The sequence below is a fragment of the Sus scrofa genome, chromosome 17 (genome assembly GCF_000003025.6).
Source record: "Sus scrofa isolate TJ Tabasco breed Duroc chromosome 17, Sscrofa11.1, whole genome shotgun sequence".
NCBI classification, from domain to species: Eukaryota; Metazoa; Chordata; class Mammalia; order Artiodactyla; family Suidae; genus Sus; species Sus scrofa.
Window position 1 is genome coordinate 51507110 of NC_010459.5, and position 70792 is coordinate 51577901.

A 70792-nucleotide genomic window follows, 5' to 3' on the forward strand; every position below is an offset into this window, starting at 1 on the left:
TCTTTTTAGGGCCACACCCACGGCATATGGAATTTCCCAGGCCAGGGGTCAAAGCGAAGCTGTAACCACCGGCCTACACCACAGCCACCGAAATGCCAGATCCCAGCCGCGTCTGCGACCTACACTACAGCTCAAGGCAACACTGGATCCTTTAACCCACTGAGCAAGGCCAGGGATCAAGCCTGCAGCCTCATGGATGCTAGTCAGATTTGTTTCCACTGAGCCATGATGGGAAGTTCCTAGGCACCGTTTTATTTTTTTCTTGTTTTTTTGGCTGTGCCCGAGAAGTGTGGAAATTCCCTGGCTGAGCCACTACAATGACAATGCCAGATCCTTTACCCGCTGCGGCCACAAAGGAACTCCTATGTATAGTTTGGGGAGCTGAATATACTATAGTAAGCAAAATGGACAAAAATCCCTTTCCTTGTGGCATTAATATACCAGTAATTGTATCTGTATTTATCTAATCACTTTGCTGCTGTAAACAATGCTGCCCCGGATATTTGTGTTTACATATCTTTCCCACGTGTCAGTGTGATTCAGGCTGTAACGGAACTTTCTGTGATGGTAGAAATGTGCTTTATCTGCTGTGTCTGTGGCTACCTGGGCTACTGAGCACTAGAAACATGACTAATGAGGCTGAGGAACTGAATTCGTAGTTTTATTTTATTTATTTTTATTATTATTATTATTTTGTCTTTTGGGGGCTGCACCCACAGCATATGGAGATTCCCAGGCTAGTGGTCGAATCAGAGCTTCAGCTGCCGGCCTACACCGCAGCCACAGCAACATGGGACCCAAGCCATGTCTGTGACTTACACCACAGCTCACGGCAACCACGGATCCTTAACCCATGGGTCGAGGCCAGGGATCGAACCCACATCCTCATGGATACTAGTCAGATTCATTTCTACTGTGCCACAAGGGGAAATACCGAAATTTTTAAATTTAAACAGCCACAGTATTGGAAGATGCAGGTCTATGGGATAAAGTCCTAAAAAGAGAAAAAATAAAGGGTATGTGCTTTTGAAACTTAGATAATTATAGGCAAATCATCCCCATGAAAGAGGTTGTATTAGTTATTTGTTGCTCCATAACAAATGACCATACCTAGCAACTTAAGCAACACCCATCGATTATCTTACAGTTTCTGTGGGTGACAAGTGCGGGTGTGACTGGGTCACCTCACACTGGAGCACATCTGCCTGTGACTTTCCTTAGGATCGATATTTAGTTGAATTTTTTTTCTTTTGTTCTTTTTCTTTTTCTTTTTTTTTCTTTCTTTCTTTTTTTTTTTTTTTTTTTTTTTTTGTATTTTTGCCATTTCTAGGGCCGCTCCTGCAGCATATGGAGGTTCCCAGGCTAGGGGTCTAATCGGAGCTATAGCCACTGGCCTACACCAGAGCCACAGCAACTTGGGATCCAAGCCACGTCTGCAACCTACACCACAGCTCACGGCAGTGCCGGATCCCCAACCCACTGAGCAAGGGCAGGGACCGAACCCACAACCTCATGGTTCCTAGTCGGATTCGTTAACCACTGCGCCACGATGGGAACGCCCCCAAATAACTTTTTAAAGCATCTGTCACCAGCCACTTACCTCACCTTACCTAACAGAGATCATGTCTTTCTCCCTCGCACCACATCCCCAGCACCAGAGGGCCTGCCACACAGTAGGGCCCACAGGGACTCTCTGTTGCTTGAATGAGTGAGTCTTCCTTGGCAGTAAAAATCAAGTTAGTGAAGTCTTTGAGCAGGAACCCTTCCTCTACTCCAGGCTCATAACAGAACCCCAAGAGGATCTTAATCTTAGATGATGCAGGCAATCCGAGAGAGGATGCCAAAAACTCAAGAAGAGGAAGAGCTGCTTGGGGGAAATAGTTTCCTCGGGAACATTAAGGGAAAATGGGAGGAGAAAGGTTCATTGATTTGACGCACATGTTAGGTGGATTGTTGTTGAAAAGCAGCAAGTATGAGGGTGGGGAGGGAGGGCTAAGAAAGGGACAGTGGGGACATTTTCACTGAGGATGCCTAGGAAAAACAGGAAAGGCACCTTTGGTTTAGCCTCAGCATCGATGGGGGGCTGTGTGGATTATGTAGGGTAGTGGTTCTGAAAGTGCACACCCCACCCCACCCCTGGTCGGCAGTGGCTGTCTCACCTGGAAAAAAAATGTTAGAAATGCAAATCCTTGGGAATTTGCACCTTAAATTTACTGACCAGCTGAATCAGAAACTCTGGGGGTCGGCCTCAGCAACTTGTGTTTTAAGGGATCAGTGGGTTAAGGATCTGGCATTGTCACTGCTGTGGCTGGGGTTACTGCCGTGGATTGGGTTTGATCCCCGACCTAAGAAATTTGCCACCACGGAGTTCCCGTCGTAGCACAGTGGTTAACGAATCCGACTAGGAACCATGAGGTTGCGGGTTCGGTCCCTGCCCTTGCTCAGTGGGTTAACGATCCGGCGTTGCCGTGAGCTGTGGTGTAGGTTGCAGACGCGGCTCGGATACTGCGTTGCTGTGGCTCTGGCATAGGCCAGTGGCTACAGCTCCGATTAGACCCCTAGCCTGGGAACCTCCATATGCCGCGGGAGCGGCCCAAAGAAATAGCAAAAAGACAAAAAAAAAAAAGAAATTTGCCACCAGTGGGGCCAAAAAAAAAAGAGCCCCCTTCAGGTGACTCTAACACACACTAGAATTTGAGAGTGGAGAATGACTAGCACTCTTTTTTTTTCTTTTTTTAATTTTATTGGAATGTAGTTGATTTACAGTGTGTTCATTTCTGCTGTGCAGCAAGGCGATTCAGTTATATATATATATTTTTTTTCACATTCTTCTCTATTATGGTTTATCACAGAATATTGAATATCCTGTGCTATACAGTAGGACCTTGATGTTACAACTGGCACTCTTTTTATTTTATTTGTTTTATTTTATTTTTGTCTTTTTATGCCTGTACTCACAGCATATGGAGGTTCCCAGGCTAGGGGTCAAAATGGAGCTGCAGTCTCTGGCCTATACCACAGCCATAGACACTCGAGATCCAAGCCACATCTGCGACCTACACCACAGCTCACAGCAATGCTGGATCCTTAACCCACTGAGCGAGGCCAGGGATTGATCCTGCATCCTCATGGATACTAGTCAGGTTCGTTAACCACTTAGCCACGATGGGAACTCCAAACTGGCACTCTTAAATTCACAGGGGCCGAAGCCAGAATGCATGGGTTCAAATTCAAATCTAGAACTCTCCTTTTCCATCTGTGTTAAAGGGTAATTTAATCTCTCTGTGCCTCAAATTGCATAGTTGTAAAATGCAAATAATAGAACCTAAATCAGGAGTTCCCTTGTGGCACAGCAGGTTAAGGATCTGGTGCTGTTACTGCAGCATCTCTAGTTGTTGCTGTGGTGAGAATTCGATCCCTGGCCCAGGAATTTCCTCATGTCCCAAGCACAGTCAAAAAAAAAAAAAAAAAGAAAAAGAAAAAGAAAAACCCTAAGTCATAGCTTGCTGTGAGGATTAATTCATGTAAAGTACTCAGAGTAATAAGAACCAAAAACTTTCACAATTAGTATCATATTATTTCAGTTCTGTCCTCTTATCTCCATGACTAAGTATATGAGCTGTGGAAAGTTCATTTCAAGACCCCAGACTGGGGGAGTTCCCTTCGTGGCCCAGCAGAAACAAATCTGACTAGCATCCATGAGGATCCAAGTTTGATCTCTGGCCTTGCTCAGTGGGTTAAGGATCCAGCATTGCCGTGAACTGTGGTGTAGTTCGCAAATGTGGCTCGGATCCTGTGTTGCTGTGGCTGTGGTATAGGCCAGCAGCTGCAGCTCCGATTTAACCCCTCGCCTAGGAACCTCCATATGCCGTAAGTACGGCCCTAAAAACAAACAAAGAAAGCAAAAAAGAGCCCAAATTGGAGGGGGGTTCCTGCTGTAGTGCAGCGAGTTAATGATCTAACTACTCTCTGTGGCGGCGCCAGTTCTATCCCCAGCCTGGGACAGTGGGTTAAGATCATGTGATGTGTTGCAGCAGTTGTGGCGTAGGTCGAAGCTCTGGCTTGGATTTGATTCCTGGCCTGGGAACTGCCGAATGCCATATAGGTGTGGCTGAAAAAGAAAAAGAAAAAAAAAAAAAAAAAAAAGAGCCCAGACTGGAAGCACTTAGTGAATTTGAAGCCCAGGTCTGGGAGTTCCCTGCCCTCACCACCCCCGACCCCCCACCCCCGGCTCTCAGCACGGGGTTTACCGCAGCTACAAGGCTAACACATAAGCTTATAAATACCCACAACACATCTCTGCCCCGCTAAGGCACCCCCATCCCTGGAAGGGAAACTTTTGCCTGGGAAGAGGTCAGATGCATGAGTGCCTGGCATAGGAAGAAGAAAAAGAAATGGTAAAGTGTAAGCACTGGCCTTCTTGTGCCACTGCCTACACCCAAATTATTCAAAAGGTGCCCACATGGCTAGCTAAAAATAATCCTCCTGCTGCCAGCAGGTTAAGCAAAATCAACCCAGAGGACTGGGAACGGAACAAATAAGGCACAACTTTGCATTCAATCAACCTGACTTAGCAAACATGATTTATTTGTCCTGTGCAGACTCCTTAACTGCGAGGCCTTTGTGGCCTTTCAGGGCAGAGTTTAATTGATCATGGACTTCCCCGGTTAAGAAAACCACACAAACTTGTTAGCAGAACCTGCCTTTTAAAAAGAGATAACTTTTGGAGTTCCCGTCATGGCTCAGTGGTTAATGAATCCAACTAGGAACCATGAAGTTTTAGGTTCAATCCCTGGCCTTGCTCAGTGGGTAAAGGATCCACAATTACCGTGAGCTGTGGTGTAGGTCGCAGATGCAGCTTGGACCCCAAGTTGCTGTGGCTGTGGTGTAGGCCAGAGGTTCCAGCTCTGATTGGACCCCTAGCCTGGGAACCTCCATGTGCCGCAGGTACAGCCCTAGAAAAGACAAAAAAGAGATAACTTTTGTTAAATGGGCTACATATACAAGAGCCAATTTGGTGTAGTGGAACATGGAAAAAGTTGGGATTCAAAACATCTGAATTGTTTTTTTTTTTTTTGTTTTGTATTTTAGGCCTACACCAGTGGCACATGGAGGTTCCCAGGTTAGGGGTTGAATTGGAGCTGCAGCTACCGGCCTATGCTACAGCCACAGCAACTCAAGATCTGAGCCCTATCTGTGACCTACACCACAGCTCACAACAATGCTAGATCTTTAACCCACTGAGCAAGGCTAGGGATCAAACCTGCATCCTCATGAATGGTAGCCAGATTCGTTTCCGCTGAGCCGCAATGGGAACTCCCAGAACACCTGGCTTCTAAGGCCTACCCTTTTCTTTCAAGATTGAGGTTTAGTCTATGGCTTCAAGCCTCCATCTTCCCATGTAATACAGAGCTGGAGCTAAACCCCCTTCCCCAGGAGGCATGTGTCACAATATTAAATAACTTGCTTCTGAGGTAGATAACGATTTTTTTTTTTTTTTTTTTTTTTTTGCATTTTAGCGCCACACCCATAACACGTGGAAGTTCTCAGGCTAGAGGTCAAATCTGAGCTACAGCGCCGGCCTACACCACAGGCACAACGCCCTATCCAAGCGGTGTCTGCAACCCACACCACAGCTCACGGCAACACTGGATCCTTAACCCACTGAGTGAGGCCAGGATCGAATCCGCAGCCTTATGGACACTAGTCTGGTTCATAAGCCACGATGGGAACTTTCCATAGAGATTACTTCTGCTTTCACTAGGAAGTTTCAGTGTGGTGACAGCCTGTCTTCAACACCTCTCTAATCATAGTTAATCTCCCTGTTCAGCTCAACTATATCCAGCATTAATTTATAAGACTATATTGTTTCCGCTGTATTTTCACAGTGCCCTGTAGGAATAAGTGGTATTGATTTTCTCTTTGTAGCTCGGGGAGTGCTATATCCTTTTACAACGTGCTTGCTGAAGTTTAAAGATCAACTCGACGAGAAAGATTAAGTAATAATGCATAAGCAAATTAAAAAAAAATTTTTACGGGAAGTTCCCTTCCTGGCTCAGTGGTTAACGAACCCGACTAGGATCCATGAGGATGCAGATTCAATCCCTGGACTTGGCACTGCCCTGAGCTGTGGCGTAGGTCGCAGACGCGGGATCCAAGCCTCCTCTGTTACCTACACCACAGCTTCGGGAAATGCTGCATCCCCCACCCACTGAGCAAGGCCTGGGATGAAACCCGCATCTTCATGGATACTGGTGGATTCGTTTCCACTGCGCCACAATGGGAACTCCATAAGCAAACATGAAGTATAATAATAACGATTTAAATTCGGTAAACAGTGGCTAAAGCCAAAGCCTCCACACTCTCCCATCTCCTTCCTTCTCTCCCCTCGGAGGAGCCAGGAGGCGCGGCCCACGCCCCGCCCCCAGCCGCAGGCGCGGTCCGTAAGCCCCGCCCCCAGCGCCCCTCGCGTCCCGCCCCCTCGCCCCTCCCCGGCTGGCTGCTAGCCCCGCCCCCGGCTCGCCAGGGTCGCAGTGGTGCTGCACTCCGCGGCGGCAAGATGGCGGCCCAACCGCAGGATCGAGAGGGTGGTGCGCAGCTGGCAGGGCCCGCGGCGGAGGCCGACCCCCTGGGCCGCTTCACGTGTCCCGTGTGCCTAGAGGTGTACGAGAAGCCGGTGCAGGTGCCCTGCGGACACGTGTAAGCGGCGAGTCGGGGTCTGGTTCGGGGGGCGTCTAACTGGGAGGATAATGGCACCGAGGAGCGAGGCCCGCGCAGGGAGCGTCTCGGGGCGGGAGTGAGAGGACCGGCCTAGAGGCGCCTCTCCGCGGGGCCCCCGGGGCTCCTGAAGACCCGTGGCAGTTGGTGGGGTGCTCTTTTCGGCCCGGCTGACTCCCACCCGTTCCGCTCTTCTGTCGAGCGCCTGCCCTGTTCCAGGCGGCCTGCCAGGCCCCTTCCCACGCATGACGGTGGAGTCGAACCCTATCCGGTGTTAACGTCGGGCTGAAAGTCGGCCCTTGGAGAGCCAGTTTCCCTTGAATAGTCTTTACGAGGTTCCTAAAGTATTCTACGTATGGGGTTATCTGTCCAGCTCTGCCAAGAAATTCTAATGGGCGCTGAAGTTGGAGAAGCGTTTAACTAAAAGAACAAAAGGGAAGTCTTGATGTAGATCTGACCTGTCTGCTTAACTGCGAAAGAGGTCAGCAGTTGGCAGATTGAGGTTGTCAGCCTTCCTACTAGTGTCTGAGGTTTGTTTCATTGTATTTGAAGTTAAGCCTCCATATTGCTGGTAGACTGCCTATGACGGCTGAAGGAAATGTGTGTGAAAATGTCCAGTACAGGTTCTAGGGCAGGTGCTTTGACGTTGGCCGGAGTTGAACCTAAGCCTTGCTCCATCAGACTCGCAAACACCCAGGTCGAAAGAATTGTAGAAAATGTGGTCACCTGCGTCTTGCTGCTGAGAGCTGGATTTCCTCTAATGGCCTCCCCCAATGTTCATGGTGGCCATCACCTTGCTGTTGGCCTTAGGGTCCTCCTATCGGTCAGTAGGCACGATAGACACCTACTGGGCCTTATGGACCTTCTTATTTTTGCAGCTGTCCTGCGGGGGCGGGGGAGGGGGAAGAGGATTGGCAGCTCTTTTGCAGGTGAGGACATGAGGCTCACTTAGGGCCGGTTCACCTTGTCTGACACTTCCCAGATGGACTGCAGGTGTCCGTTTGCCCGCCCAGAGAACAGTCGGCACCTGGCAAGGGCTCTTCAGCCACACTGACCAGGCTTTGCCTCTTCAAGCACACCAAGCTCTTTCTAGCTTCAGGCTGTTCCTGCTTGCAGTTCAGTTAGCCTGGAACTCTTCTTGCGCCATCTGCACCCCCCCCCCCCCCCGCCACTACCCCAGATCCTTTCCAGACTTCCAAGTCCCAGTTTGAGTTACCTCTCTTCTCACCATCCCCATTTAAATTATCCCCGCTGCTTCTCTCCTGGGGCTTCCTTCTCCTGCTTTGCACAGAGCAAAACCTAGGGATCATGAAGGCCCTGTCCTTATCTGTTTTGTGTCTCTTTCTGTCCCCTGTGCCCACCATAGTGTCTGAGCAACCATCTTCCAATCTTATATTCCACTGGCTAAAATACTTGTATGCCCACTGTGTGCCAGATTTGGGGGCATAGTAAGAAACAAGGTCATTCTGCCTTCAGAGTTCACAGTCTAGTAAGTTGATGATAAATAAGTACTAACAAATGCTCAAACTTGTCAAAACTCATTGTGCAGTGGGAAGGTATTATAAAGATCAAAGCTGTGTGGGGGAGAGTGATCAGGTAGGGGATGGGTGAATAAGATAGTGGTAGAAGCAAACTTAGAGTTCAAGTGGTGTCTAGATAGCTTTCTCATTGAGCCCTCTTTCCCCTGGATCAGTCCTCCTTATCATATTTACCTAATTTTGGATTAATTCCATGGATTTCATTTACAGTTAACATTTATAAAGAGGCTTGACCCAGGACATTTTACCAACTAAAGAGCAGCAAAATTTGACGTTTCCTTGAGCCGGATGGACCTTTCCTAGGTCAGAGGTCAAGGCGCAATACTGGGATTCAGACGTTGGCTCTTTCTGTCCTCTATCCCCTACTTGTTCCATGTGTTCATCAGTTCAGTGCTGATTGAAGACAGATGGCAGCAGCTCTGTGAGGGCAGCCAAGTCTCCCTGAGCTCCAGCCAAGTGCTTTTTGCTCTGCTTGGTTGATTTTTGCTAACTTTGTGCTTGGAAACAAGCATCATTGCACCTCTGGCTGCTCCGGGCGTTGAATTTTTGTAAAACTTTATTTCAAGCCCTGTGTTTTATTTCCCTCTTCAACTTGATGGAATACAGTTGGAGGGCCGGTGGCTGGGTGCTCAAGAAAAGGGACTTTCTACTATTGCTGTAACAAGAAGGGTGGAGCAGCTATAAGGTTAAACTAGAAAAAAGCCTGTAAATAGGAAGTGGAAACTAAAAGCTGTCCTAGATGCAAGGGCCGTTTAAAAGCAGGCTCGTTCATTGGGCATGACTCAGGCTTATGGTGACCGGTGAACGTTGGTCTCAGCTGTATCTCGGTGTGTGCTTGAGGGAGGTTTTGAGGCTCTTATCTACAAAGCTGAGTTCGGTGTGTTTCCTTTTTCTCTGTGGGACCCTCTGTGCCCTCTTGGGTTACTCTGTTGATCTTCCCTTGAGAAGAGGTACAAGTGATGACCATAAGGCCCCACCTGCCTCTTTAACCTCATTGCTTATACTCTCCCCATCGTTTGCCACATCGTGGCCTCAGAGGCCTGCCTTCCTACCTGTTGGACCCTGCTTTGCCCTTGGTGTCATCTCTGTGTTACTCTTTTTGTCCAGGTCTCCTCATGATTTTAGGTCTCAGCTCAACTGTTACCTCCTTGAAGAAGCTTTCTTGTGATGCATGCCTCCTCCCCCAGTGATCTCTGCCTTGTTTTATTTCCTTCATAAATTTTATCACTGCCTGAAATTAAGACTTGGATTTTCCTCCAGTCTGGAATATAAGCATCATGAGGACGGGAACTTTGCTAGCTCCCCACTGTGCCTTCTCCCAGCCTGGTCTAACATTTTGCCTAGCAGCATTAACATCTAGCTAGATGACAGAAAGGAAGCAAAATTTTAGAAAACAGAAAATTATCAAATGTGCAGATTACCTTTGATTATATGTCCTGAGTTCTGGCAGATTTTGTTTTGCTGCCTCAAACCTATCCGGTCGAGTATGTAGCCAGGGTGTTTTCATGTTTTATTATTCTTTCTGTGCACCTTGTCTCAGCATAACCACCTGCCTAGGCTTCAGGACAGAAAGTTGGTCATCTTTGACTCTACTTCTTTTCCAAAGTCAGCAAATTACCACGTCCTACTGATTCCACCCTGAACTCATCATTGCTTCAGTCAGGCTCTCACAGCCTCTTGCCTTTAGCTGTCTGTTTGGTTTCTACTTCAGGTTTCTTCTCATCTTTCCTCATCTAAAAAAAAAAGTTCAACCAACCACTCTATTGTCCTTGATAACCCTAGAGTTATTTTTCTAAAACTTGAATTTGGTCTTATTGATACCCTGCTTTAAACACCTGGGTCCGTACTGCTCGTGAGGAAAAGTTAAGTATTCATGATGCCCCTGAGAAGTAAAAGTCGAAGGGCCTCGAATCGTGCCCTCTGCTAAACTCTTTCTTTTAAGGCTCTTTCATGGATGCTGCCTCCGAAGTCTTACCAGCCCTGTCCTTCTTGGTTCACAGCTGGTTACTCTTGACATTGTGTTCCCGTAGTGCCTTGCATTCACCTCTCATGATAGCTCCTCCTGTTTGTGGTGCATTCCATATGTCCTAGACACTGTACTAAGGGCCTGCTCCATGTATTCCATCCTGCCAGCAATCCTAGAGGTAGGTCCTGCGATCCTCATTTCACAGAAGAGAAGCTGAAGTTCGGGAAACCCCACCAAGATCCCTCATGGCAGGGGCTAAGGGTTGAAGACTGTGCCATAAAACTTCTTGCCATGTGTCATGGTAGTTTGCATTTATTTCTGTGGTGAGACCTATGTGTTCTTTGCAAGGAACACACATCCCCGTTTTTCTCACCTAGAAGGACTCAGTATTTGAATCGAGAGTAGGGAGCAGGTTGTTTTTAACTCATTATTCATGGATGTCATTTTAAAAGTTTATCCATTTTTGTTGTCTTGTCTCCACAATGCATGACGCAGGTTCTCTGTATGTCTGTTCTAGCTTTTGCTCTGCATGCCTGCAGGAATGTCTGAAGCCGAAGAAGCCTGTCTGTGGGGTGTGTCGCAGCACTCTGGCCCCTGGTGTCCGAGCCGTGGAGCTCGAGCGGCAGATTGAGAGCACAGAGACTTCTTGCCATGGCTGCCGTAAAAATGTATGTGGAAATAAAATGGAAGGGTCAGTGCCTTTCTTTGATGAGATGGGTAAAATGTAGAGCTGTTGCCACGTCGTCTCTGAAGTTAGAGCATGACGAGGTGACTAACAGCACGTGTGCATGCTCGTTATCTGTGGCGGTGGCTGTGCTATTTGATTTTGGTAACCTTTCTGGTTGCTTTTTTTTTTTTTTAAGAATTGATTTAGTATGTGACATAGTTTAGCTTTGAAAGCTATAGAAATCAGTTATCCCAGTTTTTTCCTATAAAAGACCCATTCCCTCAAAGTAGCATATACGGTTTTAATTAGAATATAATGACAGATTGGCCATCATTAAGGCTACAAATAACAAATGCTGGAGAAGGTGTGGAGAAGAGGGTTGGTGGGAAAGTAAGTTGGTGCAGCCACTGTGGAAGACAGTTTGGAGGTTCCTCAGAAAACTAAAAATAGTATTACCGTATAATCCAACAGTCCCACTCCTGGGCATATATCCAGACAAAACTGTAATTCAAAAAGATACATGTACTCCTATGTTCATAGCAGCACTATTCACAATAGCAAGGCAGGGAAACAACCTAAATGTCTATCAACAGATGACTGAATAAAGATAAGGTGTACACACACACATATTCCACCATGAAAAGAATGAAATAATGCCATTTGTAGCAACATAGATACAACTAGAGATTCTCATACTAAGGGAAGTAAGTCAGAAAGATAAAGACAAATACCATATGATATCACTTACATGTGCAATCTAAACTACGGCACAAGTGAACCTATCTCCCTGTCTACAGAACCGGAACAGACTCACAGAGAGAGAACAGACTTGTGGTTACCAGCGGGGAGGGGGAGGGTGGAGGAGGCGTTTCGGGTTAGTAGGTGCAAACCGTAACGTTTAGAAAGGATGAACAACGAGGTCCTGTGTGTGTACAGCACAGGGAACTCTCTCCAGTCTCCTGAGGTAGACCGTGATGGATAAGAATATTAGAAAGGTGTGTGTGTGTGTGCAACTGAGTCACTTTGCTATACAGTAGAAATTGGCACATTGTAAATCAACTATAGTAAAAAAAATTAGGAATTCTCTTGTGGCACAGCAGGTTAGGGATCTGGCGTTGTCACCGCAGCAGCTTGGGTTCAGTCTTTGGCTCAGGAACTTTCACATACCAAAGTGCGGCCAAAAAACAAACAGGAGTTCCCGTCATGGCGCAACGGAAACGAATCTGGCTAGGAACCATGAGATTGCAGGTTTGATCCCTGGCCTTGCTCAGTAGGTTAAGGATCCGGCGTAGCCTTGAGCTATGGTGTAGGTGGCAGAGGCAGCTTGGATCCTGTGTTGCTGTGTCTGTAGTGTAGGCAGGCAGCCACAGCTCCAATTGAACCCCTGGCCTGGGAATCTCCATATGCCATGTCCTGGGTGCAGCCCTAAAAAGACAAAAACAAACAAACAAACAAACAAAAATTTAAAAAAATTTTTTTAATTGAAAAAAAGAATATAGGAGGAATTCCCATCATGGCATAGTGGAAACAAATCCAACTAGTTACCATGAGCTTGCGGGTTTGATCCCTGGCCTTACTCAGTGGGTTAAGGATCTGGCGTTGCTGTGAGCTGTGGTGTAGGCCGGTAGCCCTAGCTCTGATTGGACCTCTAGCCTGGGAACCTCCATTTGCCTTGGGTGTGGCCCTAAAAAGACCTGCCCCCCCCAAAGACTTGTTCAACCTTTAGCCCTTGGCAAGGTGGAATTGTGATACAGAGGTCAATATGAAATCATATGGTTAAGATAGCATTATCTTAAAATTTGAAATGCATTAATGCTCTTTTGTATGACAATATTCGTGTCAGTATTTATTTTAACACACAGGAGAAATACTTTTGTCTTATTTTCTTTTCCTGTTTTGGCCACCCTGTAGCATATGGAGTTCCTGGGCCAGGGATCAAATCCAAGCTGCAGTTGTAACCTAAGCCACAGCTGCAGCAATACTGGATCCTTAACCCACCGTGCCAGGCTGGGGATCAAACCTAGGTCCCAGCGCTCCCAAGATGCTGCCAATCCAGGAACTCCATTGTCTTATTTTCAAAGAGAAATACACAGCATTATTGGTTTTTAAAGTATTATGATTTTATTAATTCCAGAAAACAGAAATATAAACTAATGTAGGCTTGTTCTCCGCTCCAGAGATTACCTCTTTTGAAATGGTTCAATTTAAAAGGCTCAAAAAAAAAAAAAAAGTAGGAGTTCCTGTCATGGCACAGTGTAACGAATCTAACAAGGAACCATGAGGTTGCGGGTTTGGTCCCTGCCCTTGCTCAGTGGGTTGATGGTCTGGCGTTGCCGTGAGCTGTGGTGTAGGTTGCAGACGTGGCTCGGATCCCGTGTTGCTGTGGCTGTGGCGTAGGCCGGTGGCTACAACTCCCGATTCAACCCCTAGCCTGGGAACCTCCATATGTCGCGGGAGCAGCCCCAAGAAATAGCAAAAAGACAAAAAAAATAAAAAATAAAATAAAAGGCTGCAAAATATTTTTCTGCCCTTTGACAAACACAGATCCTGTTACAAAATAGATCCTATTACAAAATATATATTTCTACAACTTCTTTTCACTTTTGAAAAATTTTTTTCACTTAATGACTAATTAGACACCTTGCATGTTGGTTCCATTACTTTAACACACTAGTATGGGTAATCATAGAATGGATACACCTTACCATCGCCTTCCTTTCAGAATGATTTCAGGGTACACAGTGTCTGCAGTTCTGAATAGGGCTATCTCCCATTCCTTTTAATTGGGAGCTCTGTGGCTTGAGGTCAAGTTCTTTAGTTGGAGATAAGACAGAAGCATCGTGATAAGCTGGAGCTCAAATACTGAATCATTTTTTTTCCTTGCAGTTTCTTTTCATTTAAAAACTCAGATATTGCAATAAAATTTCCTTTTACCTTCATCTTTAGTTTTGCATGCATGATGGTTTTTTTTTAAATTCCGTATGTTTTTTATTTTCTTTAAGGATTAGTGATTAGTATTGTATCATACCTCCAGACATTACACCTCCAAAACTGTTTATCTTCCCTTTACCTCCTCTTTCTTCATTCCTTACACTTTTTCTTTCTTTTTAGAACACCTGTGATAAAGCACTCTTCTTTGGGTTTTCTGTTCTCTCTATCTTGCAAAGACTAGATTTAAGAGAAATAGAAATCAGATTCTGTTTTGGGGGTGTTTCAAGATGATCACTATCTGGTGATAGGATGTTATTATTTAACTAGGATTACTGGCTTTTCTCCCTTTTACCTAAAAGGTTACTTTTCTCTGCTGCACTTGTAATAGAACATGGTTCTGCAAGGAGACCAGTTTAAGTGCTAGTGTGGAGAACTTTAACAGAAACTCTGCAACAGTCAGGGTTTCAGCCCTGTCAGCATAAGCAGGAGTCTGGTGAGATTGTTGGCCAGGGGGATAGAGGTCTGGTTTTCATCCTGCCTTTGCTTTGAGACTAAGTTGGACCGGACACAAGATCCTAACTAATTCTGATTCTTCCTGCCTAAGTTTTTCCTATCCAAGATCCGGGCACACGTGGCTACCTGTTCCAAATACCAGAATTACATCATGGAAGGTGTGAAGGCCACCACCAAGGATGCGTCCCTTCAGCCAAGGTAAATGACTGTCCCTCTTTTAGGTGGACATCTTTTTTCATGAGTTTTGGAAAGAGGAGGTATAATTATTATGCTGGTTAAAGCTGATGTAAATTTTTGTGCTGGGTGTGGGTGTGGAGGGCGACTCTGATGCTCACTTCAAATATTAGCTGTGCTGTTATTTTAGAAACAGTTGACCTGATTGGGAAGCGATCATCAGAATCCCTGTCAGAACACATTCAGTGAACGTTGCTCCTTTTTGGAAAATACAGTGGTTGAAATTGTGTGGAAAGTATTCATTGAGAGGTTTCTTCTTTTCTCCTGCCTTTCATGTTCTAGGAATGTCCCAAACCGTTATACTTTTCCTTGTCCTTACTGTCCTGAGAAGAATTTTGATCAAGAAGGGCTTGTGGAACACTGCAAATTAGTCCATAGCACGGACACCAAATCTGTGGTAAGAGTAACTCTTTGAATTTTTTTTGTTTTGTTTTGTGTTTTTGTTGTTTTAAAAAAAAAAAGTCGAACTTAGCAGAAAAAATTACAGCTCTTATGTACCTTTCCCCTCAATTCACACATTCACCTATGTTTGCTTAACCATACTCACAGTATACATATTTTGTGCTAACCATTCAAGAGTAAGTTACAAATGTCATGACTCTTTGCTCCTAAATACTTCAGCATATATCTCCTAAGAAGAAGGACATTTTCTTAGAAAACCACATTTTTTCATGTTTAAGTTTTATACTCAGGAAATGTAACATTGATCCAATCAAATATTTAATCTGGAATTCACGTTTAAATTTTTAACAATTGTAATCCCCTTCATAGCAATCTTCCCCGCCCCCAAATCCTGAATCTATGTGTTATATTTGGTTGTCGTGTCTCTGTAGTCTTTGGTTTTTCTTTGTCCTTGATGACCTTGACAGTTTTAAGGACAGGCCAGTTTTGTAGAATGTCCTTCAACTTGGGTTTGTCTTTCTTTTTCTTTTTTTTCTTGTCCTGTCTTTTTTTCTTTTTTTTTGTTTTGTCTTATTCTAGGCCGCATCCACAGCATGTGGAGGTTCCCAGGCAAGGGTTCTAATCGGAGCTGTAGCCGCCGCCCTACACCAGAGCCACAGCAACGCCAGATCTGAGCTGTGTCTGCGACCTACACCACAGCTCACAGTAATGCCGGATCCTTAACCCACTGAGTGAGGCCAGGGATCAAACCCGCAACCTCATGGTTCCTAGTCAGATTCATTTCCACTGCGCCAGGACGGGAACTCCAGTCCTGTCTTTTTTTTTTAATTTGGGTCTGCACCCACAGCATATGGAGGTTCCTAGGCTAGGGTTGAATCAGAGCTGTAACTGCTGGCCTCCACCACAGCCACAGCCACGTGAGATCCAAGCCTTGTCTGCAACCCACATCACAGCTCACGGCAATGCCGGATCCTTAACCCACTGAACGAGGCCAGGGATCAAACCTGTGTCCCTGTGGGTATTAGATTCATTTCCACTGAGCCACGACAGGAACTTCGACAGACAAGGTCTCAATATAACATTTCCTCTAATTCAGTTTCAGTTTTCCCATTTATCTCTGCTCCTTTTGAACTGTGTACTTAGTTTTATGAGCAGATCTTTAGCTCCACTGCTGTAAAAAGTAGTGCACAGACTCTAGAATTTACGTGAGCTTTTGTTAATAGGATTAGGCCTGGTGGCATGCTTTATATTTCTGTCTTAAGTGTGAAGATACAGCTGATCTACTTGAGAATACTATAAATCTTCTCTTGACTTCATTGGACTCCTTGCCAAGTCCAAATTCTTGGCCAGGGATCGAACCCACCTCCTCATGGATACTAGTTGGATTCGTTACTGCTGCGCCACAAGAGGCACTCCTAACTGGTCCCTTATTGATAAACATCAAGATTAGTTCAAGACAATCAAAAAGTTGATTAAGGACTGGATATGAAATGCTACAATAAAATTACTGTTACCCGATGGGTGGAATAACGGTGTTATATTCGTAAAGGGAAACATATTTTTGGACTGTTCTGAAATAGTTAAGGGTGAATTATCGTGTCTTGTTTTTAAATGCTTCATTTATTGCTGAGGTAAGTATATCAGACTCACATCTTAGTGCTGCGGCTAAGGGACGTTTATCAAACTGTTTTCTACTTTCCTATAGCTCTTAAGGGACGTTTATCAAACTGTTTTCTACTTTCCTATAGCTCTGAAGTTTTTCATAATACATTTTATTTTATTTTATTTTATTTTATTTTGTCTATTTGCCATTTCTTGGGCCGCTCCCGTGGCATATGGAGATTCCCAGGCTAGGGGTCAAATCGGAGCTGTAGCCACTGGCCTACGCGATAGCCACAGCAACTCGGGATCCGAGCCGCGTCTGCAACCTACACCACAGCTCACGGCAACGCCGGATCCCCAACCCACTGAGCAAGGGCAGGGACCAAACCTGCAACCTCATGGTTCCTAGTCGGATTCGTCAACCACTGCGCCACGACGGGAACTCCTTCATAATACATTTTAAAAGGCTGCCCGTAGATTTTAATGTATCTTTGTTTATGTTTGTCTATAAAATAAAGTCTTGGATTTTAATCAGTTAAGCCAACAATTCTCTATTCTCTGCGCGCACCCATTGTGCAAACAGCAGCCTCCTCAGTCGGATATACAGTCTGTTGCTTGTCTGGGTTGCTCTAGGGGACCTTGGAGATAGCTCTTTCCAGTGGACAGTCGTGTCTGGCCTCGTGCTGTCCCCACTCCAGGCTCCAGACGGGTGTATGGGGTACCTTTGGAGAGCCCCAGGGTACAGTGACCAGGGTCCACACTGGCCAAGTCATCATGTCCATCCACACCAAGCTACAGAACAAGGAGCATGTAATTGAGGCCCTACTCAAGGCCAAGTTCAAGTTCCCTGGCTGCCAGAAAATCCACATCTTCAAGGAGTGGAGATTTACTAAGTTTCATGCAGATGAATTTGAAGACATAGTGGCTGAAAAGTGGCTTATCTCGGGAGTTCCCATTGTGGCTTGGCGGTAGCAAACCCATCTAGTATCCATGAGGATTCGGGTTTGATCCCTGGCCGCACTCAGTGGGTTAAGGATCCGGCATTGCCGTGAGCTATGGTGTAGGTTGCGGATGTGGCTTGGATCCCATGTTGCTGTGGATGTGGTGTAGGCCAGCAGTTGTAGCTCCTGTTCAACCCCTAGCCTAGGAATTTCCATATTCCAAGAGTGCAGCCCTAAAAAGCAAAAAAAAAAAAAAAAAAAAAAAGTGGCTTATTCCAGACGGCTCTGCTGTCAGATACATCCCTAATCATGGCCCCTGGACGTATGGTGGGCCCTATAGTCCTGAGATGCTTGGCCCTGTTCCTTCCTCACTCAGGCCCTCTAATACATCCTCCCTCCTGACAGAAATAAGAATGAGGTCTTAGATGTGGATTAATTTGGTCAAAGGTTAAGTACACTCATACTTTTGATAGATATTGCTAACCTACTCTATGGTTTCTGGTTCTGCAACCTAATTGTCTCTCCCTTTTTTCTCCTCCTTTGGCTTCCTGAAATCCCTCTGATTATTCTGTCTCTGGCGAAGCCTGTCTTCTCAGCCTTCAGACCCCCATCCTGCCTTCCCTCCTGAGAGCCCCTCACTGCCGGTGTTTCAGCCCTTCCCTTTGGAAGCCGCCGCCGCCTCCTCAGACTGGTCCTGACGGTGCGCGGCTCCGCGGGCCGGCTGCCTGCCCAGCTCATCCCCTCAAGGAGGCCCCTCCATGTCACATTCGCCTCTTGTCCACCCCCTTTGTCCCATCTGCCTTGTAAATAGTGGGGTTCCATCGCCAAGCCAGACCCTTACGCTGCTTCTCCCCTGACCCCCTCCTCTCTGCCCATCTCTGAATTTTCCCGTGTAGCCAGACTGATTGCCTCTTTGCCATGTACACTCTGTCTTTCCAGATGCCTCCGGCTCTTTAAAGTCCTAGTCAAGCCCTTGTACGAAGGCTTTTCTGCCTAAGCCCTTCATCTGAGCATTTATTTTGTAAAAATAGCACAGAAGACTGTGTTTTACTTCTTGGGACATTGCTCTTCTGTTGTCTCCTTGGTTTTCACGTCATTTTGGGTGCTGGGTTGGAAGGCCATAGTCTAGGCCCTACTGGGCTGACATGTTGTTCTCACCTCGGTAGATCCGAAATGGGTGGTATTGGAGTTCTCTGGTGGCACAGCAGGTTAAGGATCCGGCATTGTCACTGCAGCGGGTTGGGTTGGATCCCTGGCCTAAGAATTGCCACATGCTGTGGGTGCGGCCAAAAAAAAATGGGTGTTATCATGGCTTAAGCCTTCACCCTCCTCAGCCACACCCCATCCTACATGTCACTGGACTCCAGCAGGAGACTGACCATGTCTTCTGGGATGTGAATGTGACCTTGAAGATGTGACCAGGCTCTGGTCAGGACAGCTGTCCTGGGAGAAAGGCGGCCAGATACAGGTCACAGAGGGCTAATGGCAGCTCAGTCATGGAGTACCTAAGACCATGCTTCTTTTTTGAAAGGTTTGTCCAATATGTGCCTCGATGCCGTGGGGAGACCCCAACTACCGGAGCGCCAACTTCATAGAACACATCCAGCGTCGGCACCAGTTTTCCTACGACACTTTCGTGGTAAGTCTGGAGCCTGGGCTCTAATTCCTTCCCCTGGGGGACAGAACAGCTACCTCCCTTCTCTAACCTGGAGAACTATGAGTCCCCTTGGGGAGTTTTGTCACTAACGTGATGGGCTCCCTGAAATGTCAGCTGTGTGGTATTTAAGAAGATGAACTGGCCAGTCATCTAGACTGAGGCAAAGTAAAGCTTGCTTTTATTTTTTATCTTTATGAAAACCTTTATCCACTTTCTTTCAGTGTATGGTTTCTACCTGTTACAGAACCTGGTTTGAGATCCTTAAGTTCAGGTGTCTGTGGCAAGTGATTTTCGTAAGGAATCGCAGGCTGGGTGGTGCATGACTCGGGTTATGCTGCCATCATCTCCAGCTGATAGTCATGGTTGGGAAATGAAGGCACGGTATTGCCAGGCTTCTCCCCGGCCCTAACCTCAGTAAGCTGGAAATGCAGAATTCCATAGGAAGCATCACCTCTCCCCCTTTTTTTCCGCATCTGTATGGAAGTTCTCAGGCCAGGGATTGAATCCAAGCTGCAACTGCGACCAGTTCCACAGCTGCTACAACACGGAATCCTTAACCCACTATGCCAGGCCAGGGATTGAACCTGCACCTCAAGAGGGACCCGAGCTGCCGCAGAGACAATGCTGGATTTTTAACCCACTGCACCACAGCAGGAACTCCCCATGTTTATTTTTTTAAGTACTTCAGGTCAAGCTAAATGCATCAACTAGCCAAATGTGTCATCAAGTTTACATCCTTTCTCTGGAGCTGAGCTGTTTTGAAGGACACATTGTTGTCCTGGCATTCTAGTGGCAGAAACCTGGCCAGCTGTTCAAAGTAAACCTTTTATTGGGAGTTTCCTTGTGGCACAGTGGGTTGAGGATCTGGCAGTGTCACTGTAGCAGCCTAGCCTGCTGCTGTGGTGTGGATTCGATCCCTGGCCCAAGAACTTCCACATGCCACAGGTGTAGCCGAAAAATAAAAAGAGAAAGATGAAATCAGTTCCCCAGTAGAGCCCATATACATAACTTTGCCTCATTGCACCAAAACGTCTGGTTTCACTGCAGGGTGCTCCATCTGAGCAGCTGGTTTGTGCCAGGCCTCCTTCAGGTGTTCTCTGGGTCTCACCATCCCGTCTGAGGGAGCCCTCATGTTCACCACCAGGGTGAGGCAGCAGGGGCACAGAGCAAGCTGTGTGCCCAGAGTCACGCAGCTTGCGTCGAAAACAGTGGCCTCTCCCAAGCCCACCCCTCGGAGGCTCTGCTCCCTGACTAAAAGTCCTCACAGCTGCAGGCGGTCCCTGAGGCTGAGCCTCTGCTTTGCCCGTAGGATTACGACGTTGACGAAGAGGACATGATGAACCAAGTGCTGCAACGCTCCCTCCTTGACCAGTGAGCAGGCGCGGGCTCCAGAGCTTCCACTGTGTGTCCGCGTGAAACATGTGACTCTTCCACCTAAAATGTCCCACAGACCTGGAAGTGAGCCTTGGTGTTGGGACGGGGTCACTTCTGACAGGGGAACAGGTCCCCAGTCAAGCCCTCCTTTCCTTGGGGCTCTTCCCCTACTGCTCACTGTTTGTCATCTGTCCGGTTTTTTCCTGCTCCTCAGCCATTTCCTGGAGCTTTTGCCTCCTCTTTGGAAGGGAACCCAGCTTTCCACCTGTCCTCGTTTCATGCCTGCTTCTCCTGTCCACTGTTGATCTCTCAGGTCCTCCGAACCAGCCAGGACCTTTTCTGGGTCATGAGTAGCACAAATGAAACAAGCATCTCCTCCCCTTGTCCCCAAGGGGTGTGAGCGCCAGCAAGAATGGGGTGATGGGTGATGGAGCGCCCCCTCCTGTGCTGTGCAGGTTCCTGTTGGTTGGTCCTTGGCGGCAGCTGCCAGGAGCTAGAGTTACCTCATGGGAAACATTTCACAGGTCTTGTTAGGGTGGATGTTCTGGGTTGAACATGGTCTGATGCTGGAAGTTTTGATGAGTGAGATTTTCCTATCATTCCTGCACACCCTTAGGATTTAACTGGTTCAGACTTAAATGCCTGCATGGTGCCTTTTAGGGTAAGGTGTCACCATGTATTTTTAGTGAAAATAAGTGTTTCTAGGTTAGGAAAGTTAAATTCCAATTATCCGTAAGAGAGGAGGAGGGTCAGCTAAGAGGTGGAAGGGCGCTAGCTTTTTGGTTCTGATTTTCAAACTGGTGAAGTGTTTTCAGATGACTCAGTCATGGTGCCTCTCGATTTGGGAGCCTGCTTATGTTCTTGTCCTGGAAGCATGAAAAGAAGTCCTCAAATGAATAAGAAGTGTGTGAGCTCCCATGAATACTAGTTCTTGCATCTTTTATTTGGTAACTTAGATTAAATTGTGTTGCTTTTCTATCACAAATGGTTTCCTTATAAAACTGGTTACAACACGTGAATTGATGTGTAAAGACCTGCCTTCGAAAGCAGAGAGGTCTTGGGAGCACCACCTGCTGCCTGACCCTCCTCTGAGAAGTTGGTAATAGAAGCAGCTCAAGAAGCTTGGCGTTCACCATGTTTCATGAATATTAGTAAATATAAGGCTAAGGGCTTGTAATGTATAGGAGTAGAGCCTCTGATCGACCAAAAGGCATCTGGGTTTCAATTCATTTTTCTCTGCCAGACCTCTTGTCTGAATATGGACACTTTTTTTCTGGTCAGCGGCTGAGGCTGCAAATGACGGGGCTTTTGGCCTGTGCGCTGCTGTTGTGGGCCCCTCTGTCCCTGCCACCGAGAGCCAGATGCCTAGGAACCAGCAAAAACACAGCTCTTGGGGGCAAAGTAATTTTTTCTAATCTGCTGTTGCTTGAGAGGGCCCAAATGTTATGGTCAGTTTCTTCACTGTAACTTCTGGAGAAAGTTCACTTCGAGGCCCCTGCATTGAGATCACCTCGGTCTAAGTTTAGAGGGAAATTGGACAAAAACCTTCGTTTAGGGAACTGATGATGGTGGTCTCACGGGTGGTACCAAGAAACAGAGTTCCTTGTATTAAGTGCACTTCATGTATTTCTAATAAGAGGACTTTCCAGATAGCGACATTTGTTATGTTCTGGCTTTTAAAAGGTGAAATACAAATAAATTTCATAATTTATCCAACCAGTGAGCTGTAATGCCTGTTTTCTGGAATTCACCACCACTTGCTGAACTCTGGGCCTGGGGAGCCTCGGGAAGACTGTTGCTCTTTCTAAGGGGAAGTTCTTGTCTGTCACGAGTGAGCCCCATCTGGCTCGGATCTCAGCTCTGACACTTCACCAGCTGCCCTCTCTGGGCCTGTCTTCTCTGGAGATTAGACACCTTGCCCACCCTGCCCCGCCCCGCAGTTGGGAGCTCCAGTCAGGCAGGAAGTGACCATGTTCCATGAAAGAGGCTTTAGATGACTTAGTAGCGGCCCTGAGACCATCGCATGGGAGATCTGAGGTCATGGCCGTGTTTCAGTTTTGTACTCTGCCACTGGCTGTGGGACATCTGGAAAATACTTCTCCTTCCTGATGTAATTGGGCTTAAAAAGGATCCTTCTCCTGCACGTGGAGAGGGGACTGCAGTGGGGAAAGAAGGAAGCAGAGGCCAGGCGGGCGGTTGCTGCAGGTTCCGGGCAGGAGGTGGCGGCGGCCCGGGGCTGTGCAGTGGTAACGGTGGTACTGAGGTTGTCTGATTCCGCAGCTCTTGAGGGAGAGGTGTGAAAGCCGGAGAGGAGTCCAGAGGGACGCCGAGGTCTGGGACCTGCACGACCACTGAATTAAAGGAAAGATTCCATGAGGAGATGGAGGGGATGTTTCAGGAATGGGCACCTTGGACTTCACAGAGGACCTCCTGGCACCATGCACAGATACAGGAAGTGCCAGCTCTCAAGCAACTCAAAGAAATGTGACTAGGACGTGCCTGGGACCTTGAAATAACTCTAACAGTTACTCAGATGATGCCAGTTTCTCCAATGTCAGAGATGCATGTGATCAAACTCTTAAAATGACTAGACAAAATACTTCCACATTTGTTTTATTATTATTATTATTATTATTACTATTGGTCATTTTTGGCCGCCCCATGGCATATGGAGTTCCCAGGCTAAGGATCAGTTCCAAGCCGCAGTCACGACCTAAGCCACAGCTGCAGCAATGCCAGATCCTTGACCCACTGTGCCAGGCCAGAGATCGAACCTGCAACCCACTGTTCCCAAGATGCTGCTGATCCCATTGTGCCACGGTGGGAACTCCTTTACATTTGTATTAAATATAGCATAAGTAATTAAAAACGTAGGGATTTGAGGCATTCCCATTGTGGTGCAGCGGAAATGAATCCGACTAGTATCCGTGAGGATCTGGGTTCGATCCCTGGCCTCACTCAGTGGTCAGTGATCTGGTGTTGCTGTGAGTAGCGGTGTAGGTCACAGACGCATCTCGAATCCCACAATGCCGTAGCTATGGCTGACACTTGCAGCTCCGATTCAACCCCTAGCCTGGGAACCTCCATGTGCCGCGGATGTGGCCCTGAAAAGCAATGAGGATAATAATAATAATTCAGTGTTTGAAATTCACATTTCAAACTGGGCATCATGTTAAGTCTGGACACTCTACTCAATGTATATTAGCAGAATAAATGTTCTGAACATCTGCTATTTGCCAGGAAGCTCACACCTCAGTAAAAAAAAATATCATTCATGCAATTACTTGTTTTAATTACTTGTTTGTGGCTGTCTCCCCACTGATAAGTTCAGCTCTTGAGGCCAAGGATGATGCGACACTGCCCTCCATACTTGGCCCCTAGTTGACTCAATAAATATTTCTAGAGTTGAACTGGAACTAAAGGGAACTCTTTTACAATGGTACTTCCTTTCTGTGGCCACTTTTCCAGCCCAGAGTTAGAAGCTGAAAGAAGCCGGCCCTGCTGTCCATCACTGTGGGCGGAGGCAGGTCCTCAAAACCAGAAGTACAGGAGGTGGGATTTGTTGGGCAGAGGGGGTGAGGCTGGGAGCGGGTATGGTGGCTGTTGCCAGGCGAGGATCTGACCTGTCTGGGTTCTCCACGTGGTCCCTGGATGCTCTCCTGCCCTTCTCGTTAGCCCCCGGCGTTCCACCGTGTTGGCTGACGGTCCCATGGTGGGCCCCGCAAGGCAGTGGGAGTACAGCACTAAAGACAGTGGTGACAGTCGTTCTCATCCCGGGTTCCTGACACAGTGCCTGCCCTCAAATAATTTGTATGTAATCCTCCCTCTCAGCTCCTGAAAGGTGGCCCAAATCAGGCATTTGGAATACTCCAGAAAAGTCAGCCTCCTCCTTGAATCCTGACCAGCCCTGCAAGGAGAGGTGCCAGTAGCATTCCCCTTCCACAGATGATGCTGTGGAGGAGGCCAGAAGGAGTGAGTAATTTGCCCGAGCTGGGACAGGAACGACTGGGTGGTCCAGGGTAGAGGTCTCAGCACCCTGCACAGTCCCCAGTGTCTACACCACTAGCCGTGTGACCTCGGACAGCTTGTTCTAATCTCTTTGTGCCTTGGTTTCCTCATCTGTTAAAATGGGGTTAACAAACATGTCTTCCTCACAGAGTTGCGGGAAATCCAGAGGACTCATCCACGTCAAGCATTAGAACAGGGCCTGGCACAAAATAAGTGCTTAATAAATGCGTGCTAGGATTTCCCATTGTGGCGCAGTGGAAACAAATCTGACTAGGAACCATTCCATGACCAGGAATCTGGCAGGTTGGATCCCTGGCCTCACTCAGTGGGTTAAGGATCCAGCATTGCTGTGAGCGGTGGTTATGGGCCGCGGATGCGGCTTGGATCTGGCGTTGCTGAGGCTGTGGTGTAGGCGGCAGCTATAGCTTCCATTTGGCCCCTAGCCTAGGAACCTGCATGTGCTGCGTGGGTGTGGCCCTAAAAACCATGCATGCATGCATAAATAAAGGTGCAGCTACCCAGCCACTACTGTTTTTCCTCCTCCCTTCCCCGAGACCACCCAGTGCCCAGCCTCACCCAAGCAGCTTGAAGCTGTAAATGTTTGATGACTAAATACTGCTATTAAGTGATGTGTTTCCCAAACTTGCCTGGAAGACATGAATTACTGGTGAGGCGGTTGCTGCAAAACAGATTTTCAGGACCCTCCCTCAGAGATTCTGATTGGTAGATGTGGGTGGGACCTGGGAATCTGTATCTTTTAAAAAGAGCCTCAGATATGGAAGTGCTGTAAAATTTGGTTGTGATGATTGTTCCACACCTATAAATGTAATAGAACTCATTAAGTAATTAAAAAAAATAAAAAGAGCCTCAGGTAAAATGCATCTAGACTTGTATCAGAAATCCTATCATGTCAGACTGGCTGGTGTTACATGCATTACAGCTGGGGTAGGACAGCCGCTCGGTTGATGGTTAGAATCAGGTGGACAGGCTCAGTTCTTCAGGTTGCAAGACTTGAGTGATACCTTTTCTGACTCTAGAAATCATCTAGACTATCTATTTGGTCTGAAAAAAAATCACCCCACAAATTACTTACAAAGGGAAAATGAGTAACTTTGAAGTGGAGAAACCCAGGCAGACACCTTCTTTACTAAGTGGTCAGAAGTAGTATCACTAGGGAGTTCCTGTCATGGCTCAGTGGAAATGAATCTGACTGGTATCCATGAGGACACAGGTTCGATCCCTGGCCCTGCTCCGTGGGTTAAGTATCCAGTGTTGCCGTGAGCTGTGGTGTGAGTTGCAGACATGGCTCAGATGTGGCATTGCCGTGGCTGTGGTGCAGGCCAGCGGCTACAGCTCCACTTTGCCCCCTTGCCTGGGAACCTCCATATGCCGTAGGTGTGGCCCTAAAAAAGGCCAAAAAAAAAAAGTATCACCACTATTGGGACACACCGTGGGTGACTTGATGGGATGCACTTCTGAAGTTTCCAGCAGAAAAAAAAACCTGAGCCTGATTGGAAGAAAACATCAAGCAAGTCATCCACACCGAGGAACCTGCAACCTCATGGTTCCTGGTCAGATTCGTTTCCGCTGCGCCACGATGGGAACTCCCCAAACAGAGACAGTCTACACAACACCCCAAACTCTTCCAAAATGTCAAGGTCAGATTAAAGGAGACTAAAGAGGCATATAACCAGCTCCAATATTGCATGATCATGGGTTGGATCCTTGATGGGACAGAGGTTGCCCTAATGGCTGTTAATGGGCCAATTGCTGACATTTAAATATGGATGGTGGAATGAGTGATAGTATTTCTTTTCAGTGTTAGATTCCCGGATTTTACCTTTTTTTTTTTTTTTAGGGCCACACTCAAGGAAGTTCCCAGGCTAGGGGTAGAATCAGAGCTATGGCTGCCGACTTACACCACAGCCACAGTAACGTGAGGTCTGAGCTGTGTCTGTGACCTAAACCACAGCTCATGGCAATGCCGGACCCCAACCACTGAGTGAGGGCAGGGATCAAATCCGAATCCTCATGAATACTAGTCCGATTTGTTTCTGCTTCGCCACAATGGGAACTCCCTAGATTTCCTAATTTTGACAATTACACCACAGTCACATAAGAGGATGTCCTTGTTCTTAGGAGATGTGCACGGGAGAGTTTAAAAGGACGTGATGTTCCAAACTATTTTCAGATGGTTCAGAAAAAAAAAGTAGTGCATGCCTGTATTATTGACACACATATAAATAAATAATAAGATAAAGCAAATCTGCACAATGTTAAAAATTATAGGAGTTCCTGTTCTGGCTCAGCAGTTAAGAATCTGACGTAGTGTCTGTGAGGATGCAGATTCGATCCCTGGGCTTGCTTAGTGGGTTAAGGATCCAGCATTGCCATAAGCCGCAATGTAGGTCAAAGATGCGGCTCAAATCTGGCACTGCTATGGCTGTGATGTAGGCCGGCAGCTGTAGCTCTAATTCAACCCCTAGCCTGGGAACTTCCATATGCCACAGATGCAGCTGTAAAAAGAAAGAAAACAGAAAAAAAATTATAATGCTTGGAGTTCACTTGTGGCTCCATGGGTTAAGGATCTGGCCATTGTCACTGCCATGGCTCTGGTTACAGCTGTGGTAGGGGTTCAATCCCTGGCCTGGAAACTTCCATCTACATGGGTGCAGCCAAAAAAAAAAAAAAAAAAAAAAGTTAGAATGCTTTTTGTTTAAGAAAATAACAGAAGACAGGTAAAGCAGAAAAATATAAAAAATAAAGTGGAAACCACTCCTCATTCCACCCCACAGACAACCAGTTACCATTTCTGTCAATAGTGGAATATTTACCTGACCTTGGGTCACCATATTTTTGCTTGAAACTTAAAATGGGCAAATGCTTTAATTCTTGTCTATAACCTGAATCTATCTATCTATCTTTCTTTTTCTTTCTTTCTTTCTTTCTCTCTCTCTCTCTCTCTCTCTCTCTCTCTCTCTCTCTCTCTCTCTTTCTTTTAGGGATGCACCCATGGCATATGGAGGTTCCCAGTCTAGGGGTCCAATTGGAGCTACAGCCGCTGGCCTACGCCACAGCCACAGCAACGCCAGATCCGAGCCACGTCTGTGACCTACACGACAGCTCACAGCAACGCCTGGTCCTTAACCCGTTGAGCGAGGTCAGGGATCAAACTTGTGTCCCCACAGATATTAACCAGATTTGTTTCTGCTTAACCATGACAGAAACTCCTAACCTGCATTTTTCATTCCCTGATGTATCTGTCAACACCTTTCCTATCATTGTGGTTGGTTGGTTGGTTTGTTTTTTAGGGCCGCACCTGTGGCACATGGAGGTTCTCAGGCTAGGGGTCGAATGGGAGCTACAGCTGCCGGCCTACACCACAGCTCACAGCAACACCAGATCCTTAACCCACTGAGCGAGGCCAGGGATCAAACCCTCATTCTCATTGTTCCTAGTCAGGTTCGTTAACCACTCAGCCACAAAGGGAATGCCTCCTGTGGTGTTATTTTTAATGACTGCATGATACTCCTGGTGAGGATGGACCATACTTTATCAACAGGTATTTAATTTTTCCAGTTTGATTCTGTGAACTTAAACAATAATGCAGCCAGTTATTTTACCAGCAAAATGAATTTATTCAGGAGCAGCAAAGAATTACCACTCAGGACATGCAAATCACACCCAGGGCCAGTAAAACAAAGGAGAGGAAACGCTTTTGTAGAGGAGAAGGGGAAGTGGGGAGGAGCTGTTATAAACAAGTGCACTGGGAGTTCCCGTCGTGGCGCAGTGGTTAACGAATCCAACTAGGAACCATGAGGTTGCGGGTTCGGTCCCTGCCCTTGCTCAGTGGGTTAACGATCCGGCGTTGCTGTGAGCTGTGGTGTAGGTTGCAGACGCGGCTCGGATCCCGCGTTGCTGTGGCTCTGGCGTAGGCCAGTGGCTACAGCTCCGATTCAACCCCTGGCCTGGGAACCTCCATATGCCGCGGGAGCGGCCCAAGAAATAGCAACAACAACAACAACAACAAAAAGACAAAGGACAAAAAAATAAAAAAATAAATAAAAATAAAACAAGTGCACTGGAGCAAACTGGGAGTTCAGAGTATAGTGCCTTGTCATTGGCTGCATTGTGACAGTCTCTCAATGGCTGAGCTGTTCGCAAGCAAGGAAGAGATCTTTCTTCCTCCTGCTGGTGGTAGTAAAATAGTATCACTTCCTTCGGGAGATGCTAGAACGCCTCGTGTTGGGATCTGTATTCTTTTTGTTGTTGTTGTTTTTTGGTGGGTTTTTTTTGTTTTGTTTTGTTTTTTCTAGGGCCACACCTGCAGCATATGGTTGTTCCCAAGCTAGGGATCTAATCGGAGCGGTAGCCTCTGACCTATGCCACATCTGCAACCTACACCACAGCTCACGGCAACACCAGATCCTTAACCCACTGAGCGAAGCCAGGGATCGAACCTGCAACCTCCTGGTTCCTAGTGGGATTCGTTAACCACTGAGCCATGACAGGATCTGTATTGACTTTTACTGAGGCGTGCAGGAGCGCTCCCGCTTCTGGTCTCCCAGCTCCATTTTAGTGAGGTTTCCTTTTATTCATTTTCACACCTGTTATGGACAGTGCTAGCGTGAGCATCCTTCTAAATATATCATCTAAGTATTTTATATACAGAGCTGCTGGGTCAGATGAGAGAGGTTGAGAGAGGCAGAAACAGGGAGAAAGACAGAGAGAGACAAAGTCTGAGGAGACAGAAGGACCTCCCCAAAGAGAGACAGAGACAGAGAGAGGGTGCCAGAGTCAGACACCCAGAGAGACAGAGAGAAAGAGAGACGGAGAAAGATCAAGGCGGAGGGAGAGACTGGGAGAGAGAAGGGTTAGTGCCTCTCCAAGGGGACAGTGAGGGAGCTGGCCTGAGGCATCGAGGCCCCAACAGCCCAGCCACAGGAATCCAGGCAGGGAATGACTAAGCGACTTTTAGGAACACACCCTACAGATAGAATTGTAGACGAGGTCAGTGTCCTTTGTGCAAGGATTTTCATGGGACTATTGTTCCCGGTAAGCAAAAGATGAGAAGCCCCTCGTTGCCCATCAGTGAGGAACTTATAGATTGTGCTCTAAGTGCTGGTAGGAGCCCTGTCTCCAAGTCAGGCTGCCAGATTTAGCCAATAAAAATACACGAGGTCCAGTTAAGTTTGAATTTCAGATACAGACTAAGTCTCCCATGCAGACTTATACTAAAAGCTTACTTCTTGTTTATCTGAAATTCTAGTTTAATTGGGTATCTGGGTTTTATCTGGCAGCCCTATCGCCAAGATCAGTGAGAACTGCAAGGTGAAGTGAAGACAGAGCAGGGGTGTGTGTGCTCATTTCTGGGAGGAGGGCTTCTGAGGTGGCTCATCCAGGTTCTAGCTCCTGACCTAGGTGGCAGCTGTAGTTCAAGGGAAGAGGCCTATCCAGGGTCACAGAACCACAGGTGGTGGGGCTAGGTTGGAACCTCAGCTTTGTACTCTGCGGTCATTCGTGTATATGTCTTTTTTTTTTTTTTTTTTTTTTTTTGTCTTTTGTTGTTGTTGTTGTTGTTGCTATTTCTTGGGCCGCTCCCGCGGCATATGGAGGTTCCCAGGCTAGGGTTGAATCGGAGCTGTAGCCACTGGCCTACGCCAGAGCCACAGCAACTCGGGATCCGAGCCGCGTCTGCAACCTACACCACAGCTCACGGCAACGCCGGATCCTTAACCCACTGAGCAAGGGCAGGGACCGAACCCGCAACCTCATGGTTCCTAGTCGGATTCGTTAACCACTGCGCCACGATGGGAACTCCCGTGTATATGTCTTAGAAGTGTTCATGTAGTCAATAAAAATATTAAAACCAAACCACAGTTTTCTAAACTCCATTTGAACATTTCTAATTTTAAAAAAGAGCAGCAGGAGTTCCTGCTGTGGTGCAGTGGGTTCAGAATCTGACTGCAGTGGCTTGAAGTCACTGCCGGGGTGAGGGATTGACCCCTGGCTGTTGCGGTGGGTTAAGGATCTGGCATTGCCACAGCTTCAGTGTAGGTCTCAGATACGATCCTGAAACTTCCATATGCCAAGAGTGTGGCCAGCGGAAAAAAAAAGAGGAATTCCTGTTGTGGTGCAGCAGAAACAATCTGACTAGTATGCATGAGGATTCGGGTTTGATCCGTGGTCTCGTTAGTGAGTTAAGGACCTGGCATTTCCATGAGCTGTGGTGTAGGTCACAGACACGACTTGGATCTGGCATTACTGTGGCTGTGGCGGAGGCCGGCAGCTGTAGCTCCAGTTGGACCCCTAGCCTGGGACCCTCCATATGCTGTGGGTGTGGCCCTAAAAAGCAAAAAAAAAAAAAAAAAAAGGCAAGGCGTTTCCTTGTGGCACAGCGGGGTAAGTATCTGACATTGTCACTGTGCCATGAGTTCAATCCCTGGCCTGGGAACTTCCACATTCCACAGGCACAGCCAAAAAAGACTGGCAATCTCAGAAATTCTAAGGGGCCTAGGGCTCTCTCCGTCCTGAAGCCTCTGCCACCTGAACTGCTTTCACACCCTGGAACACTCATCTGCCCCGGGCTCTCTAATCACGGTGGCCAGTGGTCACTGCTGCCCAGAATGTCTGCTCACTTCCTCTCACACCTGCCCATCCTGTGACCTCAGCCTGAAGTCAGTCAGTCTCACCCTTCTGACTCACCTGGGCCCCTCTGGGTTGGTGGGGAGCCCAGTACCGCTCTTCCTCCCCTGTGAGCTCCGGGTGCCGGGGCTTGTTTGTGACCCGGCCGGTTCATTATAAGATCCTGGCCCGCTAGACACTAGACCAGGGGCTTTCCATCACTGGGTTACTGTGACTCGGGCATAATAGCCTGTCACTTCTCTGAGCCTCAGTTTTCTTACTGGTAAAAGGGGTTAATACCCTTGCTTACCACTCAGGGCTTGCTGCGGGGGGTCACATAGCCACTGTGGCAGCAGTGAGAGGGTGACGACTTGAGCATCTCAGAGGTGATGAGTGACCTGAGAGCAGCTCTGGGAAGATCTGGGGGAGAACCACAAGTGCAAAGGCCCTGCTGTGGAAAAGAACCTGTGTGAAGAGGAGGCAAGAGGGCCCGATGAGTCTGAAGCAGATGAATGCGGGGAGAGTGGAGGAGAAGAGCCCGCCGGGCGAGGTGAGCCAAGAGCAGGGTTTGGATGTTATTTCGACCTAAGGAAATCATTTGTTCTCACGTTCCCCTCTTCGGCAACATCACCCACACCTAGTGGTCCAGAGATGCACAGAGGTCTCCAGGTGTGAAAGATGGGTGCAGGTGGGGAGCGAAGAGGCCCTGGGGCTTTTCCTGGAAACAGGTTCCTCCTTCTGCCAGGAAGTGGAGATAACAGGTGATATCAGTGCAGTCTGAGGGGCGAGGCTGCCAGGGCAAATTAGTGTGCGAGATAGTCTGTGAGATAATGGATGTGAGCCCCTTTGGCAAATGCGTGGAGATTAGCTGGCAAGCCGTGCTCGGCATGGTAGCAAGATCGCTAGGGCCTGCGTCAGGTCTGGAGCATCAGTGGCTCTCCGGGTGAGATGTTGGCTCAGCAGGTGTGGAGAGGTCTAGCTTCAGGGCCCCACTCAGCCCTGACACATCCACCCTCAAGGCCTCGATACCTGCCATTTAACCAGGGCAATCCCCTCTTCCCGGTTGCCTGGGATTGTTCCAGAAACCCTCAGTCCTGGGCAAACCAGGACAGTTGTCCCCTACTTATTACCCATATTCACTAGATAAAGAAACGAGATCACAGCGGCTGGCAGTCAATATTTGCCTGGATTTTGTGGCTGGGGTTTTTTCATGACAAAGTATTTGAAATAGTGACACATGCCTGTGAAATAACTGATTCATACCCTGGTGACCAGGCAGGTTAAGGATCTGACATCGTCCCTGCTGTGGCTCAGGTCACTTCACTGCTGTAGTGCAGTTTCAATCCCTGGCTTAGAAACTTCCACCTGCTGATGAGCTGGAAAAAAAAGTAAATGGAGTTCCTGCTGTGGTGCAAAGCAATAGGTGGGGTCTCTGGGTCTCTGGATCCCCGGTGCTGCACAGTGGCTTAAGGACCTGGAGTTGCTGCAATCGTGGCTCAGATCTGATCCCTAGCCAGGGAACTCCATCTGCCACGGGCTGGCTGAAAAAAAGAAAAAAAGTAATGACATTAATAGTTGCAAGTGTTTAAAAATGATTTTTAAGACACAGGAAATGCGTGTCGTAAAAGATCCTTCCTCCTCCTGCCAGGCTGCCACCCAGGTCCCCTCCTCAGAGACAACCCTCCCCCACCCCGGACTAGTTTCTAGTTCTCCCTCCAAGGGTTGTTTCTAAGAAATACCCACACATCGCTTCCTCTTTATGCGCAAACTATTATCATATTGTGTGTGCTATTCTGGGCCTTGCTGTTTACCACTTGATGTCTCTCTCTTGCACTCTCTCTCTTTTTTTTTTTTTTTGGCCACTCCTGTGCCATGTGGAAGTTCTGGGGCCCAGGACTGAACTGGCACAGCAGTGATCCCAGCTGCTGCGGTGACAATGCCAGGTCCTTAACCAGCTGTGCCACATGAGAACTCCACTCCATCTGATTCCACACCCATTACCTATAGAACTTTCTCCTTTTTGACAGGGGGCTAATCTGACTGCACTATAAGGTATTAACTGGTCCCCACGTGGACCTTGGCTCCAGTGCAGGAGTGTCCAATACCACTTGGGGATGCTAAAGGGACACCTATGTAGGTGAGCCTCCTGCACAGAGACTTGCACACAGCAGGTGCTCAGCAGATTGGAATAAAAAGGATTTATCTAGCTTTTCTTGGAGCTCTCAGCCCTGGGCCACACCCAACTTCCCTTGAAAGCCTTTTGTGTCCTAGGATGATGACTTTGATTCCTTCACAGAGGGCCTTCTGAGTCAGGCCCAAGGTTGAATCACTGTGTGTGTTCAGGCAGGTGAGAGACACTCAAGAGGTTTTATTTTTTAAATCAAGGATAAGGAAGGAGGTTGAGCCTGGTTTTGTTCATTGAACTTTCCATGGACAATGTCTTCTTCCTGTTTGAGATTAACGCTGATTGATCCACTCACCGAATGATGATCTAATCGAGGGGGCAGTTAGCCTAACATACAGTTTTTAGTGATTAGGAAGTTCATCAACTCAGTGACCAAAGGACACACAGGGCTCATTCGGGACACAGAGAAAAAATAAACGGCTTTGGAGTATGGAAAATTGCTCCACCCAAGCATGTAAATGCAGATTGTAACTAGAAGCTCTCACTTTCCCTTATCAGATGGGAAAAGATAAAATTTGAGGAGTTCCCATTATGGCTCAGGGGTTAACGAACTGAGACTAGGATCCACGAGGACACAGTTCTTCGGGTTCTTCCATCCCCAGCCTCGCTCAGTGGGTTAAGGATCCAGAGCTGGTGTTGCCGTGAGCTATGGTGTAGGTCACAGATGAGGCCTGAGCAGCTGCAGTTCCAATTCAACCCCTAGCCTGGGAACCTCCATATGCCTCAGGTGCAGCCCTAAAAAGACGAGAGACCAAAAAAAAAAAAAAAGACAAAATTTGACAATACCGTACTTCCACCAGGTTTTGAGAAAAGTCCCCCATCTCCCTGTTGGTGGAAGAATGATTTACTTTAACCTCGTTAGAGGGCATTTGCTAACACTTTTTGTAACATAATTTTTGGGTGCAATTATGTGTGCAATACAAGAGAGTCACTGAAATTGCCACCTTGTTTGTAACAGCAAAAAATTGTATTCTAGGAGTTCCCGTCGTAGCTCAGTGGTTAACGAATCTGACTAGGAACCATGAGGTTACGGATTTGATCCCTGCCCTCGCTCAGTGGGTTAAGGATCCGGCGTTGCTGTGAGCTGTGGTGTAGGTCACAGATGCGGCTCGGATCCCATGTTGCTGGGGCTCTGGTGTAGGCCAGTGGCTACAGCTCCAATTACACCCCTGGCCTGGGAATCTCCATATGCCGTGGGAAGCGGCCCTAGAAAAGGCAAAAAGACCAAAAAAAAAAAAAAAATTGTATTCTAATCTAAATGCCTATCACAAGTCCTCTTGTTAGATAAATTGTGTGATTGTGGTATAATCCATACAATGAGAAAGTGTGCCATTCTGCAACAGATGAAGGGAGCCACATGACATGATGGAGCAACTTTCAAGGTACACAATATAGTTACTTGGGAGGAAAGACTAGCTTGTGGGCTCCCACTTATGTTACTTAAAGAAGGGGTGTACAGATTCATGCACATATGTATGTCTTTCCTTGTCTCTATAAAGACCATCTCTGGACGGTCATACAAGGAACTGGTAAAAATGTGACTGGTATAAATAAACCACAATTTTTTTTTTTTTTTGTCTTTTTTTTAGGGCCGCACCTGCAGCACATGGAGGTTCCCAGGCTAGGGGTCTAATCCAAGCTGTTGCTGCTGGCCTACGCCAGAGCCACAGCAACGCCAGATCCAAGCTTCGTCTGCGACCTACACCACAGCTCACCACAACGCCGGATCCTTAACCCACTGAGCAAAGCCAGGGATTGAACCTGCAAACCTCACGGTTCCTAGTCAGATTCGTTTCCGCTGTGCCACGACGGCAACTCCATAAAACACATTTTTAGTTATTGTTCTTACTTTTAGTGGGGATGGACACTTGTTGAAAGTGCAGACTTTTATTCAAATTTATCTTCCTTTCAGAGGCCTTTCGTGGCCAAAGTAGATATTCCCAAACCCTTCTCCAAGGCAGCTGTGCCAGTTTTCATCCCCATTCGAGGCACGGGCACCCAGCCCCGAGCTACGACCAGCAGAGGGCGCCGCAGGGCCGCGCCCCGGGGCGCGGGGCGGGGAGAGACGGCCTGGCCCGGCCGGGTCCGCTGCAGCCCAGCCGCAGAGCCCGTTCCTTTCTGGGAGGCCCTGACAGCACCGCATCAAAAGTGTCGCCTCGCCTTCACCTGCAAGGCGGCCTGGGACCGCACCTCCGGGAGCTGGCCGGCGGCTCCTGGGCCTCGCCCAAACCCTCCTCCCACTTCGCTGTCTCCGGCCGCCTCCTGGCGGGAGGAGCGCGCAGGGGCGAGCGGGGAGGAGAAACCGCGGGGACAATTCAGTCACAAGGGAGGGCACTGCCCAGATCCGAGGAAGGCCCCTCCCCGCTTACACCTCCGGGAGGGCGCAGGTGACCCACCTGAGGAAAATGGAAAGTGGGAGGCCCGGGCAATGGCGTTTTGCGTACCAGCGGCCTCCAAACTCTACCCATCCTGGCATCTCCACGCGATAGAACACCCACCTTTTACAGTTGAGGAAATAAATTGAAGCTCAGGGTGACCCAGGAGGAGGTAGAGCAGTAATCCGTCACTTACCAAGCGCTTGTTTGAGCACCTACTAAGTGCTTTGAAGAAAACTGAATAGAGTAATGGAATAAAGTGATGTGGTGGGTGAGGCAGGGTCCTACTTTGGCTGGGATGATCAGAGAAGCCTCCCTCGAAGAGGTGACTTAAAAATTTATGTTCAATGTTATTCTTACCAAAAGTATATAAATTGTCTACATGAAGTTTAAAGACTAATAATACATTTCTTCCTGTTTGAGAAACAGAACATAACCCTGGACAGCAGAAATTGACAGGACATTGTAAATCAACTATAATACTTTTTTTTTTTTTTCCTTTTTAGGGCCCCAATCACGGCATGCAGAGGTTCCCAGGCTAGGGATCGAATGGGAGCTATAGCTGCCGGCCTACACCAGAGCCACAGCCACACAAGATCCAAGCTGTGTCTGCGACCTACATCACAGCTCACCGCAACGCTGGATCCTTAACCCACTGAGCAAGGCCAGGGATCAAACCGCAACCTCATGGTTCCTAGTCAGATTTGTTGCTGCTGCACCATGACAAGAACTCCTATAATTTAAAAATTTTAAAAAAAGAAACGGAACATTACCAAGAACACACTAGAAGCCCCTCCTCCCCCAGCTAACCACACTCCAGAATTTTGTGTTAAACATTTCCTTGCTTTTCTTTGTAGTTTTACCACCTCCATATACATTCCTCGACAATAAAGGGTTTGGTTTGCCTGCTTTTGAACCTGATGTAAATCCAACTAACTGTATGCATTGGTTCGAATTGGTTCTTTTTGCTTAAAATGATGTCTCCGAGATTCATCCCTATTGTGTTGCATGGAGTTGTAGTTTTGTTTTTTGGATTTTTTTCTGGCTGCCCTTGCGGCATGTGGAAGTTCCTGGGCCAGGGGTTGACTCGCAGCGCAGTTGCAATCTGTGCTACAGCTGCAGCAATGCCGGGTCCTTAAACTGCTGCTCTGCACGGGAACTTGTAATTCGTTTTTATTGCTGTATAGTATTTCACTGTGGGATTGTACCACAGTTTATTAATCCATTCTACTGTTGACAAACACTTGAGTTATTTCCAGGTTTTTTTGTTTGTTTTGTTCTTTGTTGCTGTTAGGAACAAGGGTGCAATGAATATTGTTTCTTCTGGGATTAGTGCTGGGCCAGCAGGTCTCAACCTCGGCTGCTCACTAGAATCACCTGGGGAGGTTTTGTAAATGCTAATACCAGAGGGCCCCACCCAGACTAATCAAATCAGTAGGACTCTGGGGGTGGGGCCCAGGCTAACGTTCCCTCAGGGAATCTAATCTGCAGGTGGGGGCTGAGAGCCTCTGGGATGCATTTGGCTTGGAAGTAGAATTGCTGGGAAGAGAATCACCTGTTATTAGATGATGCCAAACTTTTCCAAAGTGGCTTGTCCCTATGACACTCTCACCAGCACAGGACAAAAGCCCTCCTGCCTCCACATCCTCAACACTTGCTATTGACCACATTTTAACTTTTTATCTTTCTGATGAGTGTGAAATTGTATCTCACTTCGGTTTTAATTTGCATTTCAGTCATTACTAATGAGGCTGAGCAGTTGTCGAAGTTCACACTGAAACAAAGACTGCAAAGGAGCTAACCAGGTGAAGATCTAGGGGGAAAGAGATTGGGGGGGGGCAGGGATGATGAACAGCAGGTGCCAAGGTCCTGTGGTGGGCCAGGGCTGGGATGTGGAGGAACAGAAAAAGGGGCGGGGAATCATAGTGCAGGGGAAGCGGAGGAGAGTGGCTCCAGACAAGATCAGCAGAGGTCAGATCAGCAGGTGGAGGCCTGTGGAGAAGAGAGCTTTCACTCTGAGGCAGATTGGAACAGGGGAGGGTTTGAGCAGAGGGACACAGCCTTACTCTCTCCCTCTGGAGGCACGTGGAAAATAGGGACTGGAACTAAAGAGATGTAGAAGGGGATATATTCTTCCTAAAGACTGCCTATGCCCTGTCCCCCACCTTACCCTCCCCTCACCAATTAGAACAGGGTAAGGAAGATTGTTTTGTTCACCGCTGTTATGACCCAAACAGACAGTTGTCCCAGCCCTGTTCTAGGTGTGGAGTGGAGAGGCTTACAGGTGTTCATGGTCCTTGCTTCACAGGTGGGAACAAGTTGGGTGGGGCTTGTGGATTTATCTCTGTGCCCCATCTCTCCCTCAGGCCTGGCATAGCTCTCAAAGTTGGTGGGCTCACAGGAACGCTGAGCGCAAGGGTACAGCTGTCCCCACATTGAATCAGTCAGTGCCCTCCCACCCCCTGCCCCAGGTGGAGCCCAGCATTAGGTCCTTCAGACAGTACTGCTGACCCCAGACAAGCAAAGAGACCATGGCAGCCCCTGCCTTCCCTTCTTCTTTTTCCCACCTGCCCAGTCTTTCTCAAACTCTCAACAGGTCCCTCCTCAGCTGAAAATTCTTCCTTGGCTCCCCAGTGCCCTTGGGGCAAAGTCCAAACTCCTCCAGGCCCTGGACGCCCAGCAGACCTGACCCCTCTGCCCTGCACCCCACCCCCATCCCTGGGAGCTGCTCTCAGCGGCTCTGAAATAGTTACTGATTCCTACCTCAGGCCTTTCCCCTCAGTATTTCTTCACTTCCTCTGGGAAGCTGCCCCCGACCCCCTGTCAAGTGACCCGCCTCTTGACTGTCACAGTGCCCTGTGGTCTCCCCCTCCTCCCCCCATCAAAGCACACTTCCCTTTGCATTGGAATTGTCTGTTTACTTCGTCTGTCTCCTCTACCGGACGGGGTGCTACCTTTGGGCAGAGACCCTGAGTGTTTTGTTCAGGGCTGTATCCCCAGCTCCAGGAACAGTGCCTGGCACGTTAGTGGGCACTCCGCAAACATGTGATAATTGAGGGAACGGATGCATTTTTTTCTAGATGATGCCCGTTTGCTTTGCAGAAAAGGCTGTGGCATTGCACACGGCCAGCAGCCACCTGAAGGTGTCCATTGCCTATCTCCCTCCCTCGTCAATCCCACGCTCTTTGCGAGGCACCCTTCGGGCAAAGGAAATTTCCCACCCCTTCCCAAACCCGAGGCGGTGGCGGTTTTTTCGGAAAGTCAGGTGCCCAGACCCACGGCGCGTGGCGCCAGGGGGCGCCAGAGGCGGGCGACTGTGCCACGCTGAGCTGGCGGGCGCACGGGTCCCGAAGGGGGTCCGGCTTAGGCCGGGGTTCCTGGCGCCACGCCTCCGGCAGCCCGCAGCGGAGCGAGGAGAGCAGCGCCCTCAGCCCGGCGTCCCAGTTGCCCCACCCGGCTCCCAGCGCCACGCGGCGCGAGCCCCGCCAGCCCCAGGCGCACCTGCTTGGGGCGTGGTCTCCGGCGAAGGCCCTCCTTGATTGGTTTGGAGGTGACAAAGGGGGCGTGGCAGCGCTCGGCCCCCGCCCACACGCTGGTGGAGTACTTAAGGGAGTTGGAGGCGCGTCTCCACTCACAGCGCAGCTGCACGGCCTTGCGGGTGGAGGGCCTTGCGATCCCTGCGCGACCCCGTGACCCCCCCGCTGCTTCGGCCACCATGCCGCGCTCTTTTCTCGTCAGGAAGCCCGCCTGCTCCCGACGGAGGCCCAACTACAGCGAGCTACACGACTCTTCTCCAGGTGAGTGGATGGGGTGCCAGACCCCCGGGGGGTTGGGGGGAGCACTCGGTGAAGGCTGCTTGGTGCGGGGGCGGCATATGAGGGGAAGGGACTTGGGGTCAAAATCGAGGGCCCAAAGTCGAGGGCCCAAAGTCGAGTCAAAGGATACGGCCTGGAGAAACGTGGAGAGGGATGTGACTAGCCCCGGGCAGGTGGATCTGGGAGATTGGGAGAGGGCTTTTAGAGGGCGGTGGTCTTGGGCTGAGGGGACTTTTTAGGCGCCGAGAGGCGGGGAGCCCCAAGAGCACTGAAATGGGGGGAAGAGGCTTGTGTCTGGATACCCGCCGGCCAGTGTCTGGGAAGAGTCCGGAGTCCAGAGGATTTGGGGGGAGGGGGCAGGAGGAGAGACGTGTATGGAAGGGGGTCTGGGACAAGCGCAGTGCCTCGGCAGCCGAGGCGATTAGGGGCCAGGGTGCTGGGGTCTTTCCTCAGGCTGGGGACTTGGTCAGCTCAGGAGGAAGGAAACCTAGGAATGACCTCCCTGAGCTGGAGGGATCCTTCCTGTAAGATCTGGAAGTTGAGATGGAAGAACGGGTGACCTGGCTGAGGAGTGGGCTCTGCCAGGGCAGAAACCTGTCTTTTACTCATTTAAAAGCAGTAACCCTCTCTTATTCATTTAATAAGCACGGAGTGCCAACCCCACTCAGCCCCTGGCCCACATCAGGCAAATGTTTGCTGACTGACAGACTGACTGACCAACTTAATGCCTAACTTTGCCCTTTTCTCTGTCTCCCCACCAGAGTTCACTTTTCAGCAGCCCTATGACCAGGCCCACCTGCTGGCAGCTATCCCACCTCCTGAGGTCCTCAATCCCACCGCCTCACTGCCCACGCTCATCTGGGACTCTCTCCTGGCACCCCAAGCCCAGCCGATTGGCTGGGCCTCCCTTCTGCCCCAGGAGATCCCCAGGGCTGTCGAGCTGACCTCCCTGTCTGACGAGGACAGTGGGAAAGGCTCCCAGCCCCCCAGCCCACCCTCACCGGCTCCTTCGTCCTTCTCTTCCACCTCAGCCTCCTCCCTGGAGGCCGAGAGTTATGCTGCCTTCCCAGGCTTGGGCCAATTGCCCAAGCAGCTGGCCGGTCTCTCCGTGGCCAAAGACCCCCAGTCTCGCAAGGCCTTCAACTGCAAATACTGCAACAAGGAGTATGTCAGCCTGGGTGCTCTCAAGATGCACATCAGAAGCCACACGCTGCCCTGCGTGTGTGGCACCTGCGGGAAGGCCTTCTCCAGGCCCTGGCTGCTGCAGGGCCACGTCCGGACCCACACCGGTGAGTACCCTGCAGGCTGGCTGCCTTTCTGACCCTCCCATGCCTTCTCTGCCAGCTCTTGCCAGACAGGGTGTGCTGTTTTCTGGTTGTAGAAACTGAGACCCCCAGTCTCCTGACTCACGAGTTCAGGGGCCTGACTCTGAAACCTTTGACGGAAACGTTTCTTCATTCATCAGCCCAGATGGGCTGAGTAGATAACTCAGTTCCTCAGCCAAATGGGTTGGAGCTGGATATGGGAAAGGTGTAACCAACACCTTGCTGTTGGGACCAGGTGTGAAGGGGCCCACCCTGCTCCACCCTCCTCCAGCCCACCCCCACCCCCACCCTAGCCAGACAGGATGTTGTCAAGACTCCCCACTAGGCTCTGAATCCTGATTGGGGATCTTCCCCAAACCTTGGGCTGAGGTTCCTCCTCTCTGAGCCTCAGCACCCTCCACCGTAAAAGCATAAGAACACCTTGGAGGGGTTTCGTGCCAGTTAAACGAAAGAAAGCATACAGACAGCACCTGGGACAGGGCTTGGTACCTGATCAGCACCCACAAAAGTGGTTGTTGGTATTTTTTCTGCTTCCATGCTGTGTGCCTTTGAGCAAGTGATTTCACCTCTCTGAGCCTCTCTGATAACCTTATCTATAGGCTGGATTATGATAGTGTTTTGAGGGGGGCCATCTAGATTCACTGGCTCCTCAATCACTTTATAGTAATTTATTATCATGTTGGCTCTCAGATCTTCTCTTCCCTCCCTCCCTCGCACTGTGGTAATAGGTAAACTTAATTCTGTCATACAGACCCAGGAAAACCTTTGCTAGCTGAAAACAGTTATATCTTAGTGTTTAAAAAACGCTACACTGATTGTGCCGAAAATTGTGAAATGGAGCCTGTTCTCTCCTTTAACTTTCTGGAAATGCAGAAAAAGTAGCCACTGCACCTTTTCAGAATGTGACTCGTGGAGGCCACCCTGCTCCCGGCTGCTCTTTGGAGAGTGACTGTTGAGGGAGAAGAGGGTTCAAGGGTCATGACTGTTTGGGGGTCAGGCCGGCCGTGTTGGAGACTCAGTTCTGGCATTTCCTGGCCCGGTGGCTGACCTCTGAGCCAGTGGGGGTCAGCGGGGGGTGGTTCGTGAAGCCTGGCATTTTGCAGGCACTATTTGGTGTCATCTTACTCCTACCAGGGGGCCCAGGCATCCCCGTAGCTTGCAGACCCTGGCTCCCCACATCTTACTCGGTGAACAGATAGCCCTGATTTTAACATGTAAAAGTCCAACTGCCTGGCCTCTGCCCTGGGTGCCAGCCTAGCTGATGGGGTCTCTACTGGGGTGTGGGGGGGAGTCGGTGCTCCCCTGGGCCCCCCAACTTCTTTCCCTTCCCATTCGGACATTATTTTAATGTAAAGGCATGGCTCAGACACAAAAAGCCTGTTGAAATGCACCATTGCCATCCTCATCGACTCCCATTGTGTGCCTTAATGGTGGGCCCGGGGGGCGGGAGCTGGGGGGTGGAGCAGGTGCACGGGGCAGCGGTGCCCAGCACCTGTTCCCAGCCACAGCTGCTGGCCCACAGTGTGTCAGGCCCCTTTAATCCAGGGAGTATCACATGTACAGTGCCCCCCTCGGCGGCCTTTGTCCCCGCCGGCCTGGTGCCGATTTCACACTCTGCCAGGAGCACCATAAAGGGCTGGGGGTGGGGGGTGGAGGTCTGCTGCCTCCTGCTCTCGCACTCAGACCTCCACCCCTCATACATCCCTTCAGGCCTGCCCCTTTGTTCAGGTTCGGGATTGATCTTATGAAGCCTAAAGATAGGTGCTCAGGGCTCCCTCCACCTGTGCCCAGGCCATCAGCCCTGGGAGAGAGGTGCCGGCATAGTTCCCATCTTACAGGTGAGGAAACTGAGGCCCAGAGGAGGAAGTCCCTTACCCAAGTCAGAGCTCCTTGGCTCAAGCCAGGGCTCCTTCACCTCCACCCAGGGGTTGGGAGGGAAGTGGGGGTACGCCACGCCACGTCATCCCCTTTTCCAGATCTGCATACCCTCGGCCCCCAAGCTCACAGGGGAGCGTGTGGATGAGAAAGATCATCTCTCAGCCCTTGACGAATGCAGTCCTCAAACCCTGCAGGCCTAGTATGCAGAGGCAGCTCAGGGACGACAGGGCAGGCTACTCAGGCATCCCTTCCCCAGTCCTCTGGCTGGGTCCCAGCTCTGGCTCTGCCGGTGGCCTGTTTCCTTGTATACCTGCCCCAGGAGACTGAGCCCATGAACGTGGTTCCAAGGTGGGCCTCAGGCATCTGATTTCTGGACCCCGCCCTCCCCTGCTGTGCACTGAGCTTGGTGCCCCAGGCACCCAGGAGGCTGCTGGAATTCATTCATTCCTCCCCGGCTCTTAATTCCAGCACCAGGATTTAACCAGTGGGCCATGGCCTAGGGGCACAGAAGGGTGGGAGTGCGCGGAAAAATGATTCAGTATGATAGAAGGGTGCCTGGCACGTGGTAGGAGCTTGATTAATATTTTTCTAAATGAGTTACTCTTCTGACTTGGTTTGGGAAATGCTGGACCCCAGGCAAAAACAAAGCACAGCATTTGATGTCTCTGGAGTTATATTTTCTTGATTGGGGCAGGAATTATGAAAAGTTGGTGAATGGTGTTTTCTGGTGGTGATTGAGGGGTTGGGGTCTACTGAGTCCTTGAAAAAAAAGGACTCGTTGCACAGGCACTTATTGAGCTCTTACTGTGTATCTAACCCCTTGTGCAAGACTTTTCCCAGCACAGCCTGGCCAGGCAGGGGGTGTGAAGACGGCAGGTGGGGGCTTTTTAAAAGGAAAGTCGTAAGAGGTTTCTGCAGCCTCTTGGGGGTCCTAGGCCTTGGTTTGGAGGCTTGGAATGGATTCAGAGTCAGGAGGAGGGGGTCTTGCCTTCCTGGGTCTCAGTCTGACTAGGGACAGAGAGACTTAAAACCACCCTGCGTGATCAGCATTGATGACTGACTCTTGAGCTTTGTCCCCAGAGGAAGTAAAGCCAGGAGTGATGACACCCATCACAGCCCCCTTAACTGAGAGGAAGTCTGTGTAGTGGTTACAATCAAGGGTGCAGGAGTTCGGGCTGCTTGGTTCTTGCCGAGGTGCTGCGTACTCCCTGTGCCTCAGTTTCATCATCTCTAAACTGAAGGCAAAGGCAGAGTTAAATGAAATAAGTGTAAACTGCGTCTCCCTCTCGCTGACGCAACGCGTTCAGCAAACGCAGTTGCCATCGTTGTCGTCATTGTTGAGCACGTCCTGCCAGCATCACAGGAAAAATTCATTCAACCTTCTGATTACCAACCCCTGTGAGGGGGGAAGAACAGCTCCATTTTACAGATGAGCAAAGGGAGGCTGGGGGAAGCTGGCTGATTTGCTCAGGGTCACACGGTGGGAAGCAGCAGCTCTGCCTGCCAAATCCAGGCCTTTGGGTGCTGTCTGGCCTGGCTTTTCTGTGTCATGGGTCCTTGGAGGTTGGGGTGAGCCTGGTTCTGCAGGCCGGGGGTGGGTGGGGATTTCAGTAACTGTCAGTTGTTCTCGCAAAGGGACTGAGTCTCGCTCCTGTCCTCTCTCCCCAGGCGAGAAGCCCTTCTCCTGCTCCCACTGCAGCCGCGCCTTTGCTGACCGCTCCAACCTGAGAGCCCATCTCCAGACCCACTCGGATGTCAAGAAATACCAGTGCAAGACGTGCTCCAGGACCTTCTCTCGAATGTCCCTGCTCCACAAGCACCAAGAGTCGGGCTGCTCAGGGGGCCCCCGCTGACTCTCAAGGTTCCTTCCCGCCTCTCCAGGCTTCACCCGGCCGCGGCCTCCTCCAGGTCCAGAAGGAAGGCCCGGGCATCCTCCTTACTGCCACAGAAGCCCCGGCTGAGCTCGGCCTTCTGGCTGCGTTGGTCCCAGGACTCTGAGGACCGTTTCCCAGGGCTCTGCTCCGGTGCCTCCCTGGGCTCTGAGAGGCCTTTCTGTGGACGGCTGAAGCCGCTGCTCTGGAGCATTCCATCTAGAGGTGGCCTTTCTGTGTGGGTTTGTGTATCTAAAGCTGTTTTGAGCTCCAGGACAAAAGCCGGCAGACTGATGGGAAGCTCCCACCCCATTCAGGGGGCCCCAGTGTCCCCCACAGGCACCCTCCGGCCACCCCTCCAGGAGGTGTGACTAACTATGCAGTCATCCACCCCCAGGTGCACCTGCGGGGGTGGTCGCTGACACAAGGACTGTGTCTAGACCCCAGGATGCCCCAGGGTCTGGGCAGCTATTTCAGCCTCCTGTTTGTTATGGTGGCACCTGTTTCACGGGCAATTTAACAATGTCTCAAAAGGGACTGTGAGTAATTGCCTTCACTTGTTGAGGGCCCAAGTGGGGCGCTTCAGCCCCACCAATGTGTCTCCCGGAACTATTTCTGGGGCCCGACAGGTGGGCCCGGGAGGAAGATGTTTACATTTTTAAAGGTACACTGGTATTTATATTGCAAGCAACATTTTGTACTAAGGAAACGTTTTGTATAGTTATATGTACGGTTTATTGAATATCAATAAAGTGGTTAATTTATATATAAATACAGTCTACTTGGTTTTATAGTGGAGTGGGCATTTTAAAAGGCCTGTAGACAGGGATTCTGGAGCTCAGACACTCCTGACACAGCCTGAAGTCTTGTCCTCTTAAAACATCACATGGCTTTGGACCTCTGGGTTTGTCAGGGCCCTTGTTTGTGCAGATGTGGCTTCCTCGGAGCCTGGATGTCCTGTCCCATGTGGCGGTGGGGAAACACCTGTGGGCCAGTGAGCAGTCAGGCTGCATGTGTGCAGGTTTCTTCTGCTCGCCACTGTGGCCCTTGCTCGCTCTCTCCCTCTCCTACTGGAAGAGGACCTGGCCCACAGGGTGAGCAGCTGGCTCCCTGGGCCTTATCAACTGGGCCTGCTGTGGGGCTGTCCCCAGCACTGCAGGTCTTTGGCGGAGGGAGTGGCTGCTCCCTGTGAGAGAGTGGAATGCAGTGAGCAAGAAGGGGACAGAGGACGTCCTTCCTGTTTCCAAGGGCTCTGGCCTCCCTGTCGGACCCACACCTCTGTCTGGCCGCTGGGTACCAAATGGCCTTTGATGCAAGGAAATTGGCTGGCTGGAGCCGGGAGGGTGAGAAGCCAGGCCAAAGGGTAGGGGTCATTCTGCTTCCTGCTTGAGGACAGGACGGGAAGACGGTCCGCTTGCGTCCCTGGCTGAGATAATTCACTCCCGGCTGCCGGCTGCCTGTCGTGGTGACCTCACCTCTGGGGCCCTCCTGGGGCCAGGAGAAAATGAGTGTCCTTTTTGAGCACAAAAGGTGCTGAAGGTGCCAGTTTCCTGCGGGGAGCTGAGCGGGCGTCGCAGGCGTCCCAGAGCCCCAGAGTCAGGCCGGGGGTGGGGGAGCTTCATGTTCCAAAGGAGAGATGATTCTTTCTTCTAAACAGGAAATGGTGACCCGCAGGCCGGGAGCAGCCCTTAATGACTTGCAGCTTTCCTCCCAAAAGAAAAAAAAAAAAAAGTTCTCTAACAATCGCCAAATTGTGGCCGGCCTCCCTGAAGGGAAGTGAGGGAGTTGGGGGGATGGGGGGTGGAGCATCAATTTGCTGAAGGCCTACTGTGTCCTACGTCCCTGGGTATCAAATCCGTCCACCCCCAGTAGGTGCAGAGATGGATGGTGAATGAATAAATGATTTCTCACACTCCTCGAGGGATGGGCCTCCTGGAAACCCCCAGCCAGCTTGCAGTGTGGGTCGGTGCACACAGGCTCCCAGCGAGCGTCCTGGACTCAGATAGGCCCGGCTGCCCTGGCTCGCAGAGTCAGGGCTCTCCAGCCCCCGCTTAGGAACCCCCCCCCCAGTTTCTGCCTCTAAAATGGGGTGATGATGGTGCCTTCCTCCCCGGAGACTGTGAAGGGAGGGTCATTCAGGCGATCTGGATGAGCACTGTGTGTGCCAGTCCCTGTTCTAGGACCCCGGGGTTATAGCCCTGAACAGAGAGGCAGTCCCTGCACTCAGGGAACTGAGGTTTTAGCGGGGGAGGCAGAAAACAAACAAGTGATTAAATAAACAAGCTGCTTTCCTACGGTGACTGCCAAGATGGAATTAAAGACAGTGAGCCTGTGCTGGAGAGGGAGGGTGGGGCGCCCAGCGAGTGATAAGGCGGGAGAGCTGGAGTCCAGTACCCATCCCTGCGGAGACCTGGAGGAGGAGGAGCGCTCCAGCCTCGGGAGGGAGCAGCCAGTGCAAAAGCTGGCATGCGCTCGCCCCCCTGCCGAGAAAGACCAGGGTGGCAGAGGGAGAGCAGGGTGGGGCTGGCCAGCTGGCCCAGAGCCTGCAGTGCTTGTGTGGGTGGTAGGAGCGGGTCGGGATTTTGGTCCAGCCCAGAGGGCAGCCACAGGGGCATGTAAGCAGGGGAGCCATCAGTCCTGCTGGACTTTCACACTGATTTCCCCCGAGCCTGGGGGAGACTGGAATTAGCCAAGTCAGAGGAGGAAAGAAATGAGGGCTGGGAGCCAGTGAAGGACCCAAGGAGAGAGGATGGCTTGCTGGCCTGGCCCAGAGTGGTGGAGGCCTGGGAGGGAGGGTTGGATTGGAGCAGCCTGGCAGTTGTGCCTCCAGCCCTGTGCCTGGCACACCTGGACGCTGGTGAGGAAGAGTTATTTGGAGTAAAGGAAACAGACTCACATATTTTGAAAAACTTACGGTTACCAAAGTTAGGCGGGAGGGATGGACCGGGGGTGTGGGATGGAAATGTTGTAAAATGAGGTTGTGATGATGGTTGTACAACTAGAACTATCAGAAAAGTCATTGAATTAAAAAAAAAAAGACATAGGAGTTCCCATCGTGGCGCAGAGGAAACGAATCCGACGAGGAACCATGAGGTGGCGGGTTCCATCCCTGGCCTCGCTCAGTGGGTTAAGGCTCCGGCGTTGCGATGAGCTGTGGTGTAGGTCGCAGACATGGCTTGGATCTGGTGTGGCTGTGGCTCTGGCCTAGGCCAGCAGCAACAGCTCCAATTAAACCCCAGCCTGGGAACCTCCATATGCCGCGGTGCGGACCTAAAAAGACAACAAAAAGAAAAAAGAAAAAAAATAAATAAAGGAGATGTTGGACCCGCTGACAAGGGTGGGGATTTAATAGTGAGGATGTGCCCACTTTCTGATGTGGAACCCCCCTGATTTTGCCATGTTTAGCCAAGTGAGGAAAAATGACACTCAGACCATCCTGTCTTTGTGGGAAGAAGGGTGGACTTGAGCGCGTCGTGCTCTCTTGGGTGTGTGTGCATACAGAGACCCTGGAAGGATTTACAATAAAACAACCAAAGCCGTCTCTAGGGGAGTGCAGGGAAGAAGGAGAGAGCAAGCAGACACGTTTTTTATTTTTATTTAAAAAATTTTTAAATTAAAAAAAATTTTTTTCGGCCACACCCATGACACATGGATGTTCCCGGGCCAGGGACTGAATGGGAACGGCAGCTGCAATCTGGGCTGCAGCTGCAGCAACACCGGATCCTTTAACCCACTGTACCAGGCTGGGACTCAAACCCGCGCCTCCTGACAGAAAAAAGTGCAAGAAAAGCAGGAATCTTTCATTCAGATTATTTTTTTTTTTTTTGTCTTTTCTAGGGCTGCTTCATGGCATATGGAGGTTCCCAGGCTAGGGGTCTAATTGGAGCTGTAGCCACCGGCCTACACCACAGCCACAGCAATGCCAGATCCGAGCTGTGTCTGCAACCTACAGCACAGCTCACGGCAACGCCAGGATCCTTAACCCACTGAGCAAGGCCAGGGATCAAACCCGCAACCTCATGGTTCCTAGTTGGATTCGTTAACCACTGAGCCACGACGGGAACTCCCTCATTCAGATTCTTCAAAATAACGTTTTATCGTGTTCATGTTTCCTCTCTCCATACACACACGTGCACATACCCAGTTTTGTTTTTTTTGTTTTTTTTTAAGTCTTTTGTCTTTTTAGGGCCACACTCATGGCATATGGAGGTTCCCAGGCTAGGGGATGAATCGGAGCTGTAACTGCTGGCCTGCCACAGCCATAGCACAAGGGATCAAAGCCAAGCCTGAGACCTACACTACAGCTCACAGCAACGCCAGATCCTTAACCCACTGAGCGAGGCCAGGGATGGAACCTGCATCCCCATGGATACCAGTCAGGTTCATTAACCACTGAGCCACGACGGGAACTCCCATACCCAATTTTTTTTTTCTTCTGGGACCATTTGAGTACGTTGTAGACATGATACCCCTTTACCACTAAGTATTTAAGTGTGTCTTTCTTAAGGTGAAGAACATCCTCTCATACAACCACAGTTCACTGACCAAAATCAGGAAATGCAGCATTGGTGCAATGCTATTATCTCATCCATAGTCACCACTGAGTCTTCCAACGGGCCCAGTGATGCCACCATAGCGCTCTGCAGGGGTGGGCGGTGTGGGAGAGATCCAGATCACACAGGACATTTTCTTGTCCTCTCTTTCGTCCCTTTTATTCTTTTTTTTTTTTTTTTTTTTTTTTTTGTCTTTTTGCAATTTCTTGGGCCGCTCCCGCAGCATAGGAGGTTCCCAGGCTAGGGGTCGAATCGGAGCTGTAGCCGCGTCTGCAACCTACACCACAGCTCACAGCAACGCCGGATCCTTAACCCACTGAGCAAGGCCAGGGATCGAACCCTCAACCTCATGGTTTCTAGTCGGATTCGTTAACCACTGCGCCACGATGGGAACGCCCCTCGTCCCTTTTTATTCTGCGGCGGCTCCTTTCTTGGTCTTTTGTGACTCTGACAGTCTTGAAGAAAGAGTTCAGGCCAAGTATTTTATAGAAAGTCCCCAGTGTGGACTTTATCTGATGCTTCCTCATGGTTAAATCTGGGTTCTGCCCTTTTGGCGGAACTGCAGCAGTGGAGCTGGGTCAGCGCAAGGTATCATGGGGCACATGACATCAGCTCGACCCAGGACTGGTGATGTCAGCTTTGACCACTTGGTGAAGGTGGTGTCTGCCAGGTTTTGCCTGGATAAAGTTCCTCTTTTTCCCCTTTTGTGCTTAATCCGTATCTTGTGGGGAGACATTCCAGGACCACGCGAATATCCTGTTACTCCTCAAACTTCCACCCACGAGGTTTAGCCCTCGCGGGCGATTTCTGCCTAAATCAGTGATTACTATGGTGGTTGCCAAACGGTGATTTTTCTAAGTCCATCATTCCTTCTGTTCGTACTGGTTGCCTTTCTCCTGTGGGGAAGAACTCCCCTCCTCCATCTGGGCAGCGGCTCAGAGCTGTGGGGTTGGGAGGGATTGGGTGGGAGCAGCAGGGTCTGGCCTGGCCCTTAGATCCTCCCCTGGGTTTTTCTTTAAAATGAGTCCAGGAAATAAACTGGCCATAAAGCCGATCTCTGTGCAAGTGTCCAGGCAGGCAGGTCTGGGGCCAGAGCCACCTCTGGGCACATCTGGGCCCCATTAGTGATCCAGTGGCTTACTCATGGATGTTGCTTGAGCTGGGATGGGGGGTACTCTGGCGAGCAGCGGTCTGGGGCCTCCTTGTTCTTTCTTGCTTCCAAATTGTCAGTTTCACAAATGTTACGGAAATCGATTGTTTTATTTTTTAAAAAATTGAAAAGATTAGCTGTGAGACTGAAGTGAGTGTAATCCACACACCCTATGCTGATGCCTTTACTGTGAGGCTGCAAAGTGCTTTGTTTCCAACTTTCTAGGTTAAAAATATAAACACACACACACACACATATATATATTTACATGCACATATGGCTCTAATCTCACTCACAGGAAAAGCCAAGTCCTCACCTCAGCCCCAGACACCGGCAGGATCTGGCCCATCACCTCTGCCTCATCCCCTCCCCCACCCCTCACTCCCCTCCGTCGCGTGGGGGCCCCTCTGCCACCTCAGGGCCTTTGCACTGGCCTTCCTCCGCCCGGAAGACTCAGCCCCCAGAGAAGCCTCCTGGCCGGTCTCCCCCCAACATCCCTCTCCCCCCGTATTCTAGCCCCCTCTCCTCTTGTTGCTGTTTTTCTCCATGGTCCTTGTCGCCCCGCCACGCGACAATCCATGTATTTCACCGTCCACAGTTTCTCTGCCGACGTGTCTGCTACCAGAATATCAGCGCCACGCGGGTGGAAAGCTTGTCTGCTTTGTTCCCTGATGGATCTCCTGGTCGCTTACATGTCTCTTACAGGAAGCGCACACTCAGTCAGACTTTCCCGAGTGAAAACAATTAATGACCATATCGTCCCCATTCTTAGGGGCACCTTCTATGTGCCAGACCCTGCGCTGAGCGCCTCACATAAATGAACCCATTAAACCTTCGCAAGGAACCCAAGGAAGAGGAAACTGAAAACCCAAAGAGGTTAAGTAACTTGCCCAGGGTCACAAAGCAAGTAAATAGCAGGGCTGGGATGCAAATTGAGTTCTTTTTGCATCTTTCTTTTTTTCTCTTTGGGCCGCCCTGTGCCACATGGATTTCCCCCTTCAGGGACCAGATCCGGATTGAACCTTCATTCCGGCGCTGCAGAGACACTGCCCCAGATCCTGTTGTGCCTCAGGGGGAACGCCTTTATTTTTATTTTTAATTAATTAATTTTGGCCCTGCCCACAGCAATGCAGAAATTCCCAGGCCAGGGATCAAACCGTGGTGACCAGAGCCACGACAGTGACCAGAGCCACGAGGGAACTCCGAAAAAACTTTGAGTTCTTTTCTTATTGTTGTCATTTTGTTCTTTCTCCCTTTGGGGTGGGTGTAATTATAACTTTTTGTTTGTTTGGTTTGTTTTGTCTTTTTGTCTTTTCTAGGGCCACACCAGCGACATGTGGAGGTTCCCAGGCTCGAAGTCCAACCAGAGCTGTAGCCACCGGCCTGCGCCAGAGCCACAGCAACGCGGGACCTGAGCCGCGTCTGTGACCTACACCACAGCTCACGGAAATGCCGGATCCTTAACCCACTGAGCAAGGTCAGGGATCGAACCCGAAACCTCATGGTTCCTAGTCAGATTCGTTAACCACTGAGCCACGACAGGAACTCCTCCCCTCTTTGTTTATTTTAAATTTTTAATTAATTAATTAATTTAAATTACTCAAATGAATTTATCACATCTGTAGTTGTATAATGATCATCACAATCTGATTTCACAGGATTTCCATCCCACAGCCCAGGCACATCCCCCCACCCCCCAAACTGTCTCCTCCAGAGACCATGTTTTTCAATGTCTGTGCGTCAGCATCTGTTCTGCAAAGAAGTTCCGTCTGTCCTTTTTTCAGATTCCACATGTCAGTGAAAGCACTTGATGTTGGTATTTATTTACTTATTTATTTATTTATTTTAATTAATTTTTTTTTGTTTTTGTTTTTGCCTTTTTCTAGGGCCGCTCCTGCGGCATATGGAGTTCCCAGGCTATGGTCTAATCGGAGCTGTAGCCACACCGGAGCCACAGCAACGTGGGATCCGAGCCACATCTTCGACCTACACCACAGCCCATGCCAACGCCAGATTGTTAACCCACTGAGCGAGGCCAGGGATCGAACCTGCAACCTCATGGTTCCTAGTCGGATTTGTTAACCACTGAGCCACGACGGGAACTCCTTATTTATTTTTTCTTACTCAATGATCTTCCCCTCTTTTTATAAGGACACCAGTCATTGGATTTAGAGCCTACCTGAATCCAGTATGATTACATACTGGATTCATCTTATTTTGATTACATCTACAAAGAGCTTTATTTCCAAATAAGGTCACATTTACAGGTCTAGGGGTTGGGTCGTAAACGTATCTTTTTTGGGGGGTGGGGACAATTTAAGCCCCTACAGGTAGCTATAGCCAAGGGTGTGGCAAGTCTTTCTTAGGGCCTGGAATAGATCTGGGAACTTTTTATTATTCACCCAACAAACCCTGAGGGAAGAGAAGCCCTTGTTGGGAGGCTGGCCTGGAGGAGGGGAACCCTGAGGAAGAGATTCGGGGAGCTGGATTTTGCCCCTGTGGTTCTTGGAAGACAGGGATCTTTGGGAAAAGCTCTGCTCATCACTTATCTCAGAAGTCACAGGGTGAGATGGGCAGGGGGTAGACGGCGGAGCCAAGAGGGAGGGGTCTGCTGGGATTAGGCCAGGGCCATGGAGGCCTGGGGGGGAATTTTGAATTATCCCAAGGGCACTGGGGAACCACAGGAGAGTCTGAGCAGGGGAGGAACACGAGTGGATATATTCTTTGGGAAGATCCCATGGGCAGGTGTGTGGGGAGCAACGCCAGCAGCAAGGACCCCCTGCCCTCCTGGTGTCAGATGAGGCCATGGGAAGGGTGCCATGGAGAGCTGTTTGGGAAAGGGGGAGGGGGCAAGGACAAGGCCTTGTCTGGATTTTCCAGCAACCAAAGGAAATACTCAGTGGGGCAAAGAGCAAATAATAACAATAATTACAGTAAACATCTCATGATGGGTCACTATCTGCTTTGCACAGATTACCTGATTTAATCCTTACAACAACCCTAGGCTATACAGGTATAAGATTCTGGAGCTGGACTGCTTGGGTCCACACGTCTCCTCCAAGGCCTACCTGCTGTGTGACCTAGAACAAGTTTCTCAACCTCTCTGCATCCAGCTCCTCATCCAAAGAACAACCCCTCTTTCTGGGGGTTGTCATGCAGTTTAAATGAGTGAATATTTATAAACTGTTTGGCCTCAGGCCTGGCATAGAGCAAAGCCTCTGTAACCATTGGCTATTATTTTTTTAATTAAAAAAATTTTTTTTAATTTTTTTGTCCACGTCCTCAACATGTGTAATTTCTCCGGCCAGGGATGGAACCCGTGCCATGGCAATGATCCAAGCTGCAGCAGCAACACCAGGAAACTAGGGAACTAGCTAGGCCACCAGGGAACTCCAGCATTGGCTCTTATTATGTCCATTTTACAGATAAAGGAACTGAGTCTCCAAAAGAGTATTTTCCCAAGGTCACACAGAGGGTCATTCTCATGCTGCTGGTTCATTTGTGTCTCTTGGCCCTTACTGGAGTCCAGGGGCTTGACCTGGCCTGCCACCTCCCAAGATTTGGCATCTCGTGTCCCCCGGGGCCTTGAATGGCCAAGTGGCAGGGCCCAGTGGAGCTGGAAGATTTCATGAAGTCCCGTGTTCACTCCCCCTCTGTGTGGAGGAGCTGGAAGGGCCTCAGGTCAGGGGAATCAGTGCTCACAAACCCGATTCTATTTAGCTGGTGCTATGGCCTGAAATACACTCTTCAGTGGCGTGAAAAGGTGACAGCAGGAGAAAGGAACCCTGTGTGTCACCCAGGGAGGGTGCTTGGGGTGGGAATTCCCCCAGGGAAACTCGTTTTTACCTTAGGGAAATGACCTGGGGCTGGGCAGGGAGTTTCCTAAGAACCTCGGTCCTGGCCTCGGTGCCTTGCCCTGTGACCCTGGATGAGTCCCTGCCCTCTCTCACCCTCACTTTGCACCTCAGTAAAATGGGTTCAACTTTTGACCCAATCATAAAATAAAAAGTACATAAACACATTCCAGCCAGACTTTTCAGAAGAGCAGAATGCTGTAAACAACCCAAATGCCTAGCACAAGGGGCCACTGGCTGTGAACCGGGGTCCTGGAGTATTCTGAGAACTTTGCAGCTACTGTAAATGTTGATACAGTCTTTATTGCTTTTTAAATCAAAAAACAAATTTTTTTTTTTTTTAATAGGGCTGCACTCACGGCGTATGGAAGGTTCCCAGGCTAGGGGTCGAATGGGAGCTACAACAGCTGGCCTACACCACGGCCACAGCCAGACCAGATCCAAGCCACATCTGCGAACTACACCACAGCTCACGGCAATGCCGGATCCTTAACCCACTGAGCAAGGCCGGGGATAGATCCCATGTCCTCATGGATACTAGTCAAGTTCGTTAACGCTCAGCCACAGCGGGAACTCCCAATCTTTAAGATACGTGTTGTGTAGGTAGCACAGGAGTAGAGAAAGGCAAATATCTGACACATGAAAAGCACTTCCAATATTTCTTGAATGATGGAATGAGTGAATGTATGAGTTGTTAGTCCTCACTGAACAGATGGGAAGGAGAGAAAGAAAAGGAAAGCAAAAAGAAAGATCTGGAAGATGTGTACCCACTGTTCACAGTGATTGTCTCTGGGGGTAGATTTAGGTGCTAATGAGGAAGGCGTTTCATTTTCTATAATTTAAAAATTTTCCACTGCTGTGTTAGCATTGCTTCCCCCGGTGAGCATCTCTTGATTAACAACCAATCAATCTTTTCACAGATAAACTACATGCTCACAAGTTGGCTTCAAAAGGAACTTGGGAGTTCCCATGTGGCTCAGCGGTAACGAACCTGACTAGTATCCATGAGGATGTGGGTTCGATCCCTGGCCTTGCTCAGTGGGTTAAGGATCTGGTGTTGCTGTGAGCTGTGGTGTAGGCTGCAGATGTGGGTTGGATCCTGTGTTGCTGTGTCTGTGGTGTAGGCCAGCAGCTATGGCTCTGATTGGACCCCTAGCCTGGGAACCTCTATGTGCCATGGGTGGGGCCCTAAAAAGACCACAAAAAAAAAAGAAAAAGAGAAAAAAAAGAAAAGGAGCCAAGGAAGGAGTTCCCGTTGTGGCTCAGCACTCGATGTTGTCTCTGTGAAGATGAGGGTTCGACCCCTGGCCTCGCTCAGTGGGTTAAGGATACAGTGGGTTGTCACAGCTGTGACTCAGATCCAATCCCTGGCCCAGGAATTTCCATATGTCTCGGTGTGGCCATAAAATTTTTTAAAAAATTAAAAAGAAAAGGAGCGAACACGTGCTGACAGGTGAAAGAAACAGATTGGCCTAAAAAAAAGAAAAAAAAAGGCAGCATGATCCCATCTGTATCAACTTATTCCTCCACCTTTATCCATCTTTGCCCTCACAGAGCGGGACCTATGTGCCCTGGGGGTCAACGAGGTGGCTGGGGTTTTAATTCTCTTCACAGATCTCAGAACTTTCAATTATGAGGATGTGGTTTTCTTCCTAAACAGAAACACACACACCCACACACCCAAGAACGATGTTCAAGACTTGGCAATGTCCCCAGGTGAAGGAAGTCACGCTGGGTGATTACAGCCACCCTCTCACTTTCTCGAAAGCTGCAGGGTGACATCTGGGTGCTCTTCGGGGCCTCCCTTATCCCGGGCTTGGCCCATGGGCTGAATTCCTGCTCAGCGTCTGTGTCCATGGTCAGCTCCTCCTCCAGCCCGGGGGGGGGGACGGTTATTGGCCATGATCAAGGGTCGTGAGCGTGCAGGGCTGTTAGCCAGCTGTGACTTTGTCAGTCCTTCGAGAGAGGCAGGGCTCGGGCTCAGAAAGCACAGGGGACTTTCCCAAGGACATGCAGCTGTGAGGCAACTGGTGGCATCAGGATTTTCTTTTTGAAACGACTTTACTGAACTATAACTCACCACCACGCAATTCATCCATTCAGGGGTGCAACCATCTTCACTGTCTAATTCCAGAACAGCTCATCATCAGAACAAGAAACGCCATGCCTATTAGCAGCCACTTTCCGTGTCCTCCTCCCCTGGCCCCGGGAAACTCTAACCGATTTTCAGTCTCTATGGATTGGCCCGTTCTCCACATGTTATATAAGTGGATCCCACAGATCAGCCTGTGTCCTTTTGTGATGGCTTCTTTCACTTAGCAAGATGGTTTTTGAGGTTTATCCATGTTGTAGCATATGTGGTACTTTTTTTTTTTTTTTTTTTTAAGGCCCTGCTCGAGGCACATGGAAGTTCCCAGGCTAGGGGTCGAATCAGAGTTACACCTGCCCACTTACGCCACGGCCACAGCAATGCAGGACTGGAGACCCGTCCGTGACCTACACCACAGCTCATGGCAATGCTGGATCCTTAACCCACTGAGCGAGGCCAAGGATCAAACACATCCTCATGGATACTAGTCAGATTTGTTTCCACTGTGCCATGACGGGGGAACACCTGTACTTCATTTTTTATGGCCTAGTAATATTCCATTGATGGATATACTGCATTTTGTTTATCCACTCATCAGCTGATGAACATGTGTGTTCTTTTCACTTCTTGGCTCTAATAAAGAGGGATGCTTTGAACATTCCTGGGCAGATTTTGTGTGGATCTCAGCAAACTATGGGAAAATTCAAGCTGTACTCCATCCTTGCCAGCATTTTGTGATTATAAGTTTTGTTATTTTAGCCATTTTAGCACATAAATATGTGTATGTGTGTAACAGTTTTCTCAAGATGTATTTGACATACGATAAACTTCCATATATAAAGTACACTTCTTTTTTTTTTTTTCTGGCCTTGCCTATGGCACGTGGAAGTTCCCAGGCCAGGGGGTTAGCCCTTTGTGTCACAGCAGAGACCTGGGCTGCTGTGGTGACAACACTGGCTCCTTAACTTGCTGCACCACAAGGGAACTCCTAAAGTGCACTTTTTTAAGGTTTTTTTTTTTTTTTTTTTTCTTTTTACATCGCACCTGAGGCATACAGAAGTTCTCAGGCTGAGGGTCAAATTAGAACTGCAGCTGCCGGCCTGCACCACAGCCACAGCAACACCAGATCCAAACTACATCTGCGATCTATGCTGAAGTTTGTGGCAACGCTGGATCCTTAACCCACTAAGCGAGGCCAGGGATCAAACCTGCATCATCCAGGATACTATGTCAGGTTCTTAACCCACTAAACCACCACAGGAACTCCTGTTAACACATTTTGATAAGTTTTTCTTTGGGGAAATAAAGGAGTTTGGGGTCCTGTGGTAACTCTGTTTAGGCACCGGGTTTTGAACCCGGCTCTGCCCTGCCTCAGGGCCAGGGTGATTTTTGCTGGTGGGGCGCCGACTGCCTTGGGAAGGAGAAGCTGCCCCAATGGGACTCAGCCATCTGGGTCTCTTCTCTGAACAGAGGGCAGGTCTGTGGCTCCAGCTGTGAGCCTCCTCCACTGTAGCTCAGTCCTGCCCACATTTAGCATCTATGCACGGAGCCCCTACTGTGTGCCAGGCCCCATTGCAGGCATTCATGATGCAGCAGCGAACAGATAGCCAGGTGTCTGTTTTCAGGGAGCTGACAGTTTAGGGAGGGGAGTGACATTGCCTGGAAAGGGTGCAGGGTGCTATGGAGAGCAGAGAGGGGCCACTAGCTTTGTCAGGGGTGTGGGGGGTATTTGGGGAGCCATCCTGAGACAGCGAAGAAGTATAAGTTAGTCAGGCAGAGGGAACTTGAGTGAGAAGAGGAAGTTGCAGGCAGAGGGAACAGTAAGTGCAAAGGCCCTGGGGTGGGAATGTGCTGGGGCGGGGTCATGATGTGGCAAGGAGGTCAGTGTGGCTGGGGGAGGGAGATGGGAGAGGGGGTGGGAGAGGTGGGCAGGGGCCGACCCTAAGGGGCATTGCGGGCTGGGTGTTTGGATTTTATTCTAAGCCATGGGAAGCTGCCAGGGGATTTTATGCGGAGGAGAGATTTCCCTCTGGCCGCGTGTGGGAAACAGACAGAGGGGACAGAAAGGAAGTGGGAGACAGGAGAGGAGGCACCTGCCGGCTGTGGCTTCCGCCTGGAGAGTCAGCAGAGGAAGAATGGGTGGGAGGTGTCTTTGTGCCTGGGCTGGGTGGGGTTGGACAGTGATTGCATCAGGGGGATGAGGCAGAGGAGGGATTCTAGCACCGCTGGCTGGAAACGAGGGGTGGTGGATGGTGGTGCCTGTCGGCAAAATTGGTGCTCAAGAGAGGAGATCAGGAGGGATTCTTTAGAATTCTGTTCTTTCTGGACCCTCCCCCAGCCATCTCTCCCCCTTCCCAACTTCTGCGCCTCAGGCCTGAGTCCTGACTGCCAATGCCTCATGCTAGTAAGCAAATGGACAGCTCACTGCGCTCCACATACACCCCCCACCCCGCTCCGCCACTCTCTCCCCTGGCCCCACCATCCTCCTCAGTGAGCTCCCCCACCAGACACCAGCTCTGAGAGGGCAGGACCAGTGCCTGGCACATAGCAGGCACTCAGTAGATATGCGCTGAATGAATTAAAGCAGGCTCTGGATGATCTTGGTGGAGAGTATGGTACTGGGGATCCAGAGAGGAGTTTGGAGGAAGGGAGGGCTGAGTTCTTTCACTCACGCTCTGCCTCTGCAGCCAGGCCAGTGGAAGGGCTGAGGCTCTCGGGATCCTGACCAACATGGAGCAACCGGTTCTAGCGCCCAGGAATGAAGGTTATCACAACAGCCCTTGGGAGATGCAAATACTATCACGTCCCTATTTTACTGGTGAGGAGACTGAGTCCCAGAGGGAGGAGAGATTTGCCCAAGGTGCCCCTCAGGTGATAATGGCCAAGTGGGGATCAAACCCAGACCTGTCTGACTGTCTGACTTCTTATCTAATCTTTTGTCCTCAAAAAGCCTTTTTAGAAAAATAAAAATTTAAAAGTCGACCCCCCCAAAATTTGGGGAGTTCCCATTGTGGCTCAGCGGTAATGAACCCGACTAGTAACCATAAGGACTCACGTTCAATGCCTGGCCTCGCTCAGTGGGTTTAGGATCTGACATTGCCCTGAGCTGTGGTGTAGGTTGCAGATGTGGCTCGGATCTAGCCTTGCGTGGCTGTGGTGTAGGCCGGCAGCTACAGCTCTGATCAGACTCCTAGCCTGGGAACTTCCATATGCCGTGGGTGTAGACCTAAAAAGCAAAAAAAAAAAAAAAAGTTGGGACCTAAGGAGTGGGTAAGAATTTCTCTAGGTAGCGGCCCTTCTAGAACGTTCCAAGCATTAAGACACACATGTGTTAGCATCTGAGTTTGGTGGCTTCTATGGAGGCCACCGGAGGGCTGGATCACAAATAAAACTGCTACAAACATTCATGGATAAGTCTTTGTGTGGGGATGTGTTTTCATTTCTCTCGGGTAAATATTTAGGAGTATCATTGCTGGATTGAATGGAGTATGATTAACTTTTTAAGAAACTGTCAAACTGGGAGGTCCCACTGTGGCTCAGTGGCTTAAGAACCCAACGTAGTGTCCATGAGGATGCAAGTTCCATCCCTGGACTAGCTCAGTGGGTTAAGGATCCAGTGTTGTCGTGGCTGTGGTATAGGCCAGCAGCTGCAGGTCTGATTCAGCCCCTAGCCCTGGAACTTCCAAATGCCACAGGTGCAGCCCGAAAAAGAAAAGAAAGAAAGAAACTGTCAAAGTGTTTTCCAAAGTGTCTGCACCATTTTGCCTTCCAACCAGCAGTGCATAAGGGTTTCAGCTCCTTCATTTGCTATGGCCAGTCTTTTAGATTTTAGCCATTCTATGGGCTTTTGGTGGTTTCTCACTGGGATTTTAGTTTGCATTGCCCCAATGAGTAATGATGTTGAACCTCTTTCCACACACTTATTTACAATCCAATGTATCTTAGTGAAGAGACACAATATTCAAAACTTTCATCCATTTTAAAGTTGGCTTCTTCTTATTGAATCATGAGAGTTCTTTATATATTCTGGATACATGGTTGTTGTTTGGTTTTGTTGTTTGTTTGTTTGTTGTTTTGGTCTTTTTAGGACCACACCCATGGCATATGGAAGTTCCCAGGCTAGGGGGTCCAATCTGAGCTGTAGCTGCCAGCCTACACCAAAGCCATAGCAACACTAGATCCTTGACCCACTGAGCAAAGCCAGGGATCAAACCCACATCCTCATGGTTACTAGTTGGGTTTGTTTTGCCGTGCCACAACTTGAACTTCTGGATACAAGGTTTTTTTTATCAGATATGTTTGGCAGATAGACTAAAGAGAGTTGTCACACGTAACATATTCTGGAAACACTGGCTGGCAGTTTTATTGCTCTCATTTTCATCACTGTAGTGCCCAGATGTGGTTAAAGTGCAAGTGGCAGGGTTCAAATCTCAGCTCTGCCTGACTGCATGACCTTGGGCCAGGAACTTCTGTGTCCCAGTTTTTCCATCCGTTAAGCTTTTCACATGGGGGTCAAATACTTGAATGCAGGGTGTTTGGCATGGAGTAAAGGCTGGGGAAGAAAATTAGGTGTTATTATCATTGCTATTATTATTGTTTGAATGAAAGTCAGACCAGTTCATTGCAGTATCAGGTTTTTGATGAGTTTGTGGCCGGCGGAGTGGAGGAAGTGGGTCTGTGTCTGAACAGATGTGGGGATGAGGGGACCCTGCACCAGCATCCCTGCCCCCTCACACAGAGCATCTTAATCTTCACAGCAGCTCTGAGTGATCAGAGCTAATCCCATTTGACGGAGGAGGAGCTAAAGGCCAGGATCCTTCAAGGACTCACCTCCCTCCTCCGGGACCCACATCAGAACCTGGCCCGAGGAGCCCGCACTGGGGAAAGTGCATGTCCCCTCCATGGGGGCTGAGGAAGCACTGAAAAGGGGTGGACAATGGACCTAAAGTATTAGTGGGACGGTGTTCCCTTTGTGGCTCAGTGGTTAAAGAATCCGACTAGGAACCATGCGGTTTCGGGTTCTATCCCTGGCCTCGCTCAGTGAGTTGAGGATCCGGTGTTGCCATGAGCTGTGGTGTAAGTCACAAATGTGGCTCAGATCCCCGCGCTGCTGTGGCTGTGGCGTAGGCCGGTGGCTACAGCTCCGATTACACCCCTAGCCTGGGAACCTCCATATGCCTTAGGTGCGGCCCTAGAAAAGACAAAAGAAAATAAATAAAAATTAAAAAAATAAAGTATTAGCGGGAGTGGGAATGGGGGTGGGAGTTAATGATCAGAGACCGAGCATTGTTGTTTTGTTTTGTTTTGTTTTTTTTCCTTTGGCCGCACCCACAGCACGTGGAAGTTCCCGGGCCAGGGATGGAACTCACAGAACAGTGACCGGAGCTGCTGCCGTGACAACGCCGGATCCTTAACCCCCTGTGCCATAGGGGAAATTCCGAGCATTGTTTTAAACAGGTAAAATAGGATAAAGAATAGAGAGGGCTCTTACTGGGGTCCCTGTGGTGTAGTAAAGATGAGAATTATTTTAAGAACTCCTGTCATGTCCTCATACAAGAACAAAAGCTTTGCAATGGCCCTGTTGGTCCTGAGAACCAAGACTTTCTCTCAGTCATTTCCAGCCACCCGTGGCCTGATCTGCCCACATATGAACATTGTCACACCTCATCAGTGATAGGAACTAGGCTTGTGTTCAGATTACTGATTGCTTCTAAAAGTCATCATCAAACATTGGCAAAATTCTACAGGACAGTTGAGTATCTTCCTGTGGGCTCTACAAGTCTATCAGTCACTTGGAGATCCAGCGTTGTCACTGCCGCTGTGTCTCAGGTTCATATCCTTGGCCCTGGAACTTCTGCATGCCGTGGGCACGGGCAAAAAAACAAAACCAAAAAAAAAAACAAAAACAAAAACCTATCAGTCATTTGAAATATAAATGTGTTTGCCATAAAGGAGTAAAACATGGTAGGGCTATTTTAATACTTACCATGACTGTGGCCAACTGTATTAAAGACAAGATGTTTCAAATAAATCAAAACTAAGGAAATAAGTTGATGGTGAGTAACAAAAGCAATAACTTGAGATGAAACTTGTTTTTTTCTTGAGCAAATAATTATAAATAATTAAATGATAGTAAGGAACAGAGCAGGAGAATTAATTCTTTTTTTTTTTTTTTCTGTCTTTTTGCCTTTTCTAGGGCCGCTCCTGCGGCACATGGAGGTTCCATACTTGTGCCATAATGTGGTTTGCTAGCTTTCATGATAAATAATAAAATTCATAAAAAGAATATAACCTTTAAGAATGTAATCTTTTTCAGTTATTTCATTTCCTCTAGGTCCCTGAGTCTTTTAGGAAGAAAATCTCATTTGGGCATATTTAGAAAATGAAAGAAGATTTAGAGAAAATGAGGAACCCATAATGGCCTTTGTTCCAGCCAAATTTCAGAACCCTAGATGTTCTGCAAGAGCTTTAGGTTAGGGACATTCTTTCTATACTATTTCCTGTCTTCAGGCTACGATGCTGAACCAGCAACGTGCTACAGCTATTGCTCCTCAGGCAACCACTTCAGTAGCTGAAAAGGAAGGACGTTTTAAATTTGCCCAAATCATGAATCCTGGGTAAAAGTTCCATCTTGAGAACATATTACTAAGAAGTATGTCTGGGGAGTTCCCATCATGGCTCAGCAGAAACAAATCTGATGAGCATCCATGATGACGCAGATTGGATCCCTGGCCTCGCTCAATGGGTTAAGGATCTGGCGTTGCCGTGAGCTGTGGTGTAGGTCGCAGAGGCGGCTCAGATCCCGTGTTGCTGTGGCTGTGGTGTAGGCCGGCAGCTGCAGCTCTGATTCCACCCCTAGCCTGGGAACCTCCATATGCCGTAGATGTGGCCCTAAAAAAAAAAGACATACACACCCAAGAACTGCGTGTCTAGGAGTTTCCCAGTGGCTCAGTGGGTTAAGGATCCGGCGTTGTCATGTTGTGCAAGTTTGATCCCTGGCTCAGAATTTCCACCTGCTGCAGGCACGGCCAAAATATAAGTAAAATAAAATAAAATAAAAAGTGCGTCTGGGAATTCAGTGGCCGTGGACACAGGGAGCCAGTGATCTCCTCCGATGTGTCTGCTGAAAGGAGCCATCTTTCACTGTGGTGACCCAGGTGCCTGGAAGGGGTCCCCAGGCAGCTGATAGTGTGTGAGAGAATTCAATCTTGCCAACAAGCTCAGACTTTAAAATGGACTACTAATCATAGCAATAATAAAATAGACGGATAAATTTGGATTGTCTGATAGGATTGTCTATCTCCCCTTCTCTTTCAGACGCATTCCATGATGGCGATATGCAGCTTCAGTCAGTGTCCAGAAAACAGAAATTTTTAACTCTCAGGAATTTTAGCATTGAGCCAAGCCAAAATTTATACATGGGGTGAGGAGAGAAGAGTGTATAGGTGGCATCACACTCGGGGTTGAAAATATAAGGAAGACGGGGCAGAAAGGTGGCCCAGGGACAGAGAGCAAAAGGGGAGGTGGCATAGAGTTCCTGTCATGGCTCAGCTGAAACAAATCTGACCAGCATCCCTGAGGACGCAGGTTCGATCCCTGTCCTCACTTAGTGGGTTAAGGACCCAGCGTGGCCGTGAGCTGTGGCATAGGCCAGCAGCTACAGCTCCGATTTGCCCCCTAGCCTGGGAAACTCCATATACCACGGGTGTTCCTCCCAAAAAAAAGACCCCAAAAGGGGCGGAGGTGGCAGAAGATGTGGAATTAGTAGGGGGTGTGAGCAGGCTGGGAGACAGGGCACATGGTCAGGGGTGGGGGGGGTCAACCCTCCAAATGGGAGGGTCAGCTGGCTCACAGGGGACAGAGCTCACGGGGGGCAGGGTGAGGGGGAGAGCTGATGCAGAGATGAAAGTCAAGGTGGAGCTGGATAAAGGCCAAAGGTGGGTGGATGGAGGACCAGGGTGAATAGAAATTTGGGAGATAACGGGCCTAAAAGTATAGATGGGTCTAGAGACAGACCAGGGTCATGGGATGGAGGAAGGAACTAAGATAACGGGTTTAATGGGAAGAACATGGGGTGGGACTAGGAGAAGGGGGCTCAGAAGAGCAGGGGACCAGGAGACTTGGGTGTGAGGTGGGTGAGTGAAAACGGGAACAGGATTGAAGAGCAGGGATGGAGGGAGCGAGCAGGGGGAAGAGAAAGGAGGCCTTGGAAGGCTGCAGAGGTGGAGGGTGGAAAGGGAGTCCAATGATGAAAGAGAGACACTAGGAAGTGAGAAAAGAGAAAAAGGAGATATGAGCCTACCCCGGGGGGCTCAGCGAGGGATTCGTAGAGACAGTGTGTTCGGCGAGAGCAGGAACAGGAAGGAAGAGTGGAGAGAAGAGGCAGACACAGAAGGGAAGACGAGACAGAGGAAGAGCAGCGAGGGCACAAATAGAGAGCTTGGGCCTGAGCCCCCTTCCTGGGAAAACAGAGGAAAGCCTGGCCTCAGGAGAGGAAGAACAAAAGCAGTGATGGATGACCCCGGAGAGGGGCAGAGGCGGGGGGCAGAGCACAGAAGAGGGGGCGGTGGCCAGACAGCGGGACACCAAGGGAGGAGGGAAAGATGGTTTAAAGCTGTTGAGAGACAGCCGGAGGCTGAGTGGTGGCGCGATGGGAGGAAGAGGATGATCTAACTAATGCTTGTGTTTTCTCCCAACTGCTCGGGATGGAAACGAGCGGTGGCATCACTGCAGCGGTGACACAGGTACACTGAGGACACGTGGTCACCGTCATCTGCAGTGTCACCCACAAGGACACAGGCAAGCTGGGGGTCACCCTGGCATGGACTCCGGAAGCTAGGACGTTGGCAGGCAGGAGGGTCCCGCTGCACGGTGAAGGGATGACAAAGGCCAGGCTGCTGAAGTGGCCATCGGCTGTGTCTCCTCTGAGAGCAAGTGTGAGACAAGAGCAAGCAGAAGGGCGGGTGTGTGTGTGTGTGTGTGGAGGGGGGGGGGGTCCCTTCTGTAGGTGGGAGTATGACCGTGACCGGGACGAGGAGAAACAGACAAGACCCTGGCTCTCGTTGGCCCAAAGCTTGGCCACATCTTGGAGTAAGAGGACAATAATGGAGCGTGGCCGTGAGGCCCCAGGTGTGTCTGAGTGGGACAGAGGAGTGTGGGGACTGGAGGGGCTGGGACCCAGGGCTGCATAAATGGGGGAGCAGAGGTCTATGGGCTGACAGGGGTCTCCTCCCTGATGGGCTGATTTACGTGCAGAAATCTGGGAACGGCTGGAGAGTAGCTGGGTGACACAGATGGTTCTCAGACGGCTGGGGATGAATTCCTAGATGATGGGAGTAAAAAAAACTACGGTTGGTTTGTTTTTTTAAGGGCTTCACCTATGGCATATGGAGGTTCCCAGGCTAGGGGGTCACATCGGCGCTCCAGCGGCTGGCCTACAGCACAGCCACAGCAATGCCAGATCCAAGCTGCATCTGTGACCTACATCACAGCTCATGGCAATGCTGGATCCTTAACCCACTGAGCGAGGCTGGGGATCGAACCCGCAACCTCACAGTTCCTAGTCGGGTTCTTTAACCGCTGCGCCATGAAGGCTTATTGTTGATGAGAGCCATGCCTCTGCAGAATGCCCAGGGGAAGTCTGGGGAGAGCAGAATGCCTCTGCTGGCAGTCCAGGCTGGTCTGGGGTGGAGGTGATGGTGGAGAGGAGGCCGGGGCCGCCGGTGGAGACTGTAGCATAGGCCCAGGGCCCTGGTGAAGAGTCGCCTCTTGGTTCTGAGGTGCCTGGAGAGGAGAGTGAGAAGCTGGGTGAGACTGACATATAATTTGGGGAGTTAGGGCTGGGGGGCCCTTCACAGGAGGAGCCAGATGTGACCCCACTCTCCTCAGACACAGACATGATTGAGAAACCCAGCGTCCAGGGCACCTGACCCCTCTCTGACAACAGAACTAGAGGGTAGTGTGGTGTGTGTGCGTGTGTGTGTGCACGCGTGCGTGCTTGTGCCCTGAAAACAAACGTGGAAATGAACAAAGCGGGCAGGCAGACAGAGGTTCACTTACCAAGTGTTCTGTCCTGTTCTCTGGGTTCCCTTGTGGGTCGCAGGACGCTGTGATCACCAGGAGCAGGTGGCACAAACTCATCTAGATGCTCCCTGCCTTCCTCCGAGACCGTCTAGGTGATCTGGGTATTATTTATTGCATGCACTGTCACCTAGACATGAGCCGCCAGGAGGAATCCCACCGCTAATGGTTGCAGGTGGACATTGCTCTGAAACTCTTCCTCCCTCCCGTCCCTCCACTACTGACCTAGCCAGTCCCTGTGCTAAAAAATGGGGAGTCAGACCTGGCCTTGTCCATGTCACATCAACGCACTACATCATTATGAGCACAAGAGACTGTGGTTCAAATCCCACCTTGGCCACTGACCTGCTGAGGGACCTTAGGTAGGCCTCTTAACATCTCTGAGCCTCGGAGTTCCCATTGGGGCACAGCGGAAACAAATCCATCAGGGAACCATGAAGTTGTAGGTTCGATTCCTGGCCTTGCTCAGTGGGTTAAGGATCCGGCGTTGCCTTGAGCTGTGGTGTAGGTGGCAGAGGCAGCTCGGATCCTGTGTTGCTGTGGCTGTAGTGCAGGCCGGCAGCTACAGCTCCAATTGGACCCCTAGCCTGGGAACCTCCATATGCCTTGGGTGTGGCCCTAGAAAGAAAAAAAGAAAAGAAAAGGAAAAAACCTTGGATCCTCCATTTCCTCATCTGGGAAAGGAGAATTATACAGACTCCTGGACTGGCCAGAGTGGTTGAAAGGAATAGGAAAAAAAAAAAAAAAATGCATGAGAGATACCTATGCTAAATGATCAAGAAATGCTAGCTAAGCCTGCTCCTGCCTCAGGACCTTTGCACGTGCTGTTTCTCCTGCCTGGAACACCCTTCAATCATTAGATGTCCACAAGACCCCTGGACCTTCAAAGAGACCTCTCCCAGGAGCTCTCTCATGGCCTAGGGGTTATATTGTCACTGCTGTGGCTCGGGTTCCATACCTGGCCCGGGAACTACATGCCAAAGGTCAAAACCAAAACCAAACAAAGAGAGCGAGCCCTCCTGACCACCCTCTTATGAACTCTGCACCCCCCTCACAGAGCCCCTTCCCACCAGCTTCACTCCCCACCCCCTCTTCCTGCTTTATTTCTCCCAACAGTCACCACCATCTGACACTTTATTTTAGGTGTTTATTTGCCAATGTCTGGCTCCCCCACTGGAAGGTCATCCCACAGGAGGGTAGGGAGTTTCGCGTTTCGTTCACCGCCGTATTCCAATCTCCAGAGCAGTGCCTGGCACACAGTAGGTGCTCCATAGAAAAGCCAGAGCTGTGCTCAGATTCGCTCAGCTGACCCCACACTGTGGGACCGTGGACGGTTGACTCCAAGCTCTTGGGCTTGGGTTGCTCCCCTGCACAACGGGGCCCAGAGCAGCTTTTCCGCCTGGGGGAGTTTGCTCGGAAGGCCTCGTGGGACGCGCCGGTTCTGAAGCTCTCTTGGTCCTTTCAGCAGGCTGAGTGTTTTTGTTTGGTTGGGTTTTTTAATGGATGTTTATGAATGTGGCATTCTCGAGGCCGCGTCCGTCCCGGGAAGGGGGCCCTTTCTGCAAGGAGCCGGCGAGGCCTCCGCGGCGCAGCCCCCGCCCTCCCGGGCCGGCCGGGCGCCCCTCCAGCCGCGGCCCCCTCCCCCGCCGGCCCCCAGCGAGACGAATGCAGCACACGGCGGCCTTTATGGGGCCCGCAGACAGCGCGTCGCCAGGCTAACCCTGCGTGGAAAATTCGGAGGTGGAAGGCAAGGCGCCTTAATGAGGGGGCCGCCAGCAGCGGCGGCGGCGAGGGGGCGGAGGGGGCTGCCGGCCGCAACGGAAACGTGAGCCGGGCTCTGCGGGCGCCCTCCGCCCCCGCGCATTCCTCGGGCCCCCCGGGACCGCGCTGCCCGTGGCCGTGGCCCGGCAGGTGGAGGAGGCGGGGAGTGCCGTGCGGCTCGGCTCTGCTCGCCGCCGCCTCGGCTATTCCTCCCTTCCAGGCGCCCTGCTGCTTGCGCCTCGACTTCCTCCTCCGGTGGATGGGCACGGCCCTCTTGGGGAGGGTGGGAAGATGAAGTGAATTCATAGAGGCGGTGGTGTCCAGCCCGTGGGAAGCCCTGGGCAAAGGTAGTAATTTGTGGATCCTGTTAACATTCTGATTTCATCAGCCACAAGTTGAGGCTGAGCTATGCAGGAAAAGACCGCGCACATTTGGCTTTGGGGGCTGGACCCCCCCGCCTGTGGTGAGATTCGAGCCAGGCTTGGAATCAGGGCAGTCGCTGCAAAAGAGCCCACCACTTTAAGGTTATGGGCCCGGGACCTGGAGTCTGACAATGCCGAGTGCCCAGGTGCAGAGCTGCCATGACGAAGCTTGAGTCCATCAGGGTGCTGCTCTGAACCTCTGTCTTCACATCTGGTAAATGGGCAAGGGCCAGGCACTGTACCAGGTGCTGGGGGAAGAGCAGGGAGCAGGCCCCAGCGTCCGGACTCCTGGGCTTCCACTCCAACGGGGATTGGAGGGAAAAGTCACACAGGGGCTTATGTAATTAACACCCTGGGCCCTGGGTGGGGGAAGAGAGAGGGAGGGGGGAATGGGAGGATGAGTGCAGGAAGGGAAGCCCTGACCCCAGGATGCGGAAGCTGGGGACAGAAGGCAAGCTCCCCCGAGGGCCCAATTTCACACTCAGCCTCAAAGAAGGCAGAAAGCAGAGCTCAGGGCAGCCGGATGGGGGCGGCCTTCCATTTGCTCCTTTCTCCACTTGGTCATCAGAGCTCTCAACCCCTCTTCCTCCAGGCCTCCACTCAAAGGCCACCTCCTTGGCAGGACCTTCCAGGGCACTCTTTGAACACACCCCCACCCCAGCCTGTTTCCTTGCCCCGGCCCTGATTTGTATTTTATTATTATAGTCTATACCTTTTTGTTCACGTGGTTTTTTTTTTTTTTTTTTTCTAATTTTTTCTTCTTTTTTTTTTTTGTCTTTTTAGCGCCACACCCACGGCACATGGAGGTTCCCAAGCTAGGGGTCCAATCGGAGCTGTACCGCCGGCCTCTACACCACAGCCACAGCAACTCAGGATCTGAGCCGCAGCTGCAACCTACACCACAGCTCACCACAACACCGGATCCTTAACCCACTGAGTGAGACTAGGGATCGAACCAGCGTCCTAATGGATGCTAGTTGGGTTCGTTAACCGCTGGGTCACAATGAGAATTCCCTGTTCACGTGTTTGTTGTCTGAGTCCTCCACTTACCCATGAGCTAGACAAGGATGGTGATTTTGTTCAAAGATGCAGCCTCTGCTCCCAGGCTGGCACATAGTAGGGGCTCAATAAATGACTGAGGACTGAATGAATGATTGGACACAGCCAAGCCATGGATGGCAAAAAAAAAAAAAGCCTCCCCTTTCTTTCTGGTGACTGTTTCTGGCTTGTAGGGGGTGGGTTTCCTGAGCTGCAGGCAGGCAGACAGAGGGTCAGGTGAATAGAAGGGCAGGGGACAGAGGGCTCCAGGGCCCACCGGCTGTTCCCTCCTCCTGGGGCCCTGCAGAGGGAAGCTCATTTTCAACTTGCTGCAGCAGCCTCAGCAGGACCCTCAGGCCTGGGAGGTGGGAGCCTGCTCTACCTGTCATTGCCACTGGTGAGAAATCTCACACATTATAAAGGCAGCTAGGCTCCCTTCTGGCTGCAGCAGCCAGCTGGATCCGCCTTGGGCTGGCTGGCAGGTTCCCAGGGGCCCCAGGCTGGATGGTGTATATGGTGGCGTCTCCTAGACCCTGGGATCCTCTTCTTGGGGGCAGGACATGGACTCTCGGTTTCTATAGACAGAATAGCATAGAGCTCAAGGTGAGCCAACCTGCCCAGGTTCAAATCCCAGCTTGGCCATTTGGAGCTGTGTGATCCTGGCAAGCTACACAAAACTCACTATGGTCCTTACCATAAAAGAGGTATAGTAACAGTAAAAATGTGAAATAATACAGTAACTGGACCTAGTGGGGGGGCTCCCACCTGCTTTGGGGCCCTTTTATGTTTATAAATTTAGATTTAAATTTATAAATTAAAGTGTATGGGACTAAAGGAAAAACAATGATATTGAGATAGATTAATTAAAATATTTAATAGTCACATGTTTGTTATGGCAACAGCTGTTCTTCTTTGCTAACCAATTTAATGACAAGATCGGGTGGCAGGGCCTAGTAACTAACTAGTGTCATTTTGAAGGTGGAAAGAGGATAAAGGCTATTTCTGTGACACTGGAGAGGGCCAAGGAAATGTGTGTGTGTTTTCTGAGTGACGAAGCCACAGTCCTGAAACCGAGGTTTCTTTCCCATGTCACCCGTAAGGGCAGGTAATGCCAGATTTCAGCTGGTTAGTGAGCATCAAGATGTATCTTTCTTCCCCAGCCTGAGCCCCTGGGCCCTTAAATTCCACCCGGGGGCTTTGGAGGTGGTGGTGAGTGACAAGG

The 70792-nt window shown here is 49.8% G+C and overlaps 2 protein-coding genes across 2 annotated transcripts; both read left to right on the forward strand.

Annotated features, from left to right (window-relative positions):
- Nucleotides 6537-20674, forward strand: RNF114 (ring finger protein 114). The gene is given in 6 exon segments (NM_001001869.1): nucleotides 6537-6699; nucleotides 10739-10889; nucleotides 14424-14530; nucleotides 14849-14963; nucleotides 19043-19150; nucleotides 20478-20674. Coding segments are annotated over 6 exon segments (687 nt in total). The 5' UTR covers nucleotides 6537-6559; the 3' UTR covers nucleotides 20544-20674.
- Nucleotides 39337-45389, forward strand: SNAI1 (snail family transcriptional repressor 1). Its single transcript, XM_021077961.1, has 3 exons — nucleotides 39337-39531; nucleotides 40311-40838; nucleotides 44421-45389. Exons 1-3 carry the CDS (start codon nucleotides 39450-39452, stop codon nucleotides 44603-44605), a joined length of 795 nt encoding a protein of 264 aa, XP_020933620.1. The 5' UTR covers nucleotides 39337-39449; the 3' UTR covers nucleotides 44606-45389.

Coding starts and splice junctions, on each gene's coding strand:
- SNAI1 (XM_021077961.1), top strand. CDS start 39,450: ATGCCGCGCTCTTTTCTCGTCAGGAAGCCCGCCTGCTCCCGACGGAGG. Junction 39,532..40,310: donor GCTACACGACTCTTCTCCAG/GTGAGTGGATGG, acceptor TCTCCCCACCAG/AGTTCACTTTTCAGCAGCCC. Junction 40,839..44,420: donor CCACGTCCGGACCCACACCG/GTGAGTACCCTG, acceptor CTCTCTCCCCAG/GCGAGAAGCCCTTCTCCTGC.